The following is a 72,089-nucleotide window of genomic DNA, read 5'->3' as shown; positions in this document are numbered from 1 at the left end:
CACAGAGATAGCAAATATTGAAGCCATAATTTGAACCAATGCTCTTTATATTACATGATATTTCATCTCCATGTTTTTCATTGGGGGCACCACTCACATCACCTGCCCTAGGTCCAGCCCCACTGCCAACCTATTAACTACCCAGAGGAAAAGATAAGTTATCCAACATATCAGGTGGAGCCAAGCAGATAAAGTCATGTAGCAGGCTGAATAGGAATTAGACTGCTAGATCCATCTTAGGCATATGGGAGTCTGGACAGTGTATTTTGTTTCCTTGTGCTTAATTTTCTTGCCTACAAAATAGAAAGGACACTGATGACACTTTTTGTAGGCTTATTTGAAGGATCTGAGATAATCCTCATAAAGCATATAGTGTCTGCACTTAGTTCAGTTATTTGTGTGAATACATGAAGACTATTTCTTTAAGCTTTGTATTCCCAGGGCCTACTTAATGCTTGTCTTATGGTAGGTTCTCAACAATTATTTGATAAATTAATTAACACATAATAGGCAAGGGGTCATTATCAAAGAGTGCAAGCCTATATCAAAACCAGATCTTGTAGCAAATGTGAATTGGAGTAATACCTAAGTTCAGATATGCAGTTATTCAAAGAAGAAATAGCAGACATAAGGAAAATATACATGACTATCAGAGCTAAGAAAGAAATCAAGGTCAAAGTTAGCAGAAGCCACAGAAGAGGAACAGAGCATTGGAATATGGATGCATACACCAGATTAAAAAGGATGACTTCTGCCACTCATGTAAACAAACATTTACTGGGTACTTCTACATAACAAGAAATATACAAGGCCCTGAGATTATAATGAAGGCATCAGAATTACTTAAGTTGCTTATTCATTTCTTCAGCACACTTACTGAAAGTGCAAGGCAGGTTGCTACTGGCATAAAGGGGGATTTCTCCTGTCCTGATAAGGCACAGACATTCTACATCAGGTGCCAAACTCAGGCTGAGACACACCACTACATGCAGAATTTGTCCTTACAAAATATTAAAGAAAATGATTTCCTAAGACATTTACTCACTTTTAGTAAAAAAAAAAAAAAGGGGGGGGGGCCGTGGGGAGGAAGAGGACCAGAGAGAAAAAAAGGAAAAAGAAGAGTTTGAGATGAGATACCTGCAGAGAGAGCCCTGCTTTGGGGTTTCCTCCCATTTATCCAGGACAGAGGAGCATCTTGGATAGAATTGCCTCATTTGTCTCCAACATAGTGAATGGACTTTCAGCGTTTGAAGAATGAGGTGTTGTATGCTTCTGGGGGGTCAGCTATGGATCTCTTGGTAGAAAGAGCTGGCATGGTATCAGGTTGTATGCATCTGGAGGAGCAAAATACTCTCTAAATAAGAAGCTAGGAAACTCTTGATTGCTGGAATGATGGAAGGTACTTAAAAGTGACCACGCAATATAGAGATGGAGCTCACGAGCTCAACCAACCTAAAGGTGAGAAGTCTCCAGGGAAGAGAATCTCAAAAGAGCCCACAAAAGATGCCCATTGGATGGTCACTATGGAAATGAACCCAACCCAGAAGAGTCTATTTATGGCCTTTCTGTCCTCTATTCCTGGCCTTCCAAACCTCAAACAGCATCAGAAACAAGCTAAAAAAAAAAAAAATAGAAAGGCTGGCTGGCAGAGTGACTCACATGGTAGACCACCTGCCAGTAAGCATAAGGCCCTGAGTTCAAACCCCAGTGCCACCAAAAAAGAAAGGAAAACTGGAAAGATTGATGAAAAGAAAGAAAATACAAAACATAGGAAGACAGAGACTAGCCATGTCACTCCCACCATGTCTACCAGCTAGAAGATGACCTAAGTCGGTAAAAGGAAAACACCTACATTGAATCAAGCTCAGTTTGTGTTAACTTGTCATACTTGGCAACTCTGACTTATTCTTTGAAGCTTGGTTTGTTTCTTAAAAGAGAAGGTAGGATATGCTAATAGCTAAGTGTGAACAGAAAATTTATGAAGGCTACCCACGATCTGACTCAGCAGCAAGAGACAAATGGCTTTCATTGAGTATCTGAAGTTGGGCTGAGGGAGACAATATGGAGTTGTGTTTCTGTTGCACATCGTGAGTAATGTTTATAATACACATCATGAGTCATGTTTTCCACAATGATCTGTATCCACAAATGATCTGCTTCAGTCCCTCACTGTTTTTCTGGATCTCCTTCTGTCTCTACCTATCTGTCCATCTTTTGTATGTATTTCTCCTTCTCCTTCTCCTTCTCCTTCTCCTTCTCCTCCTTCTCTTCTCCTTCTCCTTCTCCTTCTCCTTCTCTTCTCCTTCTCCTTCTCCTTCTCCTTCTCCTCCTCCTCCTCCTCCTCCTCCTCCTCTTCTTCTTCTTCTTCTTTTTCCTTCTTTCTTCTTTCTTCTTCTTCTCCTTCTTTTCTCCTTCTTCTTCTTCTTCTTTTCTTCCTCTTCTTCTTCCTCTTCCTTTTTCTCTTCCTTTTCTTTCTTCATCTTCTCCCTCATCCCCTCCTCCTCCTCCTTATTTTATTCCTTCTCCTCCTACTCTTGCTGTTCTCCTTCTCCTTCTTTTGACAGGGTCTCACTGTGTAGCCCAGGTTGGCCTAGTGATTTTTCTGTCTCTGTCTCCCACATGCCAAGATTACAGGCCTACACAATAATACCTGGCCTTGCTTTTTCTTCACAAGGATCTTTGGATCTTTCATTAAGAGGGATTGGAATAGGTGACATTATAGCATATGAAGATTGGTAAACAACATTCTCAACACAAATAAATTTGAATCCTCTATTAATGTACTGCAAAGCACAAAACTTAAACATTAAGCATTTAACTCAAACAGTGCCTTATACATAGTAAGTATCAAATGAATAAAAGTTATTGTTACTTTAAACACTACCTCTTAGTATTGCAAGGGACAAGTCACTCTTAGAGTCACTTGCTTTTTTCTCTTTACATCCTGTTCTCCCTACTAATTTACAAAGAAATTATTGTGTCATGCATTCTCTTTCAACTCCGACCTTTTATTTGCAGATACTAAGCCACTTTCCAAACATGAGACACAATAAATCACACTTGTACATTCCAGACTGTGGAGAAAGTTAAATATTTACAAAAATCGGGTTGGCAAATAAAGAACAATTCATTGAGACGAGCCCCAGAAGAATGATTCTTTATACAATTCTGGAGGACTCTATCAGGAATTTCAGCCTCAGCTTTAGAGGAATAATTCATCTGACCTTCGAGTTATCACTGCTTTTAACAACCCTTAAAATTTCTGACAACGCTCTTCCTCAACATCAAACATCCAAATAATGATTGAGTCATGATCTTCAGAGCACTTCTGCTACCCATCATTCCCACTGCACTCCCAGGATGCCGTCAGTACTGTCCTTAGGCAAAGCATGAGGCCAAGCAGTCTGAAAGCACTGGAGTTGTAACTCAGCTCTAAGTCATCTAAATCCAAACTCCTTGCTCATTTCGTTTTTTCACACTTTCTCAGGCTCCTCCAAAAAACTCCTTCCTATACAGCTGAGGATATTGTTCAATAGTAGAGCACTTGCCTAACATGTGCAATGCCCTGGGTTCAATCCCCAACAATGCACACACACACACACACACACACACACATTATTTTTAAAGAAAAGGAAAAAAGGAAGGGAGGGAGGAAGGAAGGAAGGAAGGAAAGGCGGGCACATTCTATTCCTTAATGACAGTTGGCCATCTACAAAGAAGTAGTTAGGAAGTATGCAGAAACATATTGTCTTTGCAGTTATTGAATGACCAGGAAATACCTGAAAAAGCTCTGGGCCTTTGGATTTCTTCCTGTGAATAGACATTCTCACAACCTTCCAGGGAAGGCAGTGAGACAAGAAAGAGAGGAGATGTGGGTGCAGATCAATCATCACACATTAACTGATTTTGCAAGGAAGTAGGGCAAGCCTCAGCCTTTCCAACTCTGTGGTTTAACATAGACATTGGCAGAAAGCATGAGCAAAGTCAGAAAGGCTGTGGGGGTTAGTGATTAGGAAGACCCAAAAGTCTGCCTTGCTAGTTATAAATCCAGCACTAATAGGGCTGGGGAAGCCTCAGATGTTGAGTCTAATACTAACCAACTCTGGTTGAATTCTCACTGTTGGCTGAACAGATAAAGTTGCAGTGTGGGCTTGTCTGGGAGAATACGGGCTAAAAGGAAATAGCACATATATGAAGTGCCTTCGAACTCTAAGTATAAACACTGCTACAATGAGATGTCACCAACAATGACTGTTTGTGGGACTGGAAGGGAACTAACTGTTCATTGTACATTGTATGTAAACTCATTTTGCTTACACCTACAAGAAGTGACTAATAAACCTGACCCATCAGACAGACATAGTCCTTTATCTCAGTGTTACTAGGGAAGGGACATTGCTTGCTGTCTTTCTCTGCCATCTCTTAAAGTTTGCCCGCCTACATCAGTTGCTTTGTGGCCTATGCCTTCCTTCTTTCCAAAGGCCTACAATGAAGATCTCTGCTTCCAAATGTTCTCTTGCCTTCTTCCCCTACTAGCTACCTCCTCACCCTGCTTTTACTTAACATTATTTGATATTGACTAATAAAAAACTTCTAAACTTACAAATGTAGTAGTTATAAGTGATGCTTCTCAAATGTTTCTTTCACTTACAAAAGATTAACCTAGTCTTGTGATTATATTCCAAAGTACATTTTAAAGCATTTTAGTATACCAAGTACCTTTCTAGTTGTGTAATATGTAGTCCACTTACATTATATTCCTTTAGAGTCACTGGCTAGAAAATCGAGTCAGAAGTAATCTTAAATGTTGTATTATCACAATCTTGTTCCATGATGGCTTCACCAACATCATGAAACAGTACTACTAGGTCAGCCACCGTATATAACATAACTTGTACCTAATTTTTAATTTGGGATCATTTCAAGCTCCAATTATTTTTGGATGGGGACAATTTTGTATTTCCTCAACATACTAATGAGCCTCATAATTTATAAAATGAGGCAATTAGGCTGCTCAACTCTAGCTTATCTTTCAAAATTATAAATAAATCTTTGTGAAAAAATATACCAGTGGAAAGTTTTGGACAGTTATTTCCTAAGTATTTGTAAGTAATAATGTCTTACACTTAGAATTCTTAAAACCTGCCAGTTTAAAGCCAGTTAAATTTGTCAAAATCCCCTCAGCATGGCTCTTCTCCTAAACCCAAGCCATGGAGATAAGACACTGTTCTTGCACCAACAGATCTAAAACTCCATTCCCAGGGTCACCATAGGTAATCTCTGCTACAGAGAGAGAATAGAGCTTGACAAATACACGTAGGCTAATTTCTCTACTACATTAGTAAAAGAAAAAATGTATCATCTTTGCAAAACTACCTGTGCTTAATATGGAGCCAGCTTTATACTCTCTTTTCTTTCCCTAGAAGACTTTTAAAAGTAAAGATCAAGATTCTTCAGATTAATTAATAAGTGTCAGGCCAAGGTGACACTACAGTGTGCTAAGGAGATACTTGGCTGGGTTAGTGTCAGTCAACTGCTTTGTCAGGAGATTATGGGTTAGTTGGTTGGCTGGTTGATTGGTTGATTGGTTGGTTGGTTTTGGTGGTACTGGGGGTTGAACTCAGGGCTTCATGCTTGCTAGGCAAGCACTCTACCACTTGAGCCACTCTGCCAGCCCAAAAGAGGCTTTTTATGGAGACTTTTTCTTTATTCAGAAACTTAAGACTAAGGTACATCAAATAAAACTAATTTTGAGAGGAAGGGATGAAAATGCATTTCATAATTAACCTTTTGATACAAAATGAGTCAGGAGACAATTATAAAGCAATCCCACGCATTCTTACAGGCTCAGACCTAACAGCCTTGTGGGGGTAGGAGAGAGAAAGAGAGAGAGAGAAAAGAAGAAGAAGGAGGAGGAGGAGGAGGAGGAGGAGGAGAAGGAGAAGGAGAAAGAGAAGGAGAAGGAGAAAGTAGAGGAGGCATAAAGGGAAGGAAAGGATAAGAAAGAGTAATAGCTGGGCTGAATTTGATCAAAGCACATTATATCCTCTTTTCAAGGTCTTTGGTGACCACTCCTTACCTGAGTTGTTTCTGGAAATAAAAACAGGTACAAGAAAAAGAACAAGAGCAGCACACTTGGAAACAATTCCTTCCAAAGAATGTCCTGAAAGGAGAAGTCCTCCCTCACTGATCTTGCCTTGGTCCTGAGAAGCTCACCTCATACTGGAAGGTGCTCTGCAGAGCTTTGCAGCTGTTTCCACAACTTACCCCTGTGCCCCACAAACCACCCAAGGTAAAGGTGGGGCAAATCTAGCAGGACACCTGACCTGGCCCACCACACACACACACACACACACACACACACACACACACACACACAAAGCCAATGGAGAACTGCTTTTATTTACAGTTGTTCCCCATGTTCCCAGGCAGCACATCCATGGATTCAACTAACCATAGAGCAAAAATATTTGGAGGAATTCTTGTCATCATTCTTTTAAAAATACAACACAATAGCTATTTACATAGCATTTACATTGTATTAGGCAAAGTACATCTAGAGATGATTTAAAGTGTAAGAGGATTTGTGTAGATTATATGCAAATCTATGCCATTTTATATAAGGGACTTGAATATATGCAAATTCTGGTATCTGTGGGGAGCCCTGGAACCAATTTCCCACAACACTGAAGGACAACTATAATTTGAATTTTATCCTCTGTGTTAGATTTCCTTTGAAGAAAGGATTTCACTGCCAAAACATACATACATATATGCTAGATTTTTTTCATTCACCGATATTGTCTATGAGTAAAACTCATCATGGAAAATACATGAACCCAAAGAAGTAAGCAAATGGCACTTAGGACCAATTTTCTGGAGCCTTCTGCCTCTTCCAGGAAAGAAGCTATGGTGCTGGGTGGAGTTTTCAAAGCTTTGCAGGAGGAGGAACAGACTTGCTCTGGTAAAACACCCCATGTTTGGGATTAGACCCCAAGGGCTGAGCCCTAGAAATGAGAATAAGCCAGAAATGCTTCAATTTTTGCAGCATGTTCATTTCTATAAATGAACATGTTCATTTCTATAAATTTGTGTCATGTTCATTTCTATAAATAGAACAAAATACTATGGGAACATTGGCTTCCCTGGCCTTTTGATAAAAGACAATACACAATTGATGCACATAGGATGGCAAAAGCCTGTGCTTTAATTTATTTTATAGTTCTTCATATACCTTGTTTTGCACAATCAAAAGTAACCAGGCAATATAATTGAAAACCAAGAAAAATAGGAGACAAAAGTTTAGAGCTGCAGACTTAAACTCTGCATGAAAGAACTTCCTCATATTTATTAATATGTTAAAAAAAAAAAACTTGAGCCACTCCCCTAAGGACTGGAGGAGGACCACCAAAAAAAGGACCCTAACAATTAAGAATTTTAACAAAGAAAAAGAAAATTCAGGATAAAACCAAACAGAATCTTAGAACGTGGGAAACAAGATAACTGATATTTAGAATCTAAAATGAGAAGACACATGGTGAACTGGAAGCAAAATTAGAATAACATAATCAAAACAATGCATGGAAAACATGTAAGACAGGTGAGAGACACAGGAGCATCAGTGAGAAGGTTCAGCATGCTTTCAAGTCCCTGAAAAAGAACAGAAAGCAAATGAGGCAGAAAACCCAAGGAACTCCAGAATTGTCAGGCAAGTCTTTTTTCAAAAAGAATTATCTCATGCTCCAAAAATTTTATAACTAGCCTACTTATGATTTGCCTGAATTCAGAAACAAGCTTTGAAAGACATTCTCCTTAGAACACTATTTGTAACTCAAAGAGCTGAGTACTGAAATACATGACGATTACATTAGCATGTTTTACTTTCTTGATGATAACAATGGTTTCATCTTGTGATTATGCTCTTCTGGGCTTTAAATAACTCTTTGCAAATTAGGTATCTTTGGTACTCGTCAATATAGCAATTATTAACCTATTAAAAAGCCAGAACAAGCTGAATATGGGTGCTCACACCTATGGTCCCAGCTATGTGGGACATAGGTAGGAGGATCACCACCAAGGCTGGCCTCTGACAAAAAAGAAAACATGAGACCCTACCTGAAAAATAACTAAAGCAAAACAAAAGGGCTGGAGTATGGTTCAAGTGGTAGAAAGCCTGCCCAGCAAGCACCAGTTCCTGAATTCAAACATTAGTATGGCAAAAATAAATAAACAAATAAACATTTGTTTGGGCTATATAGTGAGACCCTGTCTCAAAAAAAAAAAAACAGAAAAAGCAAACCCACAAAAACCCAAATCAAATTGTGCTTCCTCTCCCTTTATTACTAGGACTAATAGCACTTGAATGGCCAAATTGTCTTGTAGCACCACCAACCTTGCCTCCCTCTGCTTAGAACCTCCGATTGTGCTACCAAGGGGCACACTTCTCACATTTACGATGCCAGGGATGTCACCATTTAGGAGACATGCTGGAGGGCTTCCCCTTCTGCCTTAAACGCACCCCTGGACACTGAGGATGCCCTCACTTGGTGCTTTCCCTTGCCCTCATTTTCCCTGTCTGCACTGGTACTGATGTTATTAGGAGCAGGTACACCCAACTTGCTACTATTAAAAAGCTATGTCTCTTCCAAAAAAAAAAAAAATCCAGATAAGCCTTTAAATTATTGCTTTTAAGTTTTGAGGAACAAGACATAACAAATATTTGATACACTCCTCAGTCAAGTATTCTTATCAAAATAAATGTGACCAAGAGGTAGCTGAACTCAGGGGAATTTTTACTCAGTGATGTGGCACTGAGTAATCAAGTGGGAATAAAGCCAGTCCCTGGGGGAATTTTTAGTTGTAAGATCCAACCTTTAATATCAAAATATATTTGAATTTCACAAAGGATCTCTTTCAAGAGCTGCCAGTAAGTTTTTCCGTTCCCCAGGCACTATAGAAAGATGTTCCATGTGGAAGCCAATTACCTGAGGTATGTCTGAATTCTATTTGATATATCATAAAACCACTGTGAACACACTTGTGTTCAGCAACATGTGCTTTTGAAGTTGAGGGAAATCTGACCACAAATTGCTAAACTCTCTTAACAATAAAGGTATCAGATATACAATTTAGTGCCAAAGGTATCTGAAAAGATCCATTTACTTCTGAAAGGTGAGACATTTGCTACCTAGTCAGATGAATTCCATACTAGCAAAGCTTTTCCAATATTTTCTTAGTAAGTTTCATTTCCCAGACTAACTCATAGAAGGGAAAACTTACTTGATATACATACTTTTGGATAGTTGTGTATTATTTTGTCAAGTTCAATGGATTTAATTAACTAATACACAGCAAATAATAATCTACAAATTTCTTTACATTGTAGGAGTGACAGGATTCCACACCCTACTGGGTTAACTTGGTGACAATAACAACAGATCTTTTTAGGTCATGTGGTATTGCCATGTTATACAGAGAATAAAATTTCATGTTGTTATAACTGTATAGGCAACTCCATGATAACAATGATTCAGAAAAGTATTCTCTTTGGGAAGTTAAAATATTTCTCAAAGGCTGTCAGAGACCAAGTGGAAAAGAGTAGAATTTTGAACAGAGAAAAAGCAAATATCAAACACGCAAACACACATCAAAGCACAGGGCATAGTTCATGTGAGTAGCAAATGACAAGAGGTCAGCAACATGAGAACTAAAATCCAAAGCACAGTTTGCAAATCAAGACAAAAGTCAAGCAAAGAAAGGTTAGCAGCCCCATTCAGAGTCTTGCCACACATAAGCTATCAGATGATGTTGGGCAACCTGTCTCTTTCAGGAAAGGAGAACTGACAGACAGCCTTGGCCTTTGGATGATGTCAATGGGAGTCAACAGGTTACTCTGCATCCATCAATAGAGGGGTCACATCTGGCACTTACACTCTGTTACTATAGTTTTTTCAATGTGAGTGTTGTGATTTGGGATCAGTAAAGTCTCTCCTTTAATATAAAGTCTTCTTAATTGACAAAAAGTAATCTAATGAACATAAAAAACAGGCAAAACAGAAAATTATAAGTAGTGTTTGTTGGATTTCACTAAATAGGCTCATACAGCATGTACTTGGTGTCTATTTCCTGAATGAAGTCCAAGAAAATAGAGAAAGCACCTACATTTCAAGTACTCACAACACAGAGGGACATTATAGGTGATCAAATTCTACATCTCACCTGCAGAAGAAATATTGCTTTAAATTTTTTTTGTGGGGGGGAGGGCAATACTGGGGTTTGAACTCAAGGATTCACACTTGCTAAGCAGGCATTCTGCTGCTTGAGCCATTCTACCAGCCCAGAAACATTGCTTTAAAACATCCTTCATTAATAGGCATCAAACCTCTACTTAATGACTTCTGAAGGAGAACTGGTAAGTTCTTATGATTGCCAATTTTTTCCCTTTTAAAAAACATTTGGCTAAGTAATACATTCAGAGATCAAACTTCAAAAATTATGAGGGCTGGTGGTGTAGCTCAAGTGGTAGAGACATGCCTAGCAAGTGCAAGGTCCTGGGTTCAACCCCCAATACCACCAAATGTGTGTGTGTGTGTGTGTGTGTGTGTGTGTGTGTGTGATTCATATGCATATAAATGATACTAGTGAAAAACCAACCTCCAACCCATCTGCCCAGTTCTAAAAACATACCACCAATGACTGCATCCCATCCTGCAAAAGTGAACCATCACTCAGCCTGTTTATTCTTCCAGGAATTTTGTGCATATGTAAATATATTTTTGAGTTTCATTTTCAAAGAGTTCCACTTAATGTAAAATATTTATGTACCATGATTCTAATTTGGAGCGGGCCGGTTAGCTCAGTTGGTTAGAGCATGGTGCTAATATGATTCTAATTTGGCTTCTTTTTGTTAAACGGAAAAGTTGACCAATCATGTTCAGACACTAAATAGTATTAAATCCAACCACACACAAGTGTTTATAAACTAACTTAAATGCCCTATAGCTATTATATCATTTTCTTCTTACAAAAATCCTGTAATACTGGTCTTATTATCATTATAATGGCAGGAAATCTAACACAGAAAATTTAACAAATTACAGGTTAGAAAACAAAAAAACTAATGTACCCTTCTTCCCATCTTCCCTTTTGCTTAAATCACTGATTTCTTCTTCTGCCTTCTCCTAAATTCTATAATGATCATCTCCAAAGGCATCACCTTCTTAAGCCCTACATCCAGAATTCCTTAATCTCCCAATGGAAAGAACAGAGACTTGGATTTTAATCAACTGTCACCACTCACTATCTTTGCCTTTCTGAAAGTGAGAAAATGGGGGTGGGGGGTGACATGGAGTGAGATGAGGGAGCACAAAACGGGAATAAGACTGCAGATTTTTGCAATCAAAAATGTATAATTCTTAGCCATGAGTAAGCTTCAACTTTTATTTAGTCTATTTTCAAATATTCTATAGATTAATCCAAACTATTGTCACTTTCTTTTTGCAACTTTCCTCATCTGTGACCACCCTGACTCTCAGCATATAAATGAACAATTACAAAAACACTTAAAACCAATGAAAACTAGAAAGTCAGCAAAGAAAGAGAACCTATAAAGAAGTAAATGAATTTTTACAGAAAAATGCAATAATCCAAATTAAAAAACAACAAAAACCCTCAAAGTATGGGCCCAATAGTAGAATGGAATGGACAAAACTCGTGAACTGAAATATAAAATAAAAAGAATTTTTCTATCTGAAAACAGAGAAAATAAAGTAAATAAATAACATAAGGGCCCAACTGTGCTACAACAAAAGATCTAATGTTCGTGTCATCTGAGTTCTAGAAGGAAGAGATAAAGGACAAGGATGAAAAAGTGATCTATGATGGATAAAAATTTCCTAAACTTGGCAATAGGTGTAAACCTGCAGAATCACCAAGCTCAGGAAGCAAGAAATATGGTAAACTCAAAGAAATCCCACACCAAGACACATCATAGTCAAATTTGCAAAAGCTAAAGACAAAAGTTTTGAAACGAGGGACAAATGACACACATATAGGAGAAAAACAATTTGAATGACAGTTGATTTCTCATCAGAAACCATGGAGCCAGATGAAAGTAGAATTTTTAAGTACTAAAAGTAAAGAATTATCACCCATAATCCTATGTCCTGGAAAAATAAACTTCAGAAATAAAAGATAAATCATGATGAAGAAAACTAAGAAATTTTGACATTAAGAAATGAAAACTTGGAAAAATTAACTACAGGAAGTTCTCTAAACAGACAGAAACAAATAAAAGAAGTAACTTGGAACATTCTGAAGGAAGAAGATAGTTAGTAAAATAGGGTGAATACACTGGCCTTTCCTTCTCCTCTTGAGCTTTTGAAATTGTGTTAGATAGTGAAAGCAAAAAAAATATTATAAAATTGTCTGGTTTGGTTCTAAAGCTCTATTGAAGAAATATTTAAGACAATCTTTTTATAGTTGGAGAAAGAAAGGGATTTAAAAGAAAGCAAGGTTTTTATATTTCACTCAAATGGCAAAATGACAGCACCAATAGTCTGTGATAAGTCATGTATAGGTAGTGTAATGCCTAGAAAAGACATGAAAATATCTACAAAAAAGATACAATCAAAAATGAAGTAACAAATAGAATAATAATAAATAATAAAATGGAATTCAGAAAATGTTCAAGTGACCCACAGGAAAGTAGAAAACAGAAGGAACAAAGAGAAAACAAAATAATAAAATGATTTACTTAAGTTTTAACAAATTAATAATTATATTAAATGTAAGTGGTCTAAATATACTGGTTAAAGGACAAAGATTGGAAGAGAAGATGGGCAATGTATATGATCCCACTAGTTACTGTCCACAAGAAACTCACTTCAAATAAAACCATATTACGCAGGTTAAAATTTAAAAGATAGGACTGGGTGTGGTGACTCACACTTGTAGTCCCAGCTACTCAGGAGGTGGTGATCAGGAAGATTGTAGGTCAAGGTCAGCCCTGGAAAATGTTAAGAAGTTGAGACTCCATCTCAACAAATAATCTAGGCGTGGTGACACACACCTGTCATTCCAGATACAGGGAATCACAGACAGGGGGTCATGGACTGGATCATCCCTAGACAAAAAACAGCAACCCTGTCCAAAAACTAACTACTGCAAAAGAAGGCCTAGGGTCATGGACCAAGTGGTATGGAGTTCCTGCTTAGCAAGCATAACGCCCTACCTGAGTGCAAAACCTATAATAAACATTTAAAAGACATATCATACAAACATTAATCAAAAGAATGGCGTATCCAAGTGAATGTCAAGTAAAGTAGATGTGGTCAGCATTACGTGCCATAACAAAGTACCTGAGGTGATAACTTACAAAGCAATGTCTCACGGTGCTGGAGGGTTTAGTCCAAGACCGGGAAGCCTCATTGCTTTGGGCTCCCATACCATCCTGGGAACATGTGGCAGAGCAAAACCACTTACATCATGAGTCAAGAAACAGAGAAGCCCTCCCAGGTAAAGAGTAAGGTGGTGATGTTTCTATAACACTAAATGACAGAGATCTGGACTTTCTATCTAAAGTAATATGGAGGAAAAGGGGTACAAAGAATAGAGATTCAACAGGAAAAAAATAAAACTGCTCCTAGTTTTAGAGGACACATTTATCCCCAGAAAATCCCAAGGAGTCCACAAAACAAGATTACATTCACAAAATAATCTATATGCAAATATTTATAGAATTTTATCATAATAGTCCCAAACTGAAATGCTCACAAGGCACTTCATATACTAGAATTACACACAGAGCATCTTAGTTATTTGCTTCTGTGTTCTTCCCTCAACTAAAAAGTGCCTCTGATTATCTCCTAGGTTTTCTCTTCAACAAAATCAGAGAACAAGAGGGTGGAACAGGTTCTGCCCCGAAGCACAGGGTGGGTGACACAAACAATACATACATGTGAGTAAATGTAAAAACGATAAAACAAAGACTAAAAAAAAGTACCATGTTGAGGACACAAGTTTTTATCTAACTGTGTGCTGGTCCACTTTCTGTGACTATAACAAAATTCCTGAGATAATCAACTTTAACAGAGGAGAGGTCTCATTTGACTCACAGCACTTTCAGTTGGCCCTTTTTGGGGGGCCTGTAGCAAAGCAACAAATCATGATGGGAGCACATGTCACAGACACTGCTCACCTCACAGCAGTCAGCAAGCAAAACAGAGAGGAAAAGAAGGAGCCAGAGTCCCAATATCCCCTTCAAGGGTGCATCCCCAATGACCTAACTTCCTGTCACTGGACCCCACTTCCTGCCACTGCACCCCACTTCCTAATGATTTCACCATCTCCAAATAGCACCTTGGGTTGAGAACCAAGCCTTAATACACTGGACTTCGAGAAACACTTATTCAAGCCATAGAATTCTATCCTGACCCCAAAAGACTCTTGTCTCCCAATGCAAAATGCATCCAATTCATCTCCAAGAGAGCTCAAAGTCTTAACAGTGTGAGCATTGCTCAAAAATCTAAGTCCAAAGTCTCCTCTCAGACTCTAGGCAAACTCAGCTGTGAGCCCCTTTGAAAATCAAAATAAATAAATAAGTTACAGACTTTTCTAAGAGACAGTAACACAGGGTAAACATTCCCATCACAGAAAGAAGGAAGGACATAGACCGGAAGGACTGCACCACAGCAAGACTGAAACCAGCAGGGCAAACATGAACCTGTAATGCTCCACAGCAGCATCCTGGTTACACAGAGGACTCACAGCTCCCCTGTATGGCCTTACTGGGAGAAACTCACATGCCTTCAGGCATTGCTCCTACCTCCCCAGTGCAGAGTGCATGCTCCCTTTCAACCACACTAACTGCTTTGGTTACTGCACCTTCCTTTGAACATTGTCTTTATTTGGCCAAACTACACACAAAACTTTCCTCTTCCACTACTCTTTGCTCCTGATTCCCAGAGAATATTGGACTAAAAGCAGCCACTGATACCTACGCCACTGCCTGAACCAGACTGCCTTGAAATTTCCTCCCCAGATATGCTCGTCCATCACCTTAAAATTCAGCCTCCTGCAAAGTCTCCAGGCACAGACAAATGCATCGAGGAGCTTTGCCAAGGTGTAGCACGGATGACATCCAGTCCTAGCCCCAATCTGAAACCACATGAGAGTGACCTTTACTTCCTGCATTTCTATCAGCACTCTGATCTTCCGAGACCTCATCAGAATGCCCACTGAAATCTGCCTGAAGCATTCTAGCCTTTCCGTAGCTTTTTTCCCAAACTATTCCAAGCTCCAACCACAACCAATACCAAAGTCTCTTTCACATCATTCCGGGTATAGTAAACAGCAACGACCTCACTTCTCAATGTCAATATTCAGGGTTTCCTGGCTTCCATCACTATAATAAAATACCCAAAAGAATCAACTTAATAAGGGGAAAAGTTTATTTTGGGTCATGGTTTCAAAGATTTCAGTCCATAGTCACTTGGCCCTGTTGGTGGCAACAGTAACTTGTGGCAAGAGTTCATGGTGGAGGAGACCTGGTCACCTCAAAGAGGCCAGGAAGCAAAAAAGAGACAGAGTCCCCGTATCCTCTTCAAGGACATGCCCCCAGTGACATAACTTCCTTCCACTGGGTCCCACCTCTCGAAGGTCCACCACCTTCTAATAGAGCTACAGGCTGGGGACACATATGCATGTGCATATGTGGGGACACTTATCCAAGCCAAGACACTGTGAGGTGTGGCATAGATAGTTAAGGGATATCAATTCTGGGGCCATGAACTATGGTTCAAATCCTACATGCTGGCTGTCTGAACTTGGACAGGTAATTCCATTCTCTTTGGAGAGAATTTATTCCTCATCCATAATAATCACAACGTAAGGTTTACCTGTTGCCAAAGCACTTGGAATAGGTCTTTGATTCATAGTCAGCTCACACCACTGGGCTTCTAGCATCTAGCCCAGAGCCTGGCAATAAATGTTTGTTGAATGAGTGAATGAAATTATCAAAGTTCTGAAATATTTTCTGGGTGGCTATTTAAATTTTATCAGGTCCTTTCTATCCTTATCACTATAAATCTAATGAAATCCCTTATGGTGTCTCCTTGCACTAGTACAATAAACTCTGACCTCATAGTAATGCTTACCACACTTAGCCCAGTGCCTCACACTAAGTAAGTAATTATTAGATTGCTCCTGTCTTTTGAATTACTTTGCAATTCTACCACAGGAAGTTATTCTCTATTTGCTCCTATTATAAAGTATGACAATTATTTAAGTCTTTTAGCATAACATTTAAGACCTTAAAACCTAGTTTTATATACAAAGTACTCACAAAATAATAGTTATAATTATACCTTATATAATTATAAATCTCACTGGATTCTTTCACATCCTATATTGTCACTCTAAATTACTATATCCTGAAGAGGCCTTAGTGCTATCTAGACTGTTCTTCCCTTCTTCCTTATCTGACAGTTTCTCTTTAATTAAGCCTCACGCTGTCAACTATCTCCACCTAAACCACACTCATCCACGGACCCATCTAAATCATTCTTTAAAAACATTCATTTATTTTTTATCTTTTTATCCCCAGGGGCCAGCACAGTGTCTGGAACACAGTGATGCCCATCAGTCTCTGTTGAATTGGTTTGGAGAGGAGAGAGGAAAAATGCAAAGACTCCAGTTCCCAAATCTCCTGAAACGTGCCCTGTTTTTTTCAGAATGCAGTCATTACAATTCGGGACCATGTGAGATATTTGGGGATGTGCTTGGGATTCTAAGCAGGGCACTTGCTTTTAAGATATTATAAAAAGTTGCCCCATGAGTCTCCTAGGAAACCGAGTGTATGTGTCTTTAAGGGAGGTTTCTGAGCTGGGTGTTAAAGGAGCCTCCATTATTCAGACCCTTCCTGTCCCTCACTCTGTGCCCCAGGGGTCACTCCTTACAGCCATCCAGCCACCATAACCTTGTCCTATCCAAAACTCTCACACACACCTGGGTCCACATTTCCCCCTCCATCTCTTTTAGCAATCGTCATTCTCCTTGCCACCAAAAATTACAGACCCTAGGGTTTTAATCTCTGATATTTTAATAATATTAATATCTTGAGGACTAAACCAACTTAGCATTTTTATGTTGTCACATTATTTGAGTCACTGAGTATTTTGAGGTAATTCCTGGTTTAAACTTCATAAATGTCAGCCAGGAATTTTACCTCATTCTTCAAATTACTGCCACCCAACACAGTGCCAGAGACGTGAACAGAGGCTTACAGGAAGCTGAAACCAACTTTTAAAACCTGACTCAGTTTTTGAAAATTAAAAACTTCTATTTTAAAAAGAATAAACTTATACCCATTAAAGAATGGAGTCAAATAATTCTTAGAGCAAAAGTACCACTATGAAGATATATGAATCTACCAAGTATTTTCATTTACTTAATTTTCTGTATGGTAAAGTTTTTCTCACAAGATTTTGAGAGGGTTTTTTGTTTTGTTTTTCATTTTTTAAATTTTTATTAGCATACATGAATAGTACAGGGAGGGAGTCATTGTGACACTTCTGAATAGCCTTACATTGAACATTGGTCAGGTGCACCCCCACAATGTCTCCTCCTCCTCCCCTTCCCCAAGGGATTTGTTTGTTTTTTAAATAGTTTTTTTCTGTCAAAATGTTTCCCACGTTGTTCATTAATTCACTCTTTATCCAAAATTGACCCACACGGGAGTGGGGAGCTGTTTTTCCCTAGCTGGTTTTCACTCAATCATTGCTTCACATTGACTCTGCTGAAATGACAAATCTCAGCTTTTCACCACTTAGAGAACAGAATATGATCTAATTTTTAAATCTATGACTCCCGATAAACACAGTTTTCATCTATGATCTGAGTAAATTTCATAAACTCCCTCAGCCTCTTAACACAAAACTTCTAGCCCCAGGGAAACTCCAAGATCCCAAACTCCCACCTGCTAGAGGCCCCTGACCCCAGGACACCAGTGCCTCTGAGATGGGGACAAAGCCTCTCTCATACTTGAGTTAATCATTAAAGGCAGAAATTCTCAGAGGTGCTTTTCAAACTTCACAATTTATACTTCTAGTGAAATACATTTTTCCATTTTTACTCAATCTCTTTGCCTGTCAAAGGACTAAAACCACATTCACATTCAGACTCATTATCCCTCTTCACTGTCTAAGGCTTTACAGCTCAGCCAAGCCTGGGGTCTGGCTTTCGTTGCCTTTGGATGACTTTTTTTTCCACCCAGACATGCTCAGCCAGTGCACACATTCTGTCAACTGCCACCAGACATGTCCAGTTTGCCTGAACCCTGGAAGGTGAGAAAGCTTAGGCTCAAGTTGACACCCCGCTGCATTCAAAGCCCAAGTTAAGGGAAAGTCTTCTTGCAGATATTTTTTATCTCAAAAAATTACATCTGAAAATCATGATACTTTAACCCAAAGAAAGAAACGTCTAAGAGCAAAACTTCTGACAGCAAATGTGAAATACCTTCAGAGATTGTCTAACAGAACCATAGAAGCAGCTTCTTCAAAACATTCAGCCTCCTTAACTCACACACAGGAACGTTCTCACGCTCATATGGACCCATCAGACAGGCCCCAGGCCTGGCTCCCGAACCTGGGTAGTTCCTTTTCCTGTCTTAGGACAGGACAGTCCAGCATTTCAGGAGCTGGCCAGCTGCCACGCACAGAGAAAACCCTCACATTGCTTTATTGTGGGGAATTTATGATCCAAAACCACCCCGACATTTAAGTTTCACCATAATTATTCTAACAATCAACCCTCTGTTTTCTAGTACCTCCTCTCAGTTTCCTTCATTTTTCAGGCAAAGTTTCTTTTGGAAATAAGACATTTCCCACCTGTCTGAGTTTCCTTTCTATCTGTGGAGATTTGTGAAAATCTTTCTTCTAAATTTGTTTGTAAATCTATCTAAAACTGCTCTTTTCTATTTTGGAAGTCTTTTTTTCCAAGGTATACGGACAGTTTCTTCTATTCTCTCCATATATATATATATATATATATATATATTTTTTTTTTTTTTTTTTGGCACTGGGGCTTGAACTCAGGACCTCATGCTTGCTAGGCAGGCGCTCTAACACTTGAGCCACTCTCTGGCCAAGTGTAAGGACAGTTTTTGATCATGTAGTTGTTAGACTGAGCATTTGCTCAGTGTGAGGAAGGGAAACATGGAAGCATTGGCATTTACAGAGCATCAAACTGGGCTGTCAAGGATGAGAGCATTTTACAAGACCGGGGCCAGAACACCTAGAGGCAATGAAACACGCCTAAGGTCATGTGTCTTTAAAGCAGGGAGAGAAAGTTTGAACCCAGATCTATCAGACTCTAGACGCCATTTCTTCCTGCAAACCAAAAACCTTCCATGAGTCAAAGAGTTCTCTCCATACCAGGCATGGAGCCTAAGTACATATAACACTCCATTTTCCAATGCACCTTTTTTTTTTTTTTTGGTGGTTCTGGGGTTTGAACTCAGGGCTTTGCACTTGCCGGGCAGGTGATCTACCACTTGAGCCACACGCCTAACACCCAACACACCTTTTAATGAATGGCCTTGTATCCTCCATGTTAGAAAAGTATTTCTGACTGTGCTTATCTCCAAACAGACACCTCCATCAGTTTTACCTGTGTGTATTTTTTGTTTCTCAAAGGTGCACAGTGCTAGAATCAATGTTTTTATTACAAAACCCTAGCTTATGAATTCTGTCCTTACCTACCAACTACTCATTTGTATGAAATTACTTGGGAGTACACAGTCACATTACAGCTGTTGCTTCTGTATGGAATCAGGCTGAAAGACTTAAATTTGCAGCTTCAAAAGGCTGTGCTTCTGGCTGGTAGAGTTCATTGTTACCTCTTTCAATTCATTGCAAAAGTTTCTTGACATAAGACAAAGTGGGCAGAATTAATTAGGAAAATGATGAGCCCTAAATTCTAAAGCAGTTTGATTAAGCCTCAACGAGGTGGAAAACTGACGTTAATATAAATTAGCAAAGACTAATCAGATATGTTAGGTAAAGGTTAAATAGAGTCAAATATTTGTACAGAACAGGCCTGGTGTTCTGGGTACTTAACTTTCCTCTGTAAACTCTCCTGAATTTTGGTTTGTGTGAGCAGTTTTGCTAAAGAATTCTACAAAGAAACACTCAACTGGCAAGATCAGCTTTGTTAATATTTATACAGAAAAAAAGAAATATGTATACAAGAATATAAATCATTGAATCAACACTGCTTAGAAAAGCATAGCAATTATATACAAATGCAACTGCACACTTGTAAATCCTAAAGTACTTTGCAGCATGTCATCTGGTAACAACAGCATCTTGCATACAAAGAGCAAAGTACCCAAGGCCATTATTTGTGCAAAACCCGTGTCCCCTGCTTTGGGTTAATCTCATTTAAACAACTGAGTTCTGCAAGCTCATTGATGAGTTTTATTACTTTCTAACTAATAACTATTATTTTCTATCTAATAACTAAAATAGTTATTTTCTTTACATTGGGGGCAGATCTGTGTCCATACACCAGCCCACCCATTCTTAGCAAAACACTCCCCAGTTTTCGCAAAGCTCCCCTTCTCTGGAAATGTTCTACCATTCACAAAATAAAACTCCATTTCCCACTCCTGGTACTACCCTCATTAGGAGTATCCTTCCAGTGCCACTTATTACACAGTGCCTTCTATTATCATGTACCTTTCACAACGGATTATTCACGCCTTACACCTATGTGATTTGTACCCAGGAACAGTGTCCAGCCCAAGAAACAGGTGAGTGTCCACCTTTATAGTCTCCCCAGTGCGGTATGCACCATCCTACAGGGAGCAGGTGCTCAGTGCAGAGCTGGTGACTCACCTAGCACTGGTTTCGAATTTCAACCAGGTTACCTTCAACTAACACAAAATATTTTATTTTTTAAACATTCTTATTTGTGTATGATAATTATACAGGGATCCCCCGTTTCATTGTGACATTTCCATACGTACATATATTGTTCCCTGGTTTGATTCATCCCATCCATTATTCACCCTCTTCCCCACTTCTCTTCTTAAAATGACTTCAACAGGTTTCCATGTTCCATATTCATACATGTGTAGAAAATTCATTAACCACTCTCACCCCCCTTTACCCTCTTCATTTACCCTCCCCTTCCCACTGTGCCCTCCCCTTAACATGACCTGTTTTACATTTCTGTTCTTCATTATTTTAGTGTCTGTCCATTGTTCTGTGGGATTTTTCCTTGGTGTTTTGCTTGTAAATATATTGTACTTTAGTCAGTCACACCCCATCTGTTACTCTTCCTCACTCTTTTCCCCTACGCTGTATTGTTCAACAGTTCTCAATGCATTTCATTGTGTCTTCTTCCGACACAGATGTGATCTATTTCAATATCATTCACTCTCTATCATTGTTCTCTTTTCCTCCTCCTTTAGTCTGGAAACATGTTCTGTGTGTATATATGTGCATATGATCATCATGCTTGTATTCATATTTGGATCCATCTTCCACATACAAGAGAAAACATGTGACCTTTGTGTTTCTGAAACTGATGTTCTCCAGTTTCATCCATTTATCTGCAAATGACACAATTTCATCCTTCTTTATGGTTGAATAATATTCCATTGTGTGTATATGCCAGATTTTCTTTTTTCTTTTCTTTCTTTTTTTTGGTGGGCTTGGTGTTTGAACTCAGGGCTTCATGCTTACAATGCAGGCTCTCTACTACTTGAGCCACACCTCAGTCCATTTTTGCTTTGGTTATTTGGCGGGTGGGGGTCTCCTGAACTATTTGCCTGGGCTGGCCTCAAACTGCAATCCTCCTGGTCTCAGCTTCCTAAGTAGCTAAGATTACAGGTGTGACCCACCAGTTCCCTGCTCACATTTTTTTAATCCATCCATCAGTTGTAGGGCATCTGTGCTGTTTCCATTGCTTGACCACTGTAAATAATTCTGCAATAAACATTGGTGTGCAGGTGTCTTTATTATAACCTGATTTACATTACTTTGGATATATACCTAGGAGTGGAATTGCTTGAGCATATTAATTTTTAATTTTTTAATTTTTTGAGGAGCCTCCATACTGTTTTCCATAGTGGTTGTATTAATTTACACTCCCACCAGCAGTGTATAAGGGTTCCTTTTTCTCTTATTTGATGATAGCCATTCTAGTAGGAGTGAGGTAAAATCTTAATGTTAACACAAAAGATCTTAGCTAAAATATTTATTACTGTAGAAACTGGAGTCAGATCAAACTATGTGTTTTAGTCCTATATACGTATATATAATAGACCTACATAACTGATATATATATATATATATGGTTTTGAGACAGTCACTAACCACTAACAAAAATTACATAAAATTTAAACATAATATGTAAGAATTATGGAATCAAAATTCCAGAAGAAGCCTTGAGAGCTTGTCCAATCTCCCTTCAGCTTCAGCATTAAATTATCTTCTAATTGCACAAGGGCTACAATGTTTAAAAATAAGTTTGCTGTACCTCTGTGCACTATGTTTTTCACTAACAACAGTACAATATCAGTTGAACTGTTTTCCAATATTTACTCCTCTACAGTCGCCAGATGACACAGCCGTATATATGCTTCAACTGTTACAGGCATTTGTTCATGTGATGCTTTGTCAGATCTAAAAAACTTCCCTAATTTTATCATTCCTTCCCTTTTCAATAATCCAGTGCCACTGAGATTTTTTTCAGCTTGATATGCTTTTATATAAATTCAACAGACATCAAGCATGTACTTAATTCTATCCTGATTAATTCATAAAACAAATGTAAAGTTAATAAGATTGACAGGAATCCCAGGACTTTACTATGAATTCTGATATTTTTGGAAAGCAGAAGAGAGGTCTATACATCATAGAAGTACACAAAACCTTGCCAATTATAAATTCTCGATCTGTTTGAATGTACCAACCGCTAGCAGCCTGAGGTAATAAACTTTGAACAGAAGCTGGACTCTTTCTCCTACTTATGTCCATTATAAACTCAGACCATGTCCAATTTGTGGAACTTGACCCTCTTGTCTACTCAAACCCTAACTCAGGAGGCTCGTGCTAAAACTAACATGGCATGCTCCAAAGAAAAGCAGGAAACACAGTCTTCAACCTGGTGCCCCAAATTCCCACTCAAATCCCTAATAATTAACCTTGAGTCTAAGCCATGACTGAGAGAGATTATAACATCTAACCCCATAGGGATATTTTAAGGTGAGGCAAAATCAGAAGAATTTACGATTTGTGAAAGAATAGGAAATCTGATTTCACAACTGAACTATTAAACCCAGGAGAAATTGAGACAAGTGGCAACTTTACCAGAAAAGAAATTTCAACAGAAAGTCTCAGTGAGGAGAGGAGGGCAGCATGAAAAGGGAAGAGAGTAAGGAAGTAGAGAAAGGAGAAAGGAAAGGGGCCAAGCTTTGTGGGAGACAGGGCTGTAGGTAATCCTGTCCCACCACCTGCTGATAGCCATCTCTCTCTCTCTCTCTCTCTCTCTCTCTCTCTCTCTCTCTCTCTCTCTCTTTCTCTCATCCACATTGAGATGCTTGGCAAGAGAATGATGCTGACTCTTCATGGCAAGGCGGGGAGGTGATGAGGCTTGGGAGAACAGGATGATGGGGTTGAGCTCTGCTGGGGAGCTTGGACCAGCACCAGAATGCCTGTCAGCATCTTATCTAGCATCTGCCTCCCGACAGATTGGACTTTTCCCAGAGCACAGAGTTTTTGCTCAGTGGTTGCTCAACACAACTGTCGTGAGGGAAAGCTGTTCCACAGATGAGGACGTCTGCTTGATGGAGCACTTGACCACTCCCTAACAGACTTCTGTTTCTAAAGTCTTAAACACAAATAAATTTGGCTTTGACAAATCTGCCAAAGATTTGTTATTATTACTATTTTTTTAGGGTATAAAATCTAGGATTGAGATATCTCCAATTTAACTTAAATTACAAAATTTTATATTTTTCTTTGTCTTGTAGGACTGTGGTTTGAACTCAGGGCTTCATGCTTGCAAAGCAGGCACTCTACTGCTTGAGCCACCCCTCCCGTCCATTTTGCTCTGATAATTTTGGAGATGGGATCTCGTGAAATATTTGCCCAGGCTGGGCTTGAACCTGGATCCTCCTAATCACTGCCTCCCAAGTAGCTAGGATTACAAGCATGCACCTGGAAAGTTCTATATCTCATTATCCTCCTATGTGTAGAAAAAAAATTATGCCTAACTATGCTTAATAATAACCCAAAAATACACAGATTTTAGTGTAGTTAGGGGGAAATGGTGTTAGACAGTGTAACCAAAAAATAGTGTTGGCTGTGTTTAGTGGAACTGAGGTCTTCTTCACTTACCTTATTCAAGCAGAATCTTAATAAATGATTAGAGAAAATTCAGGCATAGAAGAATCGGGCAGTTCTATGAAATGGAATGTGTATGGAGATATGTGAGTATTTGTGTAAGAAACAAATAAAGTAAATGTAGCAAAATGTTAGCAATTATTGAGTCCATGCTCATTATTCTTTCCCTGCTTCTGTATGCTTTAAATTTTCATATAACATAAACACAAATCATTTCAGTCTACAACAGGTCTCACACACAATGGTGGTCCCATGAGATTAGAGCAGAGTTGAAAATTCCTATTGTCTAATAACATTGTACCTTCCTTAATGGAGTAGCACAGTTCTGTGTTCCTCAGTGTGTTTGTGAACAAACCTAGTGTGTTATCAGTCACAAATAAACAAAGTATACTAAAGTATAGCACAGTTATGCACAGATACACTTGATAGCAAGAATAAACAACTGTTACTGGTTTGTAAATCTGATATGCTACATTTTTATCATTACTTCAAAGTATGCTTCTAATTTCTTTTTTAAAGTTCACTCTTGACATGTAGACCAATGAAATACAAAATCCAGAAATAAGTCCACACAGCTAAAGTCATCTGATTTTTGACAAAGGATCCAAAAACATACAATGGAGAAAAGAGTCTCTTCAATAGTGTTAGGAAAGCCAGATATCCACTTGTGGAAGACTAAAATTAGACCCCTGTTTCTAACCCTGCATGAAAATCAACTCAAAATGGGTCAAAAATTTTAAAGCAAGACCTGAAACTTTGAAACTACTACAGGCAAACATAGGGAAAATCCTTGAAGATATAGACATAGGCTGTTGTCTAGGCTGACTAGGACTTCAATTGCTCAGGAAATAAGAGCAAGAATTGGCAAACGGGATTTCATCAAATTACAAATCTTCCACACAGCAAAGGAAATAATTGAAGAATGAAGAGAAAGCACACAGAATGGGAGAAAAATTTTGCTAGCTATTAGTGGGACAAAAGACTAACATCAAGAATATATAAAAAGCCCCAGAAATTAAACACCAAAAGAACAAATATTCCAATTAGTAAATGGGAAAATCAGAGAGTTTTCAAAAGAAAAGGTAAAAATGGTTAATAAATCCATGAAGAAATGTCCCATATCTTTAGCCATAATGGAAATGTAAACCAAAACAACACTGAGATTCCACCTCACCACTCACAATGGCTGTCATCAAGAAAACAAACAATGAATGCTGGCGAGGATGCAGGAGAAAGGGAAACCTTACACAGTGTTGGTGAGAAGGCAAATCAGTAAAACTACTATGTAAATCAGCATGGGCGTTCCTCAAAAAATTAAAAACAGCACTATATGACCCTGCAATATCATTCTTGGGCATATACCTGAAGGAATTAAGTCAACATAAAATAGAGACACCCATGTTTATCACAGCACCATTCACAATAGTCAGGCTACAGAATTAGCCACGGTGCCCAACAACTGAGGAATGGATATATATACACAATTGGATATTATCCAATCATAAAGAACAGTGAAGTTATGTCATTTGCAGGAAAATGGATGGAATTGGAGATAATCATGTTGGAAAAGCTCAAAAAGACAACAACACATCTTCACTCACATGTATAATCTAGACCTAACTAATAATAATAATAATAATAATATTAAACATGATGTGATTATAAAAGGGAGACTGTCTGGTGGAGGAAAATGGCACAAGAGGGAAGGGGACCAGAAAGGAGAAGATAATGGGTGGTGAAATATGACCGAAGTACATTACATGTACATATAGGTATATGGAGAGAGAGAGAGAGTGTGTGTGTGCAAAAACAGCATCATGAAACCTACTAAAAATTGTTTTTATAAAGGGGAAGGAAAAGGGAGGGGGGTTATGAAAGAGTAATAGGGGTGTGATGTGAATTCAACCAAAGTGCATTATATGCAGATATGGAAATAATCACAATTATACAGTTCATTTACTTAGTAAACATTTCAACGTTTACTCCAAAGCAATGTGCTGAGTTACAGCAGAAGCAGCTCATGTTTACTGCATCTCCTGACTGCATCAAGGGGCCATGTTGAGTGACTGACTGTACATCCAGATTTGTGTAAGTACACGCTATGGTGTTCACACAATGGTGTGATGAAATCTTTCGAGGGTGTGATTCCCAAATCCTATCCCCATCATTATATGATGCGTGACTATATTTGAGGAAAAACTTACACAAACCTCTTGTGTGTATAATTACACAGTATCTACTAACTGATTGTGTTGTAATTTTAAGCAGTTTTGTGACCCTTTTCACCAACTAAATCATTGGTATTTGCCCACATTAAAACTTTTCTGCTTATTTTATCATTTTTAATAATCCACTGTGTGGTTTTGCTTTTATTCTTTGTATTTTTTGCTTTTATTATTTTTAAACTAATCTTTGAATAAAGATATTTGGGTTGTTTGCATTCTTGTTATGCCAAGTAAAACAGCAATGAGTGTCACAATTGCAAATGTTGGCTTTGTGTGGCTCTTTCCTTAGGTCCCTAAAGCTATGCACTGGGGGAGTGGCTGAAGTGGTAGAGCACCCTTCTAGCAAGCACAAAGCCCTGAGTTCAAACATCAGCCACACCAAAAAAAATACCTAAAACCAGAAATACAAGGGGAAAGAGTACACCTATTTTAGTATTCCCTTACAGGACAGAGCCCATTTCTTCAGTGTTACTGAGCTTTGAAAAAAAAATTTTTTTCCATTGTAAGATAGTAAACATTCTATTAACTTCCATATTTCTCATTATTGCTGAACTTAACTTTATTTCATGCTTATGGACCATCTTTATCTTTCTTCTGAAGTGACTACTATTTCCTTGTAGGTTTTAAAATGCTCCTTTTATAACATATCATACAATAAAGTCATGTATTTTTTGTCTTTCAACTTTGTGTGTGGTGTTTTCTCATGTGGAGGACTTTTTCATTTTCACCTAACCACTTTTTGAATTTTTCTTTGGATTTTGGTATTAGATGTCATGTTTAGAAAGTCTTTCCCTATTCCTAGATTACAGAAATTTTGTTTATATTTTTTCTACTATACCATTAAGTCTTTTTTTACAAATTCAAAAGTAATTGCCAACACAAATATTCATGGAGTTGTTTTTCAGGACACTCATACAAAGTTCTGGAAAATCATTTCAAAACCACCCAAGTGCCACTGCAGTGTGAGCTCTTCTGCTGCCCCAGTCCCCAGCAGCAGGAGATGAGCTATGTCCCTACTCAAGTAAGAAGGGAATCGAAGTAAAAAGCAGCATTCTAGCAGTCTGAGAGTCTGTATCAAAGTCTCCTGCTCACAGCAGAGGACTCATTTTATTCTGTGCTGCCATCTCTTCACTTACTCCAGACATACGACAAGTCCAAATGTAAGATTTTCTTTACAAAGAGTTTTCAGGTGTCCTCTGATCACAGCCCTGACTTTCGGAAGAAAGGGAAATGTGAAGCCAATGGTTAAGAAGAGGAATCCATCCCACTGTATTATCAAAAATTGGCCTTCCCTTCTCACTCAGCCACTCAGCCTATTCACAAAGATTTCCCCACCTCTCTGTGATAGCTGTGAGTCTAGTCCCGGTGTGTGTTTGACAGAACTGAAGTGAGAGAAAGCTTACTCCAATTCTTATGAAATAAAGTTTAAGAACTTTTCTTTCCCATAGAAATACTATGAAAATTAAGTACTTTAATGAAGTACTATGACAAATAGATTTCCATGAACCAGACAGAAGAAATGTAGTGTGTTCACTACTCACAGCGACTCTGTTTTATTCTCTCAACTGAAAGTCAATAGTGTCAGTGTTTTAACGTCAATGAATGTCTTTTCTTCTCAGTCATCTACTTTAGGCACAAAGTTAAAATCCTTCTGTGAGTGTTAGTCACAATTTATTTCATCTCTTCCAAGTAAACCATAATCTGTCTACACCACATCCCACACCCCCATCCACCAATCCCTCCTGGGCACAGGCATTATTTTTACATCTCTTAGCCTATTGTGGTTTTTTCCAGTTACTACAATAAGTATGAAGTCATCTGGTTAAGCAGGTTTATTTCCTCCCCATCTAGAAAAACCAGGCCAGCCCCTTCCATAAGATAGCCACTGTGCAGTGTGATTATATAGAGATTACTGAACATACAACATAAGAAACTGATCCAAAATGTAACAGAAATGTGGCCATGTTTTATTCACATGTTCAATAGTATAATTAGCTATGAAGGCACTTAAGGGCTACATTTCCATATTCCTGGAGCTCACCATTTGAACTAGAGTCTACTGAGGATGGAAAGCTAGCATAAAATAGGGTATCATGTGATATATTTTTGGAGGGTAAGCTGTAAGCCAGTCTCTAGCTCCCTGTACACCTGAACTGTTCTCTATCTCTGATCTCATCTTAACAGGGAAAGTCCAGCTCACACTGAAAGGCTGGCAGGGATGCAGCTAGTTGGGAGTGCTATAGCTTTCAAAAGCCATGATTTAGCCAGGTGGAATCCACCCTGTCTCAGATAGGGAGCTTGCAAGCTTTGGCATGTCTCCCGGTGCAGCTCTGCCAGCCTCCACACTATGTTTTGAAAGCACTTCCTCCAACTGCCGCTGAATTGGCAGGGTGGACCTCCTGTGGATCAGTTTTTCCATTCTCTCAGTCCTGCTTAAGCACAGCATTCTGTTGTCTTTCAGTCTTCTGTTCCAGTCCAGGCCCTGCCCTTGGCCTGCTAAGAAATCTGGAAAAGAGCCCTGTTAACAATGTGGACCATGTGGCCAGGTGTGTGATCCTTTCCCTCCTCTCCAGTATGGCTTGCTGGCTCTGGACCAGCAGTAGGCAGGGACAGAGAAGGTACACGACCGTTGGTTTGTTTAAACCACATTCTTTTACTGAATGTGTATTAGGTACCTCAAATGTCCTGTGCACATGTGGTATACAGACAGATTTTCCTTCTGGTCCTCATGAAGCCTAGACATCACCTCTCTCTCTCTCTCTCTCTCTCTCAGAGGTATCAGTGACATCCACTAAGCTGTCCTTTAGATCCATTTCAATGGAGGAATATTATTTTAGTCACCTTCCATCATTTAGAATATTCAAGATGGTATAGATGTAGTATCAAACTTTTGTCCTCACTGGTGGAGGCTCAAGTGGTAGAGCACCCAGCTAGCAAACACAAGGCCCTGAGTTCAAACCCCAGTACAGACAAAGGGGAAAAAAAAAAAAGACATCTGTCCTCAAGATACTTAATTCTTTTAAGAATTCAAGCCACACGCACAGCTGTGTGAACAAATGAGTGATTATAAGTTAGATTGATGGCACCTGTTGTAGTCATATGACTATCTGATTTTCAAGAAAGAAAAGACTTGAATGAAGTAGAAGTGCTGGGGAATACTTCATGAAGAAAATTGGACCTAAAGGATGAACATACAATGTTTTGCTGTGGAGAAAAACCCAGGAAGGAGGGAATTGCATGCTTGTAACTAAAGGCTTTGATGTTTTCAGAGGACAATTGCATCGGAAGTCTCTTTTGTCAAAAGTGCATTTATGATGATGTCAGTAAGAGTTACCATGTAATAAATGCTTACTGTGTGCCAGAGTGTATAATGTCAAATATGACGTAATGTATAATAACATCTAATCTACACAGTAAACGCTCATACTGTTATTAGACTCATTTAAGAAATAAATGACACAGTCTAAAGTGTCCGAAGAAGTTTCTCATCATCACAGTAATTAGTGCTAAGACTCACACGTGGACACCAGCACATGACCTGGACTGGCCTCACCAGTCTGATAATGCAGCCTACTGAGGAGAGCACCAGCCTCATTTTCACATGAGATTTTCTTAGTAAGCAGACTGCAGGGCTCTGTTGGTGAAGAATGGAGATGCTGAGGTCTGGAGGGTTGCAGTGCTGTTTGTTATAAAGTTGCCACCAAAGTTACAGTTTAGCTTTAAGGAATTAGCAATCCAGACATTTTCTTGAATTATATAAGGAGAGCCCTCACTTAAGACTCCACCAAGACCTCACAGATCCCTTGGCTTACCTCAGGACAGCTGTACCTACTCATGAGTACACCCAATCTAGATCTCTCGAACTGCTTACTATGGGGCAGAGACTCCACACCACCCACCACTCAAGCCAGCTTTAACCTAAATCTCAACAAGGCCCCCAGTGAATCCACATGACCATTCTCTTAATAGCAAGTCATAGTAATTTATTCATTTATTCAACAAATATTCAGGTGTGCCCACTATCTGCCTGTCTTTGTTCTGCCACATAAGTGGTATTGGGAAAGGATTCTCTTTTTCCCCTTTATCCTACTATGTCTCATCCTTAGTTGGAAGAAGGATAAGTTGGCTATCCTGATAGCATATTAAAGTTATGCTGTGAAAAATGATCATTACTAAGAGGATCATTGACTTGCAGGAATTGCTATCCAATAACTTTAAGGATATTTCTTAGTTTTCCTAGGAAATAACCCAAAATGAGTCCCAATGGCTTGACTTGGCTTATAATTTGGTGAAAGAAGGGCAAAGTCACAGAGGACAGCAAAGGGTATTCCAAGAAGGTGGAGAAGTAGCTTTTCTGGGTCACCCATTCTAATTATCTATTGATACATTTAAAATTTACTTCCAAAACTTGGTGACTTAAAGACTTAAAACAACAATAATCAAGATTTCTATGCACATGAAATTTACAGGGTACGATGGAGATAGTCTCTGTTCAAGGTATCAGGGCCTCTGCTGGGAGACACAAAGCCCAGGAGCTAAACCACCCACTTGGTTACTTCACTGTGTATCCTAAGCTTCCTCACAACATGGTATCTGGGTTCCATAAGCAAGCATCCTCACAGACAGACAGAAAAGGACAGAAGGTTATCTTCTTCATGGCCTAACCTCAGGAGTCACCAAACAACACTCCTACCTTAATTAACCAGAAGCCAGATTCACAGGATGAAGACGTATGACCCACTTCTTAGTGAAGACAGGGTAAGTCACATTATAAGAAGAGTGTGTGGAATTAGATGAATGTGTTGTACAGCCATATTCAAAAATGCCATCTGCAAGGCCACTGAAAGCTGAATCTGAATGACTACCAGATGATCCAGTGTCTGATGGTTTTGTACTTTATCCTAAATTCCAAGTGTGTTAGACATTGTTTGCTGTAGACAATATCTATGTACCTTTCTATATACTACAGAGCAGAGCATTGTGCCAAATCACCATAGTATCAGCATCAGCAAGCTGAAAGTCAAGGGTCCCAGAATCACCTGCTTTATATGGTTCTAGGTTAGAGTTTGCAAAAAAAAAAAAAAATGAAACTCTCAGCAGATTTGGTAGGTGGGAGTGAAGCAGTAGGCATTACTCCCCAAAAGACATGGTGAGGGAGAGAGGCAGAGCTGGCCAGCAGGCTCTCCTCTGCTATGCACCAGCTCTTCTTCCTGACCTTCGGCCCTGCTGACCAATGGCAGTCCCTGCCCATACCAGATGCTTGCTGTGGACACACAGAAGCCACAAGTGTCAAATGCAGCAGCTTCCTACACACTACACAAAATCCTCTTCGCATTCTGCCTCAAAGCCTGGACATGCCTAGCTTCCTAGAGTTTCCCTACAAACTCTGACTTCACCTATCAAAGTGCTTAAGAAGAACGCGACCCCTTTCTCATCCTCCAGCTTCCCTTTTTGACGTTAACTCCCCCACCTTCTCCCATGATTATTAAGATCCAATCCCAGTCATAAATCCCTGATTCCATAACACTCAACAGCTTTGCCTCCCTGGCTCAACCCTAACAACAGAGTGACATATGGGAAATTTATGGGAACATCTGGATCTGTGATATCAGCAAATCCGTTTTTTGCCTTTAATTCATTTATTTAAGGTAATGTGAACACTGGGGCACAAAAAGGGCTTTTCAGAAAGGGCCAACTATTCACAATAGCCAAGTTATGGAAACAGCCAAGATGCCCCACCACTGATGAATGGATTAAGAAAATGTGGTATCTATACACAATGGAATTTTATGCAGCCATGAAGAAGAACGAAATGTTATCATTCGCTGGAAAATGGATGGAATTGGAGAACATCATTCTGAGTGAGGTTAGCCTGGCCCAAAAGACCAAAAATCATATGTTCTCCCTCATATGTGGACATTAGATCAAGGGCAAACACAACAAGGGGATTGGACTTTGATCACATGATAAAAGTGAGAGCACACAAGGGAGGGGTGAGGATAGGTAAGACACCTAAAAAATTAGCTAGCATTTGTTGCCCTTAATGCAGAGAAACTAAAGCAGATACCTTAAAAGCAACTGAGGCCAATAGGAAAAGGGGACCAGGAACTAGAGAAAAGGTGAGATCAAAAAGAATTAACCTAGAAGGTAACACACACGCACAGGAAATCAATGTGAGTCAACTCACTGTATAGCTATCCTTATCTCAACCAGCAGAAACCCTTGTTCCTTCCTATTATTGCTTATACTCTCTCTTCAACAAAATTAGAAATAAGGGCAAAACAGTTTCTGCTGGGTATTGAGGGGGTAGGGGAAGAGGGAGGAGGCGGAGTGGGTGGTAAGGGAGGGGGTGGGGCAGGGGGGAGAAATGACCCAAGCCTTGTATGCACATATGAATAAAAGAAAAAAAAAGAAAGGGCCAAAATATTACAGTACCTGTCTCCATTTTGAAGATGCACCAATGGATAGATAGCATTTAAGTGTGTAGTTTGCAAAGAAGGATGCATGGAAGTTATTTCTCATACTTTGTTACCCTCAAGTACTTATATTAGCATCTCAGGATGGAGAAATGGTGCAGAGGTTGTGGAGACTTTTGTGCGTGATTCTTCTGTTTCTTTCTAATCACAGATTAATCCTACAGGTATTTTTTAGGAGCCTCTTCTGTCCACCTATGATTAAGCCTTGTTGAGGTCAGGCAGGGAGCTGAGTAAGATATGAATCCTGCTAAGAATTTACAATTGAGTTAACAAGATGTCTAAAGTGTATATAACACTAATGGAACGTCAAAGACTTAGACACTAGAGACTCCAACGTGGTTTTAAAAAAAAGAAAAAGAATTTAGGGCAAAACAAATTACATCTGGCTTGTTACTAGTCTTTGAGTAAGGCCAAGAGAATTTACTAATATTTTGTTCATTCATTAAATATTTCATTTATGTAAATGTTTTACCTATGGTACTTTTATATGAATACATAACAATATCTTGTACAGATGCATGAATCATCACACAGCCACACCTGAAGCTGTGAGTTGGAAATCATCACCTGTATTTTGAGGAAGAGTGTCAGCAAACGGAATAAGCAGGAGGTGCCCTCTGGAAAAGCCACTCAGAGTTATTTCCACTCTGTTAAAAATGCTTTAGCCAGCTATTCAGGAGGCATACAGGACGATCAATGTTTGAGGCCAGCCCAGTAACCCCCCACCTCAAAAAAACAGGTCTTATCAAAAAAAACAAACTAAAAAGACAAAAAAAGACTAGAACATGGCTCAAGTGGTAGAGTGCTTTCCTAGCAAGCGTGAGGCTCTTAGTTCAACCCCCAGTGCACAAAGATATATATGCCTTTAGCCTTGGAACTTGAAGCCGTATAAAGCTAGGAAAATAGAAAATCATGAGGAGAGGAAGTTTGTCTTGGCAACAGACTGGTCTGCAACAACACTGTTAACTCATCAACAGTGGATTCTCAAGTTCACAAAGCCACACCTTAATTCACACAGCCCATCTAATACCCAAGTAGAACAACACACTCCCAGACCTTGGGAAAATGACTTACCTAACTAAACAAATCCAACAGTGGGTGCCTGTTAGAAAGCGCTTCTTCTAAAGACCAGAGAGCAGGAACAGAGCAGCCTCTGTTCTAAGGCCAGCGTCCCTTTGTAAGAGGACTTGCTCAACTTTGTTTTCCTACCTTTCCAACCTGGCTCTGCTTTGTCAGACTGAACCTCCTTGATCCCTGGAGTGGGATCCAGTGAGATCCTCCACCACGAGATCCTCCAGAGCACTTGGCATCATTGTCCCCATATTGTAAGTAGTAGAGGAAGTCATCACTCACTCGATCCTCAGCCCAAGGCCAGACAAGCTTGTGTCTCAGCCCTCTACAGGAATACAACTGTTATGCTTCATTGCAAAATAAAACTCCCCAAGTCTAAACCAAGCCTCAGTCTTTGATTTCCTAAAATAGTGGTAGAACACTCAAGCAAGGATTAGATTAGAAAACTCTAATGGAGACAGCCTTTCTACTAGTCCAGCCAGAGCAGTCAGGACAAGGTCTTCTCCCACTACCATAGCTCAACAGAATTATTCTAGCAACAATTCCAATCAATTATCCTACCTATGTGTGTGTAGAGCAGGTGCAGGTGGTATTTATTATTCAATGAAACTATTCAGGAAGTGACATTGTATCTTAGAAGCAGCCAGCATGCTACTGTTTCTGTGTTTCCTTTTTTTGTAACCCAGGCTGGCTTTGAACTCATAATCTCCCAAATATCCATATATCCAAAGGAGTACAAATCAATTACCTGCACATCCATGTTTATAACAGCACTATTCACAATAGCCAACCTGTAGAGTCAGCCTGGGTGCCCAATAATCTATGAATGGTAAAGAAAATGTGACATATGTACACAGTGGAGTGTCATTCAGACATAAAGAAAGAAATTATGTCATTTGCAGGAAAATGGATAGAACCGGAGATCACAACCTTGAGCAAGATAAGCCAAGCTAAAAAAAGCCAAATATCTCCTGGTTTTACTCATATGATGGTGATGATAAGAAAACGATGACATAAGTGTAATAAAGGGGGGACTGTGTGAGGGATCAGCGCAATGGTGTGGGGAAAGAGCAGGTACTGAGGGGTAAATAAGATACGTATATGCTACATACAAAAAGATAATGTGATGAACCCCATCAAACACTGCTTGAAAAAGTGGGGGAGCACTTGTTCAAGGTACCCTGTATGCATGTATGGATTATTACAATGAAACCCCCTTGTGCTGTTAACGTAGTCTGATAAAAATAGTAAAATAAGTAAATAAAACAAAAAATAGAATCCTGTACCTCATCTCACAAATAGGGAACATTTTGGGCAGATATGAGTCATTTGCAGAATAAATTCTACAGAATATTTTATAAACCTAATACCTAGCCATTATCTAACACCTCTTGAGAAGAGGTGTTCAGAGGGAAGACAGGTGAAAGGAACACATTCTAGTTCATTTAGTCAGCAAATACCTGTGCTGCGTCAAGTATGGTCCATACTCCCCAATTTTTTAAGGTGGTGGGAGTGGAGCTGTGGCTCATGCAGTAAAGCACCTGCCTAGCAGCGAGAAGTCCTGAGTTCAAACCCCAGTATTGCCAAAAAAAACCCTTCCAAGTTGTCCTCCACATTCCCTGTCTCTTCTCCCAGCTGCATTCTCACCTTCCCCAAACAAGAAGTAGAGGTCAATTTTGAAGGTCCCAGTCCTGATAAACAAGCATGCAATTCTTTCACACTTGTGTAGTTACCATTACTTTCACCCAGAGAAAGCGTTCAGCAACAAAGGAGTCACCATCTCCTTTGCAGATCATTGGGTTTTTGTGCCTCTCCCACTTACCAACATGAGTGGTTCTGGGTTTTGTTGAATTGCAGGAACTCAGATTTGGGTACAAATACACTGTTTAAATCCTTTCTCCCTGCTTAAAATCTATAAAACCATGAGCTAGATTTAAAATAAAAAACCATCTATGGGGCTGAAGAATAGGAAAAGAGGCTTCCATCTTTCAATGCCAGCAGTGTACTAAGGACCAATTTGGACAAGAATCTGACTCCACTGTTTCTCCATATGCAACCTCTAATGAGTTCTTCATCTCTAAGCATGAGTTTCCTCCTCTGTAAAGTGGCACCACAACGGTAGGATCCATTGTGAGGATCAAATGGTGTAACACTCACAGGTGTAGCACAGGCCTAGTACACAAGCATCTAATCCCTTGGTGTCTGCGGAACCGGGTTCCAAGGGGGCCGCCATTGAGGAGAAACCACGCATGCTCAGGATGCACAGAGTTCAGTGTTGCTCATGTTAACTCATTTTTTCCTCTCCCACCACCCAGCTCCTGCTAAAGACAAGATGCCCTCCAAAAATGTCAGGTTTTCACCTTATCAAAACACTGACGAGAATTTTGGCTTTGGAGGATTACTATAACTTTTATCTTGCTTTTGGGGTACCACTTGCTTTGGGGGAGGCAGATTTTCACAAACTTAAGGCAAGGAAACAGCAGATCACACAAGGATTTTAAACACAATTTATGATAACATGGGACTGACTGAGAGCTTCTCCAGATCAGTTGAGCTGTGTGATGAGCATGCAGGAATTTAAATTTTTTGGTTTTGAACTTTCTTTTCATTTATTTTATTTATCACTTTGTTTGTGCTTGGTCAAAACCATGTGTAATAAATCTACAAATAAGGTTGATGTCCTCACTGTATTCTGAGACCCGGAACCAACTGTTCTTTTCAAAGGTACACACTATGACCCAGCCCACCAATTCCTGAGTTAGTGACATCGACGTCCTGACTACATCACTACTTCTATCCTGGAAAGATGGCAGTTTCGATTCAGAAATAAAGAGTAATGGAAGCAATACTAGGAATCTCCCTCTATAGCTATCCCTACCTCAACTAGCAAAAACCCCTGGTCCTCCTCATTAATGATCATTCTCTCTCTTCAACAAAACTAGAGATAAGGGAAAACAGTTCCTGCTTGGAAGCGAGGGGGTGGGGGTATAAGGTGGGGTGGGGGGAAAGGAGGGAAGGGGGTGTGGGGGGGGAGGGGGGAGTAATGACCCAATCATTGTATGCACATATGAATAAAGGAAATAAAAATAAAATTAAAAAAAGAACAGAATTACCGAATATTCCACTTTACCAACTCCCTACTCAAAGTTTTTATAACTATAAATACTTGAGAAAAAAAGGCCATAAAAATGGAAATAAATAAATAAAGAGTATGCAGTAGGTGTTAATGCCTGCCAGGGGTTCTTCATAGGGGAACTTCTTCAGGGAACTTCACAGGGGACTCAGGAAGACAGAGATTAAAATGAGCTCCATATCCCTGGAATTCGAGTAAGTTATACTTAGCTCTCTCAAATGTCTCAGTGTTTTCATATTAAAAAATTCTTGTCAGTGTTTTGATACTACAGAATTTTATATCATACAGTAGTACTGAAGGAAATAACTTGTGTCTCTGAATAAAGATGCTGGGGAAGGAGCAGGGCTGATCATACTGTAAATTCCAAAGTGGAGAAAGTCATGAAATCCTACTAAATGAAAAATACTAAATGTAAAATATTATTATAGCTTTTAAATTTTTATATGATAATAATTTTAATTCAATATAAATTGTTTATAATTTAAACTGAGTATTCAGGTTATAGTCTTCATCATAATACTCCCATGATAGTAACATTTAGCTATATTTGGAAAGGCAAAAATAGTCCACAATTATAAGGCAGAACATGGTTTTGACTTGTTCAAACTACAACTATTTAGACATACAGGGTGCCATCCCTTTGATAGATTTTTTTTTTCTATTTGTTTATTGGTTAGTTTTTTCTTTCTCATCTTTTGAAAGATTGCAAGCCAGATATTTTCTTTCACTGTCATGTTTAGCAAGAAAGTACTTCCCATCACCTTCTCCCAACCCAAAGTCAAAGCATCTCCTACTCTGAGTCAGCAGTTCCCGAAATCCTGGAGTTGATGGGCAGACAGCAAGACATCAGCTCTCACACAAATTTACATGTGAGTTTTAGCATGATGTCTTCTGCCCCAGCTTCCTTTGATGTAACAAGGAGAAACACTACTACTACTTCCCCCCTAGAAAATGGGGAAAGTTTCGATGGAAATCCTTTCTCTCTCTCTCTTTTTTTTGATGGAAATCTTTTCAATGGGAGGAAAAGTAATGCATCACACTTGGAATTTTCTCTCTTGCTAGGTCACAGGCTCAGAGCCTTGACGTTGTACATTCAGATTCCTGAGAATGTCCAGCATCATGGCAATTTTTTAAAATTTCAGCATAATTGAAAGACTTCCCTTCCCAGAAACCCACACTCTTCCCCACCCCAGATCACAGACTAGATAAGTGTTCACAGTCAGAATTGGCTGGGGAGGAAGAGTTGAAGGGAAGTCAACTTCAACTCAAAAGAAAACCATTGTCTGCCCTCCCAACATTGAGTCTCCTGTGATAGGAGAATTCATAAAAACTCAGATGTTCGTTGGGGAGACTGAAAAGCAGAAAATGCCTCCATCTTCTGGGAAAAAGAGGGATCCTGCAGAAAAGCAGGACCAGAAGAGTTTCTGTTACAAACCTACCAAAGAGTGGAGAAGGGATATTTGTTGAGGTGTGCAAAGGGGACTGGGAGAACACTTTGCATCCCAAAGAGGTAGGGGAAGAGCCAAGTGTTTCCTTGTTTCTAAAAGGTCACCACGTAATGGAAAATGTAAAAGGTGTTAGAATTAGGAAGACTAGATGGCACAGTGATGTGTGTGGACCAATGACCAGAGATCAGGTGGACATAAAGTTACCTAGCAGACACCCTCGTGTCCACAGTAGGAATCAGCTCCACTGCACCTGGCCTCTTGTTGAATTTAGAAATCAGGAGGCGAGAAGATTATGTTTTCAATCCCTGGTGGAATTTTTCATCTAAAAATTCTGCTCTCAGACAGAAAAATAAAGTCAAGCTTAATTTTAACAATGAGATTTGGACCAAAGTTCATGTCCACTACAAAAAGTTGATCAAATACTTACTTACTCAAACAAAATAACTTTTACAGCTACCAACATAAGAAGTACAATCGCCCAATTTTTAACGACTATATAAGAAAATCTATCAAGAAGGGGAAAAAAGAAGAGAGGGAAAAAAAGAAAAGCCATATTAGTTATTTTAATATTAATTGAATGCTCAACATCACTATATATATATTTTTTTTCTTTTCTTTTTTTTTTTTGGTGGTTCTGAGGCTTGAACTCTGGTCCTCCATCTTGAGCCCTTTTTTGGGATGGGTTTTTTCAAGATAGGGTCTCGTGAACTATTTGCCCGGGCTGGCTTCCAACAGCAGTCCTCCTGATCTCTGCCTCTTGAGTAGCTAGGATTACAGGTATGAGCCACTGGCACCCAGCTCAATACCACTATTTTATTTTAATGGAAATTTTGGTGCTAATGAATGCAAATAGTTAATGGAGAATATTAACATTATTTCAGAAGTGAACACAGAACACCACTGCAAGCCTTCCTTCATTTATCCATCCCAACATTGCATACCCAGCACTCCAAAAGCCATTATAAATAGACAGAATGACTTGTCAGCCAAAAGCAATACAGGAATCAGAACTTGAGACTCACAAAAGAAAAAAATACATAACATGGTCATGTATAATCTGGTTATTGTCATTACACCTTGCTAGCATTTATTAAGGACCTACAAAGTGCCAGGCACTGTCCCAAGTGCATACATGGATCATGGAAAAGTACACCCATCCCCACATCACTTTATCAAATAAATTTGTGTCTGTTTCACACTACCTATACTCCTCCCATCACTTCTTCGTATTTTCTGTTTCTCTCTTAACAACAACCAGAAGAACATGGCCTGTTAAATGGCCCTTCTGCGGAACTAAGGTAGAAAGAAGAAAAATAGAAGAGATGAACCAATATGGGTTATAATACATATGTACATGGAAACGTCACAAGGAAACTCCCTGTGTAACTATCTTAAACAAACTTGTCCTTTTTTTCATTTACAAAATTGAAGAACAGGTCCTGTATGGGGAGGTTGGTACCAGTGCAAGGTGGGGAGGAGGTGGGGAAAGGGCCATGGGAGGGTGAATTTAGTGCAAATACTGTTTACACACGTATGTACATGGAAAAATGATACCTGTTGAAAACTACTCCAGGACTGGGGGAGGGAAGATAAAAGAGAATGATGGAGGGGGTGAATTCAAGTATGATATATTTGATATAGTGTAAAAACTTTTGTAAATGTGTCAATGTACTCCCACCCAGTACAATAAAAAGAAGAAAAATTATAATAAAGTTTTTTAAAAATGATCCTCTTTACTAGCTATCAAATCAGAAACATTCTGATAAAACTATGGGTTAATCCAAATATATTTAGCCAAGGACAGCTCACTGTAGGACTAGACTCCACCAGAGTCACAGTTTGCTCAGGCCTGGTGAATTGTGCTTCCCTCTCAAGCACCCACCGTCAGCACTCAGTCCTAGAATGACACAGTGTTCCACACAAACTTCAGAACATGCTTTTCTGAGGTCCTTCTACCCTCTCAGCTGCTGGAGGGATATTGTGAATCAGACAAAGTAAGGGGAATGCTGAGAAGACAATACATTCGAGACTGAGAACCTCCTTAAAAAAAAATGACCAGATTTGAACAAGAGAAAAAGAAGGCAAAGAAACTAAACCAAGGAAAGTGAGCTTTTCTCCACAGAAAAAACTTCCTAAGGAAAAGGCAGTTACTGTTAGTATTTGCTCTTTCCTATGAGAGCACCATATCTGGAAGTAATGAAGTCAGCTAGAAAAACACAACGCTACCTTCTGTTCTAGTGGAAGTGGAAAAAAGAAGACCAAGGTCGCCTCCTTCCTACCCGCCCAGGCACATTTGCATACCATTGTTGGACTTTGCAGCTTCCCTCTGGTTGCCATGGCACCCAAGAGACAAATGCTTTGCTTCCATTTTAAACCTGAACTCCCTCACAAACAAAATTGTTTCCATTTGAGAATATTCTCACCCTCGTGCCCATCAGAACTGCTTTCAAAAGAATGTGTCTTTGATACATGGATGAAATGCATTGCATTCTTCTGCTTACAAGAGGAACGTGGTTTTATTTTTTTAATGAGAAAATGCAGAAAAAGTATTATTCAAATGGAATGAAATTGCCCTATGAGCCCTTCAGCTACAGATGGCATTTTGGCATATTTATCTCAACTCTTCATGGATAGATGTGTCCGAATCAAACATCAAAAAGTTACAGCCTATTATATCTATAATTACACAGGCTTCTTTTCTTCTCTTTATATCCTCAGAAGGAGGATATAAAACCCAGAGATATTCCACACAGAGCTTAACCATTTTGCTTCTTTGCATCTTACACATTCTGATGAAAAAAGGAATTTAATAAGACAGTTGTCTTGCCTTTGTGCCCTCTTGAATCTAAAAGTTTGGGGGACGTTAGCAGGCGAGGATGGGTTAACTGGAAGGAAGTGTTTGCAAAGACTATTTGATCTCCATTAATTTCTGTTATTAAAGAGGCAGTTTCATATACTATCCTAGGCTTGTTCAAGGAAAAAAAAATCTGTGAGGCTAACTATAAATTCAATAATTACATGCGTTCTATAAGTACAGGCATACTTGACAATTAGTAATTCATTCGCCCATTCATCCTTGTAAAACCCATCAAGATCAGTAGGCTAGTCCATAACCCAGGAAACTAGACTGTGAAGGGTATAAAAATATGCATGAAGATAGTGTGCCACCATGGAACTTTGTATGATTTTTGCATCAAACAAAAGTGTTTCTAAACTCTTCAAGTTTGTAGATGTGTGACCTGGAACATGCTCTCAAAATTCCTCAGTCTTAACTTCATTGTTTTGAGTAATTTGTACTCAAAAAAAAAAAAAGAAAAAGAAAAAAAAGCCCAGTCACAGGGTTGCACTGAGAATTAAATAAAATGAAATGTGAAAAGGGAGGAAAAAAGCCTTCTATGACACCTGTCAGAAATTAAGTCAGTGGTGGTCCATTTTCAAGGTATTTAACTCTGGTGGCTTACTTGTTAATCAGCTTGAGGAGGTTGGGGGAGAGGAACTGATAAGGGAACTCAGACTGGGTGGGGTTAATCACCATAGAATGAGGGAATGGGTTAAGTGCCAAAAAGCACAGATCACATGCAGACCTTCCTGCCACAAAGGCACAGATAATCACCTAAGGTCCGCCTCTAAAATTTGACCAATCCCAAGAGGCATATTTTAAAGAACCCAGTAGGAATTAAGGACATGGGGAGAGCATGTTAACCCTGTAGTACTCAGCCAATGAGGAACCAGAGGGAAGGACTTGTGTGCCAGACAATATAATGCTTATTGTAACAGTTTTCTGGGTCTCTGCTCATTAAGCACCTGACCTGGCAAGGTCCCCATTCAAGTCTCACTTCCACTGCACTCCATGTTTCTGAGTCCATTCTTTGAGTTTGGACAGGGGAGCATATTTCTCACACACCTGACACACAGGAGGTGCTCAGTAAATACTAATTCTCTTCTTTTGATGACAGCCTGAGCTAGACGTAAAACTCTGCCCTGGAATCACACCATTTCTGTCACAGTTGTACACTGACAAACGTTCTTGGTAAACATTGCCCCCACTGTCCTCTTGGTAAAAGTCATGTCGTGCAAAAATTTCACTAATGAAGCTGAAAAGCCAGGAAGGACAGGAATGTTCCACTCCTTACTCCTTCCTTTTTCTAAATCCCAGCTCAGTAGCGGAAACGAGGAAATTTGTGTACCATGAAAACAGAAAGAGAATAAAAGACTTCCCTTGTCAACTATTAAGGAATCTCCTTAACTATTCTACCAGGGCTTCCAGAATCAAGATTTAGAAGAAAAGGAAGAAAATGATGCTTCCACACATCTCTATCAATAGGCGGATGTCAGACCTGTGCTGGTAAACAGAGTAAGGAAGCAAAAACCTCATTAGAAACTAATTGTTTTATAATTAACCACAGTGGGAGCAGATGTTAGCAGGAGTTTGCTAAAGAGGCTTTTGAAGATTATGAGATTAAGTTACAGCAATTATTTACTAAACCTCCTGAAAATATATAGCAGGAACCAAAGAACATTCTTGTATCTTAATATTGCCAGGATTCATCCAAGGTCTAATAAATAATAAAGGTGTAATTTCTTTCCTTTGCTTATGAGGTGCATTTAGCATGCTTCAATTAAGGTAATCGAAATCATAAACACTTGTATAGATAAGTCTATATAACATTGGAAAGTGGGGCAAATCACATCTGCATTTATTTTTTTCATTATTCTGACAAACTTTATTATACTTGGAGTATGCCAAGCTTAAATGTAGGTTTTAGGACCTTCAAACAACTGAACAACTTGAACTCAGTTCATTAATAAATATTTATTGTATACTTAGATTATTTCTTTTTTTTTTTATTGTGCTGGGGGTACATTGTGGCATTTACAAAAGTTCTTACAATATATCAAATATATCATATTTGAATTCACCCCTCCATCATTCTCCTGTATTTCCCCTCCTCCCATTCCTGGAGCAGTTTCAACAGGTGTCATTTTTTGCATTTACATATGCGTGTACGCAGTATTTGCACCATATTCACCTTCTTCACCATTTTCCCACCTCCTCCTTCCTCCCACTGGTACCAGCTCCCTAAACAGGACCTGTTCCACCAACCTGTTCTCCAATTTTGTAAAAGAAAAAAAATGATATTTTTGCTTGTTTAGGATAGTTATACAGGAGAGTTTCCTTGTGACATTTCCACATCACATCCACATTTATATCCACACTAAGTTCTACTAGTGGGAATTGATGATTGATAGATAGATAGATAGATCAGCCTACCAAAATGCTAGATTTTACTAATTTAAAAAATTAGCTACACATGTATCTCCACTAGGCTGTTGAGATAATTTGTAAGTTTTTACATATCAATGTCATTTTTCACCTAAGAAACAGTGCCCAGGAAAGTTTTGTGGTTTGGTTAATCATCTAAAGACTTGAAAAGTAAAATTGAAATGTTTGGATTATCTCCCTGGGATGGTAATGAGTCACTGAAAGTTTTTGATCATGAAAGTTACATTGTAACTAAAATGTGTTAAGAACTTTTAAGAAAGTAGTTTTCAGAATAAAGTGAAGGAGAGAGAATGGTAGCAGGCAGGTAAGGCAGGAGGCTAATAAAACAGTCCAAGTGCTGAGGTTTTGAAAAAGAGTGGTATTACATTTGCTTCCAGTAAAAGTAATCTGTTTTGGTTTCTGTTTTTATTTCTTTTTGGTTTTTATTCTCCCTGCCCCATTAGTACTAGCTTTTCTAGTATCTCCCTTTAGAGGAAGCAGAGGAAGGGGAGGGGAGCTTCCCAAATGCATTCTTAGAAATTTCTTGGGTTCCATGCCAGCCTCTGGTTTGTACTTTCCATGTAACAATGGCAGGTGGTGGGATCAGCCAGGGCTCATAGTCACCCCTCCCCCGCTCCAGTTGAAGTATGTACAAGTTTGGGCTCAAGGAAGCCCCCCTTCCCTATGCATCCATAGACTATAAATTCTCAGAGAAACAGAGTATTATTGTTCTAAGAAGCAGGCCAAGAAAAATGCCACTATTTGAAAAGCTCACTGACTTTTGTGTGTGTGTGTGTGTGTGTGTGTGTGTGTGTGGTACTGAGGTTTGAACTCAGGGCCTATGACTTGAGCCACAACACCAGCCCTTTTTTTGTGATGGATTATTTTTCAAGATAAAGTGTCGCAGAACTATTTGCCTGGGCTGGCCCTGAACCTCGATCCTCCTGATCTCTGTGTCCTGAGTAGCTGAGTAGCTCACAGGTGTGAGCCACTGGCACCTGGCACCCATGGACTTTTATTTTTATTTTTATTTCCATGTAGCAGAAATTGATAATTTTTTCAAAAATTTTTATTGTTTTATTATTCATATATGCATACAATGTTTGGGTCATTTCTCCCCCCTGCCCCCATCCCCTCCCTTACCACCCACTCCGCCCCCTCCCTCTCCCCTCCACCCCCTCGATACCCAGCAGAAACTATTTTGCCCTTATCTCTAATTTTGTTAAAGAGAGAGTATAAGCAATAATTATGAAGGAACATGGGTTTTTGCCACTTGAGATAAGGATAGCTATACAGGGCATTGACTCACATTGATTTCCTGTGCGTGGGTGTTACCTTCTAGGTTAACTCTTTTTGATCTCACCTTTTCTGTAGTTCCTGGTCCCCTTCTCCTATTGGCCTCAGTTGCTTTAAAGTATCTGCTTTAGTTTCTCTGCATTGAGGGCAACAAATGCTAGCTAATTTTTTAGGTGTCTTACCTATCCTCATATCTCCCATGTGTGCTCTCACTTTATCATGTGCTCAAAGTCCAATCCCATTGTTGTGTTTGCCCTTGATCTAATGTCCACATATGAGGGAGAACATACGATTTTTGGTCTTTTGGGCCAGGCTAACCTCACTCAGAATGATGTTCTCCAATTCCATCCATTTACCATTCTTCTTCATGGCTGCATAAAATTCCATTGTGTGTAGATACCATATTTTCTTAATCCATTCGTCAGTAGTGGGGCATCTCAGCTGTTTCCATAAGTTGGCTATTGTTATTGTGAAGAGTGCTGCAATAAACAACCCACAGACTTTTAAAACTTAAAAATATATTATGGGTTATCTATTATAACTTTTAAATTTTTATATGAAAAAGAGAAAAAGCTTTGTAAGGTCCATAAAGTACAATAAGCTAAAGAATATTCCCAAATAGCACATTGTACTCCAGTAATAAACAATGACTATACAATTTAAAAATTAAAAGTTGAAAATAAATCAATTTAAGGCATTTGTCACAAAAAGAATATTCCTAAATTTCTTTAATAAAAATCCTTTTAAAATACCTGCCAAGTAGTTCAGCTGATAGGAATAATCTAATATGAGAAATATTCAACAGATTTATTTTGGTGTACCATATGTTCCATGTGTCCCAAGATCTAATTAGCACGCCATATTTATTAACTTCAGCAGAGGAGAGCAATGCATATTTTAACCCTCTGGCACTGTCTCAAAGCACTCAGCAAGGTGTTTTCAACATCCCTGTCATCTGTATCTGCCACTAAAGCTCTAAGTTCCAGGAAGACAGAGGTGGCATCCAGCTCATTCATTAGTGTGACAGGGACTAGAGATAGTAGGTTTCCAATAGCTATTTGTTGAGCAAATTAACTAAGATTTTAACATCAGAGCTCTTTTTTAATGAAACTTTTTTTTAATATGACATTAGGCTAGCTGGGAGCCTGTAATCCTAGCTACTTGGGAGGCTCAGATCAGGAGGATCACCATTTGAGGGCAGCCTGGGCAAACAGTTCCTGAGACCCTATCTGCAAAATAACCAGAGCAAATTGGACTGGAGGTGTGGCTCAAGCAGTAGGGTACCTGCTTTGCAAGCATGAAGCCCTGAGTTCAAATCCCAGTCTCAGGAAGGGAGGGAGGAAGGGATGAAGAGATGGAGGGAAGGAGGGAGGGAGGGAGGAAGGAAGGAAGGAAGGAAGGGAGGAAGAGAGGGAAGAAGGAAAGCTTTAGGCCTACAGAAAAGCTGTGGAAATAGTGCCAAGAGTTGGGTATCCCCTCACCCAACCTTAGTTTCTCCTGTCCTGTCACCTCACACTTCCAAGATCAGTTGTCAGCAAGATGCCAGCACTGGTGTGTTGGTGTGAAGCCAGCTCCAGACCTATTTTGAACTATGATTCATTTTTCTATTCGTGTTCTTTTGCTAGTCCAGTACCCAATCCAGGGCACCACACTGAGTTTATTATGTCACCCTCATGTCCCCTGGCTTGTGAAAGTTGTTCCTTCTTTCCTTGTTTTTCACGACCTTGAGAGTTTTAAAGGCATTCCCATCATGTTTTGTAGTGTCCTGAGAACTGGTTTTGGCTGATGGTTTTCTCATGACTAGCCTGGATGATGGGTTTAGGGTAAGAATGCCACAGAGGTGAAGTGTCCTTCTGATCACACATGGGGACACGATAAGACATTACTTGTCACGTGGTTAAGGAAGGTTTTACCTACAGGTTTCTCCAGTGTTAGGTTTATGTTCTCACCACTCCCTCCTCTATGTTTCAGAAGTAATGCAGTAACACCACCAACAACAGGTGTTGGCGAGGATGCGGGGAAAAAGGAACCCTCTTACACTGTTGGTGGGAATGTAGACTAGTACAACCACTCTGGAAAAAAATTTGGAGGCTACTTAAAAAGCTAGACATTGATCTACCATTTGATCCAGCAATACCACTCTTGGGGATATACCCAAAAGACTGTGACACAGGTTACTCCAGAGGCACCTGCACACCCATGTTTATTGCGGCACTATTCACAATAGCCAAGTTATGGAAACAGCCAAGATGCCCCAGCACTGACGAATGGATTAAGAAAATGTGGTATCTATACACAATGGAATTTTATGCAGCCATGAAAAAGAATGAAATGTTATCATTTGCTGGTAAATGGATGGAATTGGAGAACATCATTCTGAGTGAGGTTAGCCTGGCTCAAAAGACCAAAAATCGTATGTTCTCCCTCATATGCGGACATTAGATCAAGGGCAAACACAACAATGGGATTGGACTTTGAGCACATGATAAAAGCGAGAGCACACAAGGGAGAGGTGAGGATAGGTAAGACACCTAAAAAATTAGCTAGCATTTGTTGCCCTTAACGCAGAGAAACTAAAGCAGATACCTTAAAAGCAACTGAGGCTAATAGGAGAAGGGGACCAGGAACTAGAGAAAAGGTTAGATCAAAAAGAATTAACCTAGAAGGTAACACCCACGCACAGGAAATTAATGTGAGTCAACTCCCTGTATAGCTATCCTTATCTCAACCAGCAAAAACCCTTGTTCCTTCCTATTATGGCTTATACTCTCTCTACAACAAAATTAGAAATAAGGGCAAAATAGTTTCTGCTGGGTATTGAGGGGGTGGGGAGGAGAGGGAAGGGGCGGAGTGGGTGGTAAGGGAGGGGGTGGGGGCAGGGGGGAGAAATGACCCAAGCTGTGTATGCACATATGAATAATAAAAGAAAAAAAAAGTAATGCAGTAAATTCAACCGTACTTGCAAAGAGAGGAGTGATCCCTGTACATAACCTGGAATTCTCCTGTGGGGAGGTTTCTCTTCTCCCACATTTTATGCGATCATTTGCATATGTCAGTATGAGTGTGTGTGTGTACATAGCATTTCATAGTTCAATACCCTACCACGTGATCATCTTGCTGCCCAAATAATTTCAACTCTGGACACTGGGCATTCCTTTTGTTGACACCTGTGTCATTGCAGAGTCACCATCCTTCAGGGTTTTTTTGGCACTTTTACTTCGCAGGACTAAAAGTGCTCCAGGCTCAACTTGCACTTGCCTTACCCAGTCCAAGCCTAGAACCAGCCATTTTTCCAAGGACCTCTGCTTCCTTTAATTGGAAAATTATACTTTGCAAACAAGTGTTCTGGAGTACTTGTCTCTCATTGGCAGGGTGGAGGTGAGGAGTGCACTTCTCCAATTAGATAAAGCTAGGCACTGAATATATATCAACCGCATATGCACACACAGCTAAAAGATTTTCTGGGTTTGGCATGGTGGTGCATGCCTGTAATTCCAGCTACTTGGGAGGCAGAGATCTAGAGAATGGTGGTTTGAGGCTAGCCCAGGCAAAAAGGGTTAGTGAGACTCCAGCTCAACAAATAATCTGGATATGGTGGTGTGTGTTTGCAGTCCCAGCTATGCAGGAGACACTTGTGCAATGCAAGATCACAAAGCTCTATCCAAAAAATAACTAAAGCAGAAAAGCGCTAGGGAGCGTGGCCCAAGGAGTGGAGCGCCTGCCTAGCAAGTGTAAGGCTCTGAATTCAAACCTACCCCAGTACCTCAAAAACAAGATGAAAACTTCTGTATTAATCCACGTGTGTGTTTATTGTGCATGCATGCACACATCCATACCTCATACTGTTGCAGGAACTCCAGCACCACAGGGATCCTTTAGCCTTGGCCTCTTGCTCACTTGGGGACACACCTCCTACTCTAACAGCTAGAAACACCCATGCACCATCCACTTACTTGTTTGTTAATAGCAGTGTAAAGGCAAATCTGTTTCAGAAATGTTAACTCATATATATCGCAGCAAAAAAACAAATAATAACCAGAGTACAGTGTTTATATCTAGAGTTTAGGGGTAGGAGAAGTTGGTTGTTTGTTTGGTGGTAGTACTGGGGTTTGAACTCAGGACGTGGTCTTGCTAGGCAGGTGCTCTACCACTTGAGCCACTCCACCAGCCTTTTGGCTTTAGTTATTTTTCAGATAGAGTCTCATGCTTTTTGTCCAGCCATCCTGGAACAGCAATACAGCAATCCTCAACCTACACCTCCCAAGATAGCTAGGATTACAGAACTGAGTCACCATGCCAGACCCTATATATATATATATATATAGAGAGAGAGAGAGAGAGAGAGAGAGAGAGAGAGTTCTTTCAGTCTTCACCCTAACAATCTCCAGTCAAACACTAATTTCCTAATGTGCTCACGCCATCTCTTTTCCCTTTAGACTCTTAGTCTATACATACATACATACCTGCTGTGTATTTTGTTGCATATTTGTAATATAGTTAGATTCATTTGCCACAGTCAGCATTCCATCCTGGGACCTCAGCCACCTGGCTGATTTTTTTATAGTTTGCATACATTAAAGTTCACTCCATGTGATGTGCATCTATGGATTTTCAAGAATGAAGTTATGCCCACACCACCCTTAAGTACCATGCAGACTAATTCCACCACCCTAAATTGTTCACGTGTCTCCCCTTTTTAGCCATCCAGTGCCCCTTTCCATCCACCCTTAGTACTCGACAACCACTGACCTGTTTCCTGCCTTTCCCAAAATATCCTGTGAATGAAATGGAATGGTATAATGTGTAGCCTTTGGGATCTGGCTTCTATCACTCAGGAAAACTCATTTAAGATTCACATGTCGTGAGCTGGTGGAATGGCTCAAGTGGTAAGAGCACTTGCCTAGCAAGGGTGAGGCCCTGAGCTCAAACCCCAGTGCTGCCAAAAAAAATGTTGCCACTCAGCCAAGTGTGGTGGGCACAGATGTGACCAGAGCCCTTTGGAGGCTGAAGAAGAGGATTTTTGCTACATAGTGAGATCCCATCTCAAAAAAAGCAAACTAGATCCACCATGTGAGTCAGTGGCTCATTCCTGTGAAGGGCTGAATGGTGAGCCTTGGGATGGACCTGCCACGGGACATTTATCCTGTCCCTTGCTGGAAGACATTTCTGTGGCTTCCAGTTTTTAATGATTCTGATAAAGATGGTATAAACACTTGCATGGAAGTTTTTGTATAAATAAAAGTTTTTAATTCACTGGGTCTAGTTTCATAAAAAACTGTCAAACTCCCTTTCAGGGGCTTTTTACAATAGAGCATCAACAGTATCGTAACATCTGTGAGGGTAGAGGAACCAAGAATGTGTACTGAGAGCTGTTGAAAAACAGGGGGTGGGAGGTAAAGGGGTGAGGTTGAGCAATGGAAGGGGTTGAATAGACCACAGTAAAGTAGACTCACAGCGGGGATCCACTGAGAAACTCCTTTGAACATCAACTTAAATATTAATAACGAAAGACACAACTATGATAGGTACAGTGGGGGAGTACTAGTGGGAGGGGGAGGGGGAATGAAGGAGATGAAGGTGAGGGGATGTGGTTGATGGACTTCATATACTTATAAGAAATAGAACAAAGAAATCTCTTGCAACTGCTTTAAGTGGGGCAGGGGAGGGGTTGAGGGAAGAGATGGTGGGGGTGATCTAACCAATGTGCAATATAAGCCTATATGGAATTGTCACAATGAATCCCCCTGTGCAACAAACATATCCTGATTTTTAAAATCATGGGAAAAAATATTACAGACCACAGATCGCAATCATTTTTAAGTCACAACTGTAAAATTAGGCTGGCATGTCAGTCAGAGTACTCGCTTAGCACTGCAAATAGTTAGATAATTAATTTCATTATAACATTAATAGTTTATTATATTTTTTAAAACTGTATTTTTTTTTAAAATGTCAACTGGGCATAGTGGTACATGCCTGTAATCCCAGCATCTGGGAGGCCAAGGCAGGAGGATCGAGAGTTTGAGAACTACCTGGGTAGGCTACATAGCAAGACCCTGACCCCAAATCAAAAAACAGCAACTACTGCTGACTGGAGGACCTTAGGCCAGTTATCAGCAGCTAATACCATCTCTGAATACTGTTGTATTAAACCATGTATGAAACCACCAGATTAAAGCAGGCTTTTTTGTTTATTTCTCTATTTTAGGGGATTTTTGTTATTGTTTGTTGGCATCACTATGTTTCCCAAACTGGCTTCAAACTCATGATCCTCCTGTCTCAGCTTCCCAAGTGCTGGGATTACAGATGTGAACCACTACGCCAGGCCTTAAAGCAATCTTGTTTCAGGGATATTTGAAGCCAATGTAGCTAGTCATAAAAGCTAATTTCAGACAACGAAGATATTAATTATCTACTAAGCACATGAAACTTTCTATACACACAAATGAGCAACCTGTTCGTCATGCTGAAAAGCATCACCTATAAGAGCACCAAACTACTAATTTTAAGAAAATTACTTAATGGCCTCTCAGGATCACTAGTAAAATCTGTCATTTGTGTGTCTTGCATGGTGCCTTTCTGGTGACCTCCAGACTCAATTATCCCAAAAGTATTTGGAAGCTGTCCTTTTACCATCTTCATGAAGTTCAACCAGACACTTTAAGAATTTTTCTAGATCTGTTGGCTGAATTGTTAATAAGTTGTCAGTTCTTCCAAAAGAAGAGCGTTCCTTTTGTTTACTGTAGTTTTTCCCTGAGCCCCAGAGTCAGGAAGAGAGACGATGTAAAAATAGTGAATTACCGATATTCAAAAACGGTTTCACATTTCTGAAACCTCCTCAGTCCATGATGTCACGGGTAGTTTCTGAACAGCTGAGCTAATTTTGAACTTTTCCTCCTTCAACTATTAAAATAAATACCTCCAACTTTGTCTTTGGCCTGTCCTTCAAACACAGAGGAAATTATAGACTTAACAGTCCAGCAGTTTGTCTGTGACTGCAATACGAGGCAGTAATGGGGTTTGAACTCAGGGCCTCACACTTGCTAGGTAGGCACACTACTCCTTGAGCCACATAAATTTTTTATATCTCTCCCGACCCATAAAATTTTTTTTTAATTTAATATGCATTGATGGGTATAAATTCTCAATGTTTAAAACAAACTATCTTCAATGCAGACCAATTTTTAAAATTGGGAGAGGTTAAGCAGGCACAGGTGGCTCACACCTGTAATCCTAGGTACTTGGGAGTCTGATATCAGGAAGATCTGTATTAGAAGCCAGCCCAGGAAAATAGTTCATGAGAGTCCATCTCCTAAATACCCAGAGGAGTGGGTCAAGTGGTAGAGCACCTGCCAGGCAAGAAGGAGGCCCTGAGTTCAAACCTTAGTTCCACCAAAACAACAACAAAATAACCAGAACAAAATGGACTGGAGCTGTGGCTCAAGTAGTAGGGTGCCTGCTTTGCAAGCATGAATCCCTGAGTTCAAACTTAGTCCCACCAAACAACAACAAAAAACACGATAAAATTCCTTTGAAGTTTTGCCTTTTCCAGAACAGGAGAGGGATGACGTGTGAATGGAATGATACAGGATGTAGCTTGAGTTGTCTGCTTTCACTCAGGAGCACTTGAAGCTTGTGCACAAATCGCTCAGCTCTCATTCTTGGTTTAAAACTCTGTTGTTTCTATCTTAAAATCACTGAATTTGTAACAGGGACCCTCATTTTCATTTTGCACTGGCCCCGCAAGTTCTGGAGCCAGTCAGGTCAGGATCAGATGTAATCACTACGGAAGGCGCTTCAAGGCGTCTGTAGCACTGCTCGTGGTGTTTCCTTCTAACGGAGTATGTGTTTAGGGCCATCACCTCCCAGATCGGCCAGCTTGGTTCTGCAAAGACCACAGTTTCATAAATTCCCCTCTCCTTCTTTGTCAGGGATAAGGGTGGGATGAAGAAATTGGTGGAAGGGGGAGTAAATTACCAAAAATATTCTTGACAGTTTTTATACTTAGCAGCAGTTCATGATTGAAGAGATTACATCTAGTAGCTCCACCTCTGCTTCCCAGTCCACTCCCTGGGATCAGAGGGGACAAGGTGTGATGGATGAAATTTAGCTTAGGTAGATATGGGTGTAGGTTCCCATATACCCATATAGACTTACCGCTCACTGGGTTTTCTTACCTTTATTTAAACACTGAGGCTCAGTTATTTTTATTGAATAGATTTATGGTGTATAAAGTGAGGCTATGATATGTGTATAAAATATGGAACAATTAAACCAAACCACTTAAAACTCTACCACTTGCTACTTTTTACAGTGAGAACATTTGAAATTTACTTCTAGAAAATTTGAAATACATATTATTATTACCTGTAGTCACCATCTGATGTGATGGGACACAAAACTTGTTTTTCCTCTTTAACTGAAACTTTGTACCCTTTAGCTGCCATTTCCCCCCAGTCCCCACGCTCTGGTAGCCACCGTTCTATTTCCGTGAGATCAACTTTTTTAGATCCTACATATAAGTGAAATGAAGCTGTGTCTGTCCTCCCATGCCCAGCTGACTTCAAGTGGCCTAGCATCTTCCATGTTCATTCACACCGTGGTGACTGTCAGGGTTCCTTCTTTTTTAAGGCTGAATGGTACTCCATTGTGTAGATGTAGCACCACATCTTCTGAACCCACAAATCCACTAATGGTCAGTTATTTTTAATGTAAATAATAGAGATAATGGTATCTACCAGCATATTTTCCCTTCTCTCTTTTCCTCAATTTTTAAACATTTTTATTAGGATACAATAGTTGTACAGGGGGGTTCATTGTGACGTTTCCATATATGCTTACAGTGTACCTTGGTTAGGTTCACCCCTCCATCATTCTCCCTCATCACTCACCCCCTCCTTTTTGGCTGGTACTGGAGTTTGAACTCAGAGCTTTGTGCTTATTAGGCAAGCGCTCTGCCACACTACAGACACACCCCCCGTCGCCCCCCCTGCTTAAAATGATTGCAGCAGGTTCCATGTTCTACCTTCATACGTGTACATAACGTACACCAACCGTTCTCCCTCCCTTACCCTCTCCATTGCCCTTCCCTCTCACTAATACCCTCCCTCAACAGGACCTGATTTGCATTCCTGTCCTTTATTTAAGTGTATGCTCATTGTTCACAGGGTTTTGCCAGGTACTTCACCTGTGAATATACTGTACTTCATTCTCTGAAGCCCCCTCTATAACTCTTCTTTACCTCTTCACCTATCAGAAGATTTTTGTAAGGATTTCTTTTAAGTGGAAGTACAATAAATAGTACAGAGCTATTCCTTCTATAAAGACACACTGGGGGAAAACAAACAAATAAAAAAAAAGACACCCTGGGAGATTCTTTAACGACTCCCTCACCTTGGACCGTTCTCAGTTCAGAGCTTTCTCCTATTCTCCTATTGGTCATGTTGCCAAAAAAAAAGTTCACCACATGAGCAGGGTGTGGTGACACACACCTCCAATCCCAACTTCTCAAGAGTCGTAAACGACAGAGAGTTCAAGTCAACCCTGGGAAAGTTAGCAAGTTAGCAAGATGGTATCTTAAAAAAACAAAACTACAGCTGGCTGGGTGGCTCAAGTGGTAGAGAACCTGCCTAGCAAGTGTGAGGCCCGAGTTCAAATCCCAGTACTGTCAAAAAAAAAAAAAGTGCTAGGAATGTGGCTCAAATTGTAGAGTGCTTTCCTCACATATGTGAGCCCTTGGGTTCAATCCCCACTATAAGAAAGCAAAGAGAAAATCTCCCTATATGTATTTGTGTCCTGGCTGAAAAACACACAGTGTGGGCTTGTGTTTCCTTAGCGCAAAACTTCTAGAGAATAAATTCCAATACATCACTGCAGCCTGCGGTCAACTGCAGTCCTCAGTAAACTGCTGGGAAATGAGTAAAAGAACAAGGAAGTACTCAAGGGCCCACCCAGCTGATCTAGATCTAACAAAACAAAACATGAAAGAAGAGGGACACTTTGGAAAGAAGATGGGGACCAGTACTGGGGGGACAAGAGAGAGTAATAGGAGGATGGAGGATGGTCATACAACTATATGAAAATCTAAGAATAAAACCCATTATTTTGTACCATTAATATCTGCTAACAAAAGGCTTTTTAAAAAGCTAATTTAGCTGTCTCACCAAGTCCTATAAACCGGCACTTCTCTAACATGGCCTGGTGATACTGGCTCTGTCTTTCTGCCTTCTGTCTAAGATGGTAGAAGAAGAGAGGTAGGGATTTGTTTTAATTTTTAAATTAATTGCTATTTTACTTGTGGAAATTTATAGGGCACAGTACAATATTCAGATGCACGCATGCAATCCATACTGATCAAATCAGGAGAATTGACGTTTACATCTCCTAAGCATTACTGTGTGATTGGAGGCTTGGAGCTCCAGAAGGGAGTTTTTTCATCTTTTTTAACATTTTTATTAGTTTATAACAGTCATACATGGGGTTTTCATGTTAATTTCCATATATGCAATGTACCCCGGTTTGTTTCTTCTCCATTATTCTCCCTGCCCCCCTTCTTATAATGACTTCTACAGGTCTCAGTGCTCCATATTCATACATGTATAAATACGCATCAACCATATTCACCCTCCTTTACCCTTCTCATTTACGCTGTCCCTCTTCTAGTGCCCTCTCCTTAACATGACCTTGTTTTAGACGTCTGTTCATTGTTCAGTGCAGTTTTGCTTTGGTATTTTTCCTGTAAATACACTGAACTTTCATCAGTCTAATCCCTTTATCATTCTTTCTTACCCTTTTTCCCCTACCCTGTAGTGTTTAACAGCTTTCAGTGTGTTTCATGTGTCCTGTTCCTACACAGATGTAATGTGTTTCAATATTATTTACTCTCTATCTTTCTCTTCTTCTTTCCCTCCTCCCCTAGTCCTCTGTAACAGTCCCACCACTGGAAACGTGTTCTGTACATATAAGATACATGACAATGCTTGTATTTAGATTTGGATCTATCTTCCACATATGAGAGAAAACATTTGGTCTTGTCTTTCTGAACCTGGCTTACTTTATTTAACATGATGTTCTCTGCTTTCTTACATTTACCTGAGAATGACAAACTTTCATTCTTCTTTGGAGCTGAATAATACTCCATTGTGTATATATGCCACATTTTCTTGATCCATTCATCAGTTGTAAGACATCTGGGCTGTTTCCATAGCTTGCCTATTGTGAATAGTGCTGTGATGAACCTGGGTCTCTATTTTCGCCTGACTTGACCTTCCCTCAGATATATGCCTAGAAGGAATATTGCTGGGTCATATGGTAGGTCTATTTTTAGTTTTTGGAGGAGCCTCCATACTGCATTCATAGTGGTTGTGCTAATTTTCATTCCCAACAGCAGTGTATAAGGGCTCCGTGTCCCCCCCAACACATCCTCATCAACATTTGTTGTTGGTGGTGTTTTTGATGGTAGCCATTCTAACATGAGTGAGGTCGAATCTTAACATGGCTTTGATTTTTATTTCCTTGATGGTCAGGGATGTTGAACATTTCTTCATGTTTTTTAGTCATTAGTAGTTCTTCCTTTGAAAAACTTGTGTTCAGTTCATTTGCGCAATTCTTCATTGGGTCATTGATTCTTTGGAAGTTTAATTTTTTGAGCTCCCTGTAGATTCTGGTTATCAATCCCTTGTTAGATGTATAACGGGCAAAGATTTTCTTCCATTCTGTGGGCAGCCTCCTCAACTAGTGACTGTTTCCTTTGCTGTGCAGAAGCTTTTTAGTTTCATGGAGTCCCATTTGTCAATGTTTTAATTGCTGGGCTAAGGGAGTTCTACTTAGGAAGCTATTGCTCATGCCTAAGTATCCCAGTGTTTTCCCTATTCATTCCTGCAGTAGTTTCAAAGTTTCAGGCCTTATATTAAGGTCTTTGATCCACTTTGAGTTGTTATTAGTACAGTGTGAAGTTTCAGTCTTCTACACACAAATATCCAATTTTCCCAGCACCATTTGTTGAAGAGGCTGTCTTTTCTCCATCATATATTTTGGGCTTCTTTGTCAAAAATCAGGTGGCTGATATAAGCTCAATTAAAATACAATCAATATTATGAAAAACAGGTGACACTAAGGGGAGGTCACTAACAGGAGAGGGAGGGTAAAAGAAGGAAGAAGATGAAGATGCTTGATAAACTTTCTGTACAAGAATGAATACAGAATTTTTAAACTTGTTGAAAGCACCATAAGAAAGGGAGTAAGGTAGAAAGGAGAAAAATAGAGGGGATGAACCAACTCAGATTATAATACATACATACATGAAAATGGCACCGTGAACACCCGGTACAGCTATCTTAAACAAAAATGTCTTTTTTCAAAAATGGAGAACAGGTCCTGCATGGAGGTTGGCACCAGTGATGGGGTGGATATAAGGAAAGGTGTAGGAGGGTATAAATGTGGTGGAAATATTACGTACTCATGTATGAAAATGGAAAAATGAGACCTGTTGAAACTATTCTAGGATTGGAGGAAGGTGAATAGAGGAGGATGATGGAGGGGGTGAATTCAACCATGAAGTATTATAAGAACTTTGGTAAATGTCACAATGTACCCACAGTACATTTTGATTTCCTCTTTTATTCTTTCAATGACCCACAGGTCATGCAGCAGTGTGTTGTTCAGTCTACATGTGTTTGAGTATTTTTTGCTGTTTTTTTTTTTGTTGTTGAGTTCTAGTTTTATTCCATTGTGGTCAGACAGGTACAGGGAGTTATTTTAATTTTCTTATATTTGTTAAGAGTTATTTTGTGTCCTAGGATCTGACCTTTTAGGGAAAGTTCCATGAGCTGCTGAGAAGAACATGTATTGTGCTGCTGGATGAAATACTCTGTAAAAGGTCTAATAAGTCCATTTGGTCTATGGTGTCATTTAATTATGAAGATTCTTTGTTAACTTTTTGTCTGGATGACCTATCTATTGGTGACAATAGGACATTGAAGTCTCCCACTATTATGTTTGGGTCTATTTGTGCTTTTAAGTCCAGTAGTGTATGTTTAATGAAGTTAGGTGTGCCAATATTGGGTGCATATGAGTTAATAATTGTTATTTCCTCTTGATGTATTGTTTCCATTATTAGTATGGAGTGACCTTCTTTGTCTCTTCTGACTAATTTAGGCTTGAAGTCTGCATTATCAAATATAAGTTTAGCTACTCCTGCCTATTTTCAGGGTATATTTGCTCAGAAAATCTTTTTCAACCCTTTCACCCTAAGCCAACATTTGTTTCTGTCAGTGAGATGGGTTTCTTTTGGTTTTGGTTTTGGTTTTGGTTTTTGATGAGACTGTGATTTAACCTCAGTGCTTTACACTTGCAAAGTAGGCATTTTTCCACTTGAACCGTGCCTCCAGTCTCAATTTGACTTAAGGAGCTTTTTGTTTCCAGAGTTTCCATTTGCTTTTTTTTTTTTTTTTGAGATTTTCTATATCTTTATTAAATTCTCCATTTGTGTCCTGTATTGTCTTCCTTATTTCATTTATGTTTTTTGTATCATCCTTGATTTCATTCAGATGCTTATCTGTATCCTCTTGATTTCATTTAGTTATTGCTGTGCTTCTTGAGCTGTTTATTCATATTCTCTTGGTTTCATTGGCTTGTTTTTGCATCTCCTCCTTAACTTCCTCAATCATTCTTTTGAGCTTGGAAACTGAGGTTTCATCCCCTTCACTGTTCATCAGATCCTCTGTTGCTGACCTTTTGAGTGAGGAGTCACAATGCCCTGTCTTTTACTATTTCTTATGCTTCTATTTTGAGATTTGCTCATCTGTTAATGATTAGTTGTTTGGAGGTTTTAGTCACCTAAAGTCTTCCCTTTGACGTAATTTCTATATTCTGCCACTGTTGGTTACTGGCTAGGTTGTTTCATTTCTGTTCACTAACCTGGGGGAGTAACTGGATTCTGGCCTGCAGAAAACTTATTCCTTCTCTTGAAATTTCCTCCCCTTACCCCAATTGGGAAAGCATGCCTGCTTTTCAGAACTGTTTGCCTGAGATGGCATTGTCAAGAGCTCAGCCACCAGTACTTTTCCTCTGGGTTTTCATGCACGCTCAGTGCAAACACTGGGCAGTCAAAGCTGCAGGGTGCACAGCCACCAGGAGAAGCGGTAGAGCTTTACTTTTCTTCTGCTCCTTAGCTCCCCAGACTCTTTCTAATTCCTGGATCCTGAACACCCAACTACACTGCCTTTCTTCCTCCAAGCTCCCTTCCTAGAAACAAAAAAAAAAAATGCCACCTCCTAAGTGGACCTCTTAGTGAGAGTATATGTTGCCAGGCCAAGTGGAAATTTGAGTTTCTTCATGTTAAGTTTTGCTTAAAATCTTTACTTTTTGAGAAAAAAAATCTGTTTTAAATTCATTTTCATTCCCTGGAACACAAAATGGTCTGATTTACTACTGAAAAATCTATCTAAATTTTCAATGTCTTTCTACTGAAAAAAAAAAATCAGGTTAAAATTTGTTCCATGCCTTTATCATCACCAAATCATGTAGCTAAATTTCAAAGGGATGACTTCATAAAGAAGTCATGATATTTGTTCAGAGCTATTTATCATTAATTTTCAACTGATGGTGGTAATGAGTAATCTAGATTTATCAAATTCTAGCATCGAAACCTACTCTGCCACAGTCACATAGGCATTGAAATTTTCACTCAGTGGCTTTATTTGTGTTTGGCTGACTGTTGGCATTGACCTTTGAGATGAAAATGCATTAAGCAAGAGATTGATATGTCATTGTGCCCAGCCTTAGAGGTAGACCTCCCACCACTCAAAAAGCTCAGCCACTCAAAACAAGCCAAAAGATTACTTTGCCCTGTAAGTATCTGATCAAGGCTTAAAAACCACAGAAGGTCATTTCAATCTCTTTTTAAAGTTTTTGTCATTTTAATATGACTCTCTCTAATACTGCCCAGAAAAATGACATCAATCCTATTATTTAGTGAGCCGGTATTCTCATTTAAATTGGTATTGAACTTTAGACTTAGTGCTTTGGAGTTACATCACATTCCTTTTATTTTACGGTCCAAAACACTGAGACAAGATCACTAAGTGATTTGCTCAAATATTGAAGCAGGTTACTGGAAGATCTGAGGCTATAACCTAACCCCATCTCCTGGCTAGTGCTTTTTCCAGTGGGACATTTAGCCACTCCTAAGCTTATCATTCTGCCAGTGTTCTTGCTAAAAACTACCTCTTCACAGAAAGACAAATGCTACATGCTCTCACTTATAAGTGGAAGCAAAAAAAGCCAATCCCAAAGAAGTGGAGATTAGGACGGTGGTTACCAGAGCCTGGGAAGGGTATGAGGAGGAAAGGATGGAAAGGAGATGGTTAGTGAGTATAGTGGTGCAGCTGAATATGAGGAAGTGCTTCTCATGTTCTATATCAAGTAGTATAAATATGGTGGACAATTAATTATTTCAAGATAGCTAATAGACCAATCTTGAAAGTTCTCAAACCTAAGATATGATGTATGTCTGAGGTGACAGAAAAGCCAATTACCCTGATCTTATCATTACACATTATATACATGTATTAAATGTCACACTGTACCCCCAAAAAACCATGTATCAAAACTGCCAGTAGCTAACTTCCTGCAGATTTCACCCTTGGTTCTCACTCAGAAAAGCAAGATTCAAATATGGGGTTGGAGGTATGGCTCAAGTGGAAGAGTGCCTGCTTTGCAAGTGTGAAGCACTGAGTTCATGCCCTGGTCTTCCCCCACCAAAAAAAAAAAGAAAGAAAAAGTCGTCATAGTAGAAATTAAAACCAATTTGAGGCTGGCAGAGTGACTCAAGTGGTAGAGCGCCTGCCTAGCAAGTGCGAGGGCCTGAGTTCAACCCCAGTCCCAGAAAAAAAATCAATATGTACAAAAAGCAGAGATGTAATAAGAATATATTTATTGCTTCTATAGATTCTTACTCACATTTGGGTAAATATTAGGAAAATAATATTTTCTAAAATATGAAAAGTTCCCCATAGACGTATAGCACTTACAAGACTCCATATGTCTAAATACCAATTGAGTACAAGGCCAGGGGCTGATACCAGCTCCTCACGCATAACAGTGCACTGCAATTTCCAGATGGCTGCACCAAGCTGACAAACTTCATTTCCTCACATTTCCATTATCACATTCAAACATGTGCTTTTTGTTTCTTGCCACAACCAAAATAGCCATGGCAGAGTCTCGAGATCTTCCTGGAAACCCACAGAACTAACCCTTGCTGCCACAGTGTGTGCAGCACCAGGGCCAAGGGAATCTATCCAAATGTTTAAAATGCTAGCCCCTTTGGGTGGGTCTTTCCCCCGTCATTGCCACTATAGTATGTTCAGCCCACCCTGGTTCAATCTGCACCCATATCCCCAGCTCACCACTGAAGGGCTCTGCAGGCTTGCCTCACGTGGACGCTTTCCAGAAAGGTATCTTCCCATGCTCTACCTAGACTTACCAAGTCAGAAACTCCTGGAGTGGATCTCAGCAATCTGTGTCTTAGTAAGGCCTCCAAGTGATTCTCATTCACCCTGAAGCTTGAGGACTGCTGGGCTAGTCTGTATCTCTTCGCCTTAATTGTCACTGGTAACAGGAGAGAGTGTCACAAGGCAATTACAAGCATTTGAGAAGGGCAGCCTAAAACCACTGCTGTAAGGAATTCAGTGAAGGCTAAAAAGGACTTGCCCATGTGAGACAAAGGATCCTTTAGTACAAAATACCCAAATGAATTTAAATAGTTAATCCAACCAGCAAAAATTTTACATCTCATCTTGCAATCTGACTAGCAATCTGACTGTTGAGAAGAAATAAAACCAGGTGTGGTGGCATACACCTTCAATCCCAGCACTGAAGAGATAGAGCAGGAAGACCAGCAAGTCCACCTTAGACTACACAAAAAACCCCTGTTTTAAAAAAGTAAATGAAATGGAAGATGGAGGAGGAGGAGGAAGCTAGGCGGGTGTCCCCTTTCTCCCTTACCACTCTATGTGTGTCCCTCTCAAAGCCGTGCCCTCGGTGGAAGAGAACAACCTTCCCCAACAGAAGAGGATGGTTCTTCAGTCAATGGCATAAGAGTAGCTTTACTCTCCTGCACTTCTATCTAAAGAAGTTGGCGGGGAGGAGAAATAATAAAGAGTTTACGGAGTAAAGGCAAGCTAGAGAAAAGCGTAATGGGCTTGCATCATCTTAGGAAATTTCCCATGATTCCCTTCCCAGCATGGAACCAGGAGAACTGAAGCACAAGACTATGCATGCCAGGAAGTGAACAGCCACCTTGCCTGTGTTCTGGGAAGGTCAATGTAAGACTCAAGGCTCTTGCAGTTTATGCATTCTGCTGCTGAAGTACTGCTCACCTGGTTAGCATGGCCAACAGCCAAGCCCGTGACTCCTCCACCTCCTGCTGGACCACCTATCCCAGCTTCTCCAAGTCCTGAACCAGGTGCATGGTTAGCTCTGTGGCAAAGGCCGCCAGTTTCTACTGCAGGACATGCCATCAATCAAGTTGTAGGCTTAGAGTCAAAAAGAGATTGACTCGGTGCCAATCTGTCTTCAGGGTCAGCGTGTGTTTTCTTCCTTTCCCAGCTGTCTGTCCCACAAACTTAGGACTCCATTGCCAGATATAGAATCAAGTGCCTGGAAATTGTACTATCAGTTTCACAACTGCGTATTCAAACCTCTTTTAAAAATGCATTTGTAGTATATATGTGTGTGCTGGCTTTTATATACTAAAGAGTGTGTGTGTGTGTGTGTGTGTGTGTGTGTGTTTCTCTGAAAAAACCCTGGATAGTACAAATATTTGGTACCTAGACATGGGATTCTACTATAACAGAAATTTAAAATGTGAGGGAGTGATTCTGATTAGGGATGGAACAACATGCAGAACAAGAAGGACTTCGAAAACAGTGCTCGTGAGAGTCTAAAGAATTTCAAAGAAAGTGCCAGCGAAGCCTAATGGGCTCCAAGGAGGCTTTCAGTGAACATTTGAAAGATAATGCATGAACAGGGGACTAAACTGCGGCCAGTCCGGACAGTGGGGTATTATCCAGAGATGAAAAGAAATTAGCTCTGAAGCCATAAAAACACAAGGGGGAAAATTAAGTGCACACCACTAAGTGAAAAAAGTCCACCTGAAAATGTCACAGCTGTATGATTCCAACTATATGATACTCTGGAAAAAGTAAAATTTTGATTACAATTTTAAAAAATATATTTATCAGTGGTTGCCAGGGGTCAGAGGAGAGAGGGGGTTGGCTAGGCAGAGGATAGTGGGTTTTTAGGGCAGGGAAAATTGTCTGCCCAATGATTGTATCAGTGGGTCTATCTGAGGGGACTCCCGGAAGGCAGGAGAAGGAAAGAGAATGTTAGAGAGTGAACAATATTGAAACATTCCATCTATGTTTAAAGACAATATCACACCATGCACTGTAAGCTCTTGAATAATAGAGGAGAAGGGTGATAGAGAAAGAGTAAGTAATGGGGGAATAATCTGATTAAAGCATTATATACTTATACATGTCTAAAATACCAACGTAAAATCCCTTTGAACAATCAATATATACTAGAAAAAGATAAAGTACAGGATGATAAAGCAGGTCCTGCTCAAGGGTGGGTATCAGAGGGAAGGGGAGGACATAAGGAAAGGGTGAAGGAGGGCAAATATGATGGACTTATTCTGTATTCATGTATGAAAAGAGAACAATGAAAATGTTGAAATTGTTCTAAGAAGGGGGAAGCGAGGATGAGGGAGAATGATGGAGGGGTGAATCTAATTAAGATATATTGCAAGCACACATGTAAATGTTACAATGTATCCCCCACGTACATTTGTTTTATTTTTATAAGTAAATATTAATTGTACAAAGTGTAGGCTTCCACTGTGACTCCATACATGTATACAATGCACTTTGTACTAGTCTTTCTTTTCTTTCCTTATTTATTTATTTATCTATTATCATATTATTGTTGTATCGGGGGTACATTGTGACATTGACAAAAGTTCTTAGGATATATCTTAGTCAACTTCACCCCCTCCATCACTCTCCTCATGTACAACTATTCTATGCTAATAAAAATTTTTAAGATATTTTGGAATAAATGTAATCAAAGAAGTGAGTGATACATACATTGAAAACTATAAAACACTGATGAAAGAAATCAAGAAAGACAAATGCATGAAAAGATGTCCATTGTTCATGGACTGGAAGAATTGTTTTTAAAAAGTCCATACTGGGGGGAGAAATGACACAAACAATGTGTGCACATGTGAATAAACGAATAAAATAAATAAATAAATAATAAAAATTAAAAAGATTTAAAAGTCCATACTGCCCAAATGATCTACAGAGTCAATGCAATCCTTAGTTCTAGTGACATTTTTTCAGATAAATTTTAAAAATGCAAAAATTGACATGGAACTTTAAAAAGTTCACAAGTAACCAAAGGAATCTTGAGAAGGAACAGAGCTGGGGGCATTGCACTCCTGTGTTCAATGTATATCACAAAGGTATAGTTATCAAAACAGTCTGGTACCGGCATAAAAACAGACACACAGACCAAAGGAACAGAATACAAAGCCCAAAAACAAACCGCACATGTGTGGTCAACTAATCTTTGAATGAACACCACAAACACATAATAGGAAAGGGATAGTTTTTTTTAATAAATGGTTCTGTGAAAAATTGTATATCCACATACATAATAGTGAAATTGGAGCCTTGTCTTATATTACATAAAACTCAACCTAAAATAGATAAAAGATTTAAATGTAATATCTGAAACCATAAAACTCTTAGAAGAAAACTTGTGGGGGGTGCACTGCCTGACATTAGCCTTGGCAATGATTTTTGCTATTGTTATTAATTTAAATTTTTTTTAATTCTTTATCTAATACTGTAATCATGGATACACTGGACTGGAGGCATGGCTCAAAGGGTAGGGTGCCTGCTTCACCAAGCACAAATCCTTGATTTCAAATCTTCTTACCTGCCCCCAAAAAAGAAAAGAACCAATGGATACATGTCATTTCACACTTGCCCAAAGCCACCAAGAGTGAACAGTAACGTACCTGGGGATTCGGTTGAGAATGATTGCATCCCTGGAAGGTCATCAATTGCACAAATGCACCGCTCTATTACAGGAGGTTGATAGTGCATCTGCGGGCATGGTGGCATGTGGACACTCTGTTTCCTATACAATTTGCCTTGTACCTAAAGCAATTCTAAAAGATACAGGAAAGAAAAAGAAAATGTTTTTGAATGCTAGAGGAAATGGCGTCCTTGTTACACAGTGGCAGAAAATTTAGCAGTACTGCTGCTTGCCTTAATGGGCAAAGTAGAAAATGTAAAATGAGATAGGTGATGTAGCAAGGAAAATTTCAGGCAGGTGTTAAAAGTGCCACTTGGCTTCTTTTCTTCCTCCTCACAGTAAAATGGGATCAGAGAGGAGAGACGGGCTGAAGAAAAAGCACTGTAGAGAAAGAATCCAGGACTCACTGAGTTCAAAACTGAAACTCTCATCCTCATATTAAAGACTCACTCCAGTGAAAAACTCGAAGACACTTGGTTACAACCTCAGGCAGTATCTGAGAAAACCATTCATTCAGACAAACTCTCTAAGCTCTCAAAGGTAGGTTTCACAACTTCAGTCCTTTAAACAAAAGGCCTTCTGAGACTAAATGGTAGTATACTTCAGGAGCCTTGCAGGGTAAAGAGGGATCAACCTTGAAAAGATGTGCCTATGTGGCTTTTGTCTAATGGAGTAGACTATAAGTCAGTTCACTAAAAACCCACAAGTTAAAAATGATAATTATATCTTCTTAGACTCAAACTGAGAGTATAAAGAGAGAGGGTTTTAGGACTCTGAACCACTATGAAGCTAACTTAAAAAACTACTCAGTTGCATATTCTGAGAAGAAGAGGGAAGACTTAGAAGATAGAGCCAAGATCCCAGAGGTAAGACCCTTACACAATTCTTCCCAGACAGTAGGATAAGCCATAATCAAGGAATTAGCAATAAGTGCCTTACTAGATTTCAGAACTGCCACAGGCCAGTGACTCCCACATTCTCCATTTTTAAAGACTATTATCCTTTGCCTTTTGTGTAATTTGGGGGTGCCAGGTGTACAGGAGACAATTTGTCTTTTTACCTCACGGGTCTTTAATTCTAGAAGAACAATTATGTTAGTCAGTTTTCTAATAGCTATGACAGAATGTCTAACAAAAACAATTAAAAAGGAAGAAATGTTTATTTTGCTCACAGTTTCCATCCATCATGGTAGGACATTGTGGCAGAGCACCTCACATCACGGCGTGAGGAAGCAGAGGAAAACATGCATACATTCATGGGGCTTCCTACTGTTTCCTTTCTATTCCATCTGGACCCCCAGACTATGAGACAGTGCCACCCACATTCAGGACAGGACTTTCTCCCTTAGCTAGTCTTCTCTGGACACACCCTCAGAGACACACCCAACGATGTGCTTTACTAATCTCCTAGGTTCTTCTCAATCCAATCAAGTTGATAATCAAGATTAAGCAAACTGACACCCAAACACATCTCCTTAAACCATAACATTGTTGTGCCCCTGGTCCCCATAACAAAGGCTCATGTCCACTTCATAATGCAAAATACATTCAGTATATCTCCAACAGTCTCCATATTCTTAACAGTTACAGCACTGTTCAGAAGTCCGAGTTCAAAGTCTCCACTGAAACTCGAGGCAAACTCCGTGAGTCCCTGCAAAGTCAAAAACAAGTGACATGCTTTCAACGTACAATGGCACAGAGTAAACATTCTCATTCCAAAAAAGAGGAATTAGACCAAATCAACACTGAAACCCAACAGAGCAAGCACTAAGTTCTATAGCTCCATATCTCACACTTGGGCACATGGTTTTGTGATGCAAGCTCCAATGGTCTTGGGCAGCCTCACCCCTATGGCCTTGCCATTTGCTCAAAGGCCTCTTTCCTACCCTGACCCTACTCATTACCTATGGGTTTCCTAGACAGACACTCCACTTTCCTGGCATTTCAACATCCTGGGGACTCCATTGCAACTTAAACTTCATGCTCACAGCCTCATGCACCACCTTCTCAGGACCTGCCTTCAGGACTCTGACCCTGTCATACATTGCCTGGACCCCAGGCTTTCCTTTGCAATCTAGGTGGAAGCCTCCATGATCCTGTAACTCTTGCATTTTTCATGCCTGCAAAACCAGCATCATGGGGACAATGCCAATCTGCCGCCAGTTTTGACCAGTATGCTGACTTCCTTGGACTATGTCTGTAGCCTCCTCTGCGTGCCTGGATGGCTAACCATGTGAAAACGCTTCCCTAGGCAGCCTTGTGCCAGCAGGATGCCCAGCAAAGCAGTCTGCTCAAGGGAATGCCTTTTAAGTGATTTTACACTTTTATCCCCTTCATCCTGCTATGGGTGGGGTCTTACTGATTCCTGGGATGCCCTCAAGTCATCTTTCTTGCTGTCACAGTATAAGGAATGACTCTAATCTCTTCATCAACCAAGCCTTCCTTGTCCCAACTTTACATGGCAAGCTAAATCTTTTTTTTCTGCGTTTTGCTCCCAATTCTCACTACAAACCTGACTAAACGTAGCCAACAATAAGCATGCCATGGCCAGGGCTGGGTTGACTGCCTCAAAATTTCCTCTGACAAATTAATTATCCACCACCTTTAACTTCAGCCTCCCACAAAGTCTCAGGACAGTGGAAGAAAATGTAGACAAGTTCTTTGCCAGAATAAAACATGAATGGTCTCTAGTCCAACTCCCATCAGAATCCTTATCCCCATTGAAACCTTGCGAGCACAGTCCTTACTGTCTGTATTTCTGTCCATCATCTGGTCTGAATTCCTACCAGAATCACTTGTTCAGCTGAGTTTACAGCATTCTGGGGCTTCTCTATCTTGCATCCCCACACTGTTCCAAAATCTTCCCACAAATCAGTTCCAAAGACGTAAGACCCACATGGTGAGGTTTAGCTGCCACAGTAACCACATTTCTCTGGTGCCAATTTTCTGTATTACTCAGACTTTTACATCACTCCTACAAATACCTGAGAGAAACAATTTAAGGGAGGAAGGATTTATTTTGACTCACAGTTTCAGGGGCTACAGTCCCCCATGGCAGAGTCACATCACGGTGAACAGGAGTCAGCACAGAACATGCCTGCACTTATGGGGTTCCTCCTTTTTCCCTTTTCATTCCATCTGGGTCCCAAGCCTTTAAGATGGTGCCACCCACATTCAGGGCAGGTCTCCTCCCCCTACTTAATCCTCTCTGGAAACACCCTTATAGTCACACATTGACTAATCTCCCAGACACTTCTCAAGCAAGTTGAAAATCACAACAATTTTCAGGAGCCATACCCAGATGGATATCACTGGAAAAGAGGAGGGTAAACACAGAAGGTAAAGGGACAAGTATGGTTGATATGCTTTGTATACATGTATGAAAACTGAACAACGAAATCTGTTGAAATTGTTCTAAGAAAAGGAAAGGAGAGATAAGGAAGAATGATGGAGGGGTGAAGCTAATTAAATACATTGTATGCACATATGCAAATGTCACAATGAGCCCTCTTGTACAACTAATATATGCCTAGAAAAATATAACTGTTAAAAAACAATAAATCAGAACAAAGCTTCAATTTTGGAAAGGTAGAATATTTAGGAAACAGAAAAGAGATTGCTTGAGTCCAACAAAAGGTCCATATTGGACTCCCAAGAGAACAGCTAGAGGTGAGGTACCTCGGAGGCTGATGTGAGGAAGTTGAATTTGATATTGCATGCAATGGAAAGTCATAGAGATTTCTGGACCAGGCAGTGACCCACAAAAAATGTACATTTGTAGAAGTAAGACTTTCTTCCAGTTTTCAGCATAAATTCAGTTAATTTCCAGAAACAGCATCTTCCTTACCGGGAAACACAGAATCACTCCTAAAAATGATACCCCATCCTAACCCTGAGTTCTCCAAGAACTCCAGGGGCTTTCACAATTCAATTCAGGACTCGGTCATTCCTCCAAGTTCTAGGATAAGGGAGAGAATGGAGAGGCTGCTCAGTCTACTAGTACCATAGCTTGGTTCACTGTCACAGAGTTCCCGCACTATTAGGAGATAACTGTCCACTACTAAGGTGACACCCACACTGGAAAGATCACAATCACAGTCTTGCATTTCAAGTATTTCAAGTATTTGTTCCCATAAAACAACTTCATATCAGGGCAGCTGGATCCAAAAAGACACCACCACACATTGTTCAGAATCAGCTTCCTTCCCTTTTAACTCTTGGTCCGTGTGTCGAACCAAATCATTGGTGGGTCCACTTTTCCCTTGCGGTAATGCTAAAGGACTCTCTCCCATCAGGCATTCTGAGAATGCCTGATGTAGCAGAGCATGACATGGTCTGGTGCCTCACTGGTTCCCACCAAATGCTAGTCATTAGCTGTATTTTACACTTGAGGATGCATAGCAAGTGACAGAAAAGTGCTCAGGCTAAGCATGTTATTTCAAAAATGATTCCTAGCTCTTAATAGTGCCTTTGAACTGAAATTTGATCACTTTCCCTTTCTCACAGCAGAGACTGTGTGTTGTCAAAAGGCAAATATTCACACTAGGTACTTATTAAAAGTGAGAATGGATGAGTCAGGGTTTCCAATCCACACTGAGCTGCCTGTGTTATAAATAGGCCTTTTATGAGAGCGAGCAAGTCAGAACAAGGCAACTCTAGGAAGGGAAAGAAAAAGAGAAATGGTTGTTTTAAAAAAAAGTTCCAGGGTTGTAGAATAAGGGACAGTTCACTTTATAAAAGATATAGTGAGATTCCTGTTTCTTTATGTGCCGTTTAGTCCCAATGCCTTTCCCTTAGCCTATCCTCCAGACCTCATCCAAGTTGTGCACGTGAGTGTGTGAAACCCTAGAAGAAATTATTGCTTTATGCCAAGTAGCTCTGCCATGAAGAACCACAAAGGGCCTGGGATGGGACGAGTTCCTCAGAGAAACCCTGATGGGTGAGCTTGCAGGCCAGTGTTCTATTCTCTACATGCTGTCTTTGAAATGGGCCACCTTTCTTTTGTTTCTTTCTTTTTGTCTTCTTAAATTACCATTTCACAATGGCAGCAATGACCTCCACAAAACCAGGTTCTTAAGGATTAACCATGTGTCCTAGGAGCTATTGGCTCTTCCTCCTCCTCCTCCTCCTCCTCCTCTTCCTCAGGAAACACCAAGCCCTTCAACAGCTACTACTTAAATAGAGCCAAAATCATTTCATTTATAATTAACCTCAACTCTGCACATTTACCCATGAACTAAAACCATGGTTTAACTAAAAAAATATTCTTTCAAATTCTTCCTCTGTCTCCCAAATCCATTATGCATCACTGACAGAGAGCAACATTTAGTGCTAAAATACTTGGAACCAAACCATCACTTCTCTTTTGAGAATTTATTTTCCTTCACCAAGTCTCTTTAGTGACACTCTTTCCTTTGTGATACTTCACTGGGTTTTAGTAATAAAGCTGCCTTGGTAACCAAGAAAGCTATGCAATAATCAAGTGTGACCGTGGGTGTCTGTCACTCACATGGAAGCAAAGAAGAACATCCTGGAAAATAGCATAAAACTTAATGAGTTTCCTCCACAGGTAGCTTGCTGCCTTCCCCAATTCCTGGTGGTGATCTTTGTTCTGCCTGTGCACCGTTGTCCAGCTCCTGTCACTCTCTCATCTCCCTCTATGGCTCCACGGGACTCACAACAGGATTCCTGTGTCTGAAGTTGTCTGTCCTCGCCCACTGGCTACATCAACTGACCAGCTATGAAGCAGGGATGACCAACAAAGAATGGAAGGCCCCACGTTTCAGAAGGCATTTTAAATTTCAGGAAATATCTGTGAGCTGCAAAGGAAATGCTGGGGGCCAGAGAGGGTGAGCAGCTGATGGCACTCCTGACAATGACATTGACATTTTGGTGTGGCCTCTAGTGACAGGATTGGAATAGCTAGACTCCCTGGAACCAAAAGGTCAGATCCAGGCAAAATTAGCTCAGCTTTCCATCAGGGCAATAACTATAATCTTCTACACTCTTTAGACTGCTTTGTAGTCAAGACTCACAGGGAGAGTTGGTCAAAAAATAAATCTTAATAGGGTCATGCAGATTTCAGGATGGACGGTGACACTCACTGACTTCGTCTTAGTCAACAGCATGTTCTCTGAATGGAGCTGCCTGCAAGAGCTGAGTCTATCAAGCCATGTACTGTAAATTGACACCTTCTAATAAGTGACCCCCTTGACCATTTGATGTCCCATGCTGAGTCCAAAAATGGAGATGTGCATAGCAGAGCTGGCTATAAAACAAAGCCTTTGTCAACACTGGGAAATGCGCAGACACCTTGCCACCAAACTGCCCAACAGCCCTAGTTAGGGACTTGAAATCACACCTAGAAACTGAGTCAGAGACAGAACCACCTAATATAAATGTGCTATAAGAAGAATATTATTTCAAATCAAAACCACACTAAGATTCTACCTCACCCCTGTTAGAATAGCTATCATCAAAAACACCACCAACAACAAATGTTGGCGAGGATGTGGGGAAAAAGGAAGCCTCCTACACTGCTGGAAGATCAGACAGACAAAAAACAAAGCCAACATTACTTCCCTTCCCAAGTTCTATGAGACGAAATGGCAGCTGCCCCAGGATGTTGCAATCTAAAATGAGGATCCCAGGTCTAA

The 72,089-nt window shown here is 39.8% G+C and overlaps 1 long non-coding RNA gene across 1 annotated transcript; it reads right to left on the bottom strand.

Annotated features, from left to right (window-relative positions):
* Positions 1-45,594: 45,594 nt before the first annotated feature.
* LOC141415097 (uncharacterized) lies at positions 45,595-68,590 on the bottom strand. Its single transcript, XR_012440124.1, has 7 exons — positions 68,462-68,590; positions 66,980-67,084; positions 66,374-66,511; positions 65,415-65,567; positions 62,704-62,983; positions 61,809-61,933; positions 45,595-45,801 (listed from the first exon to the last, which is right to left on the bottom strand). It is a non-coding gene; the product is annotated as an uncharacterized lncRNA (long non-coding RNA).
* Between the last annotated feature and the right edge of the window lie 3,499 nt (positions 68,591-72,089).

Source organism: Castor canadensis, chromosome 12 (assembly GCF_047511655.1).
Source record: "Castor canadensis chromosome 12, mCasCan1.hap1v2, whole genome shotgun sequence".
In the NCBI taxonomy this organism is placed as follows: Eukaryota; Metazoa; Chordata; class Mammalia; order Rodentia; family Castoridae; genus Castor; species Castor canadensis.
The sequence above is the reverse complement of the archived record's forward strand: the minus strand, read 5'-3'. Positions and strand labels throughout refer to the sequence as shown.